The following is a 72,089-nucleotide window of genomic DNA, read 5'->3' as shown; positions in this document are numbered from 1 at the left end:
GGTGAACTGGAGTCTACCATATATATAATAGTATATGCCCAAGCTCCTGTCCTCCAGGTGGAGTGAACTCTACCGTATACATAATAGTATATGCCCAGCTCCTGTCCTCCAAGTGACATGGAGTCTACCGTATACATAATTGTATATCCCTTCATTGTTTTCTCTATGTTTCAGCAATCTTATTAAAAGGGGCATAGTCTTCATCTCTACATGTAAAATAAGGTGGCCTTTGGTAATTATCTAGTCAGGTTGATGGGTTAACATCACCAAAGTGAAGATTCAGCCCACGGAGTGTTCCTTCTTACTGTTTCTGTATTTGATATCACCCTTGAGATTTTTTTTTTTTTTTTTTTTTTTTTTTTTTAGCAGAGATCTAATTCTGGCTAGGCCACTTACTTTCTACCTGGTCTTTTTTTTTTTTTTGGCTGTGCTGGGTCTTCGTTTCTGTGCGAGGGCTTTTCTCTAGGTGCGGCGAGCGGGGGCCACTCTTCATCGCGGTGCGCGGGCCTCTCACCATCGCGGCCTCTCTTGTTGCGGAGCGCAGGCTCCAGACGTGCAGGCTCAGTAATTGTGGCTCACGGGCCCAGTTGCTCCGCGGCATGTGGGATCTTCCCAGCCCAGGGCTCGAACCCGTGTCCCCTGCATTGGCAGGCAGACTCTCAACCACTGCGCCACCGGGAAAGCCCCTCCTTGAGATTTTTAACAGTCAAATTATGAGAGCATTTCTTTCTAATAGAATAAGAACATTTTGCAATCTTTGTTGAATATGACATTTTCCCCAAATCTTAATTGTATTTTCTTAAGTCATTTATCTTCTTAATTCATATTTGAAGAACGAGTATTTCCCTCCCCACCTACCGCGATACAACATAAGTGAATGTTTAGAGCGCCAAGTGTTTTCAACTTTGAAGTTGGCACTGAAGTGTCTTTAATAAATTCCTTTGTCCATATTTTTCCCCATTTATCCAAAACACACTTCTGAGAAAACCAAACATTACATCATTATGTGTTGGAGTTCCTTATTCAAAAATGTTGAATAGTCACGGTTTGCCTGGCCTCACGATGTCTGGGCTTTATCGGGTGCTGACAAAAAGTAGATGGATTTCAAATTAATCAGAACTGATTACATTAGTTGCAGCCCTTAAGCCTTCATTATGGTACAGAAAACATGAAATCATAATTTATGCCATCTAATCAAGACCACTTCTCCCTACTTATTCCTTTTCAAGGGCCTTGATGTTTCTTGCTCACAAATCCTATATATGGTGTTAAGAAAATCCGCCAAAGGTGCAGAAAGAAAATATTAAAATATTTAAAATGACATATAGGTACAGTAGTCCATGGCTTTCTTCTCATTTAATTCCTTATGAGGAAGGTATAGTTACTAGGGAAACGTGATTGACACTCAGGATCCCGGGAGGGCATGGCCCACCCCTGGGGCTCTATTTTTAGTCTTCCTCCTTTTTCTAAAATATCTCTACTATATTTTGGTCTCAGAAAAGCATTTGACTGACAAGCCTAAATATAAGCCAGTAAGTTGTAAATCTCTTTATTCAAACCTAATTGTAATTTGAACTGACATTCTTTTTAATGACCAGTAAAGTTTTGATCATCAATTACACACACACACACACACACACACACACACACACCCCTGCTAAATTCCACTGCAGCCCCTAATTCATCACTGTCAGTTTTTCATTTTATTCTCCCATGAGCTCATTCACGTTTTCTTTTCCCCCATTTTCTGGGTCTGATCTCTGGCTGAATCGGCCGTATAATTTGCATAGGTTGGCCAGCTGTAAACACATTTACAAACTGGGTGCATTTCTCTTTAATTCTCCCACCTCTGCTGCCCTTTCTCCTCACTTTATTCCTTAAAATCCACCCCAGCCTCTCCCAAGTTCACACTGCAGGTCTTTGTTCTGAGAGTAACCTGACACTGCTGTTCACAAAAACACCCAGCGTCCAGAGCCTATAGAAGAATAAAAACACACACCATCCTGACACACGGTTTTCATTAAAAGCACTGAAATGATTCAAACGAGGTCAGCATTTAAAAAATTAATTAGTGCACTGCCTCTTGGTGAAAAACCAAAGAATCATCTATTTTGAAGCAAACTGAGGTCATGCTTTCTTTTTGTCTGTTTTCTTTTCTAGTTGAACAGATGGTTTGCATTAAAAATGATACTTGCTAAAAAAAAAAAAAAAATGATACTTGCTAAGAAAATTTCGGTCTTTGGGGAGGTTCCCCAAAATGACAGTGCAATCTTCGGGCATGAGTGAAGAGTAACTCCACACAGCAAGGCACCAGGATCCTTTTTTTTCTCTCCCGCATCTCAGTGACAACATGTCTGCAGGTCCCCAAGAGACAACCACCGTCCTCCAGAGAGACTCGGACAACTCCCCAGGGACCCGCTCACTAGTGAACTTGAAGACAGAGCCAGGACAATCATCACGGTCCCCGCTGATTTTTCTCTATCACAGAAGATGGAAGGAATGTCAGACGATGAGTCAACACATAACAGGAGGCTTTTCCTCAAAATCCCCTAAGCTCAAACACTTGGGTGCCCGTCATTCGCAACAAATGATTCCCAGATTGTTACCACTGAGGCACTGAATAGACAAATGGACCAGGGCCAGACCATCTATAGAAACAGAGCTCTGACGCCCAACCAGCAGACACCTGCCCAGAAAACCCAGCAACCTGTGTAGCAATCAGCCCCAAAGGGCCGGGGCTTGGTCAGTAACTGCCACTGCCCCTAATTTTTGCCCTGATTGCCAGCTTAGGACCAACCCAAGCAAGCACATCCCTTGCCAGTCACATAGGACGAGGCCCCACTTCTAGTAGGCTGCTTGCCAACAGTTCCACCCCCCATCAGGGCACACCTGATTCTTCATCCACTAACCTTTCTCTCTCCTCTGCCTGCCTTTGAGTCTCTGCTGAACGCAGGTGATGGTGGCCAGCTCCCTTGCTACAGCAAACTCTCAGTAAACAAATGTTGCTTGCTCTCATGTGGGTGGTCTTCAATTCTTCCATCACCATCATCTCTACGTCCCTCACTACCTGCCCTCTGAGCCCTACTTTTAGGTCCCCATGATGTCCGTTCTCTCCTGGCTCTGAGCCGTGGCACCTGACACTTACCCCTTCTACCCTCCAGGTACCCCTCATCCCCAGGGATCCCCCCAGGTGCTGAGGCATCAGGAAGCCCGCTCTGATCTCTGCATTCCTACACCTGGCCCATGTCCGGGTCACCTGTGCTAAGGTAATCTGTACCAGCTGCCCTCATCCCTGTGCATATGTCTGCCGGCCCCTCCCAGAAAGAAGCCCAGGAAGGAATCCATCCTGGTCCCCTTTGTACCAAGCACACCATCTGGTGTATCTTGGCCACCCAAAATAGTGTTTGTTGATTAATTAAGGTGCCCATCCTGAAGTCTCCTCTCCGCCCACCCAAATGATCGTGATGCCATGAATATGTCCACCTTGGAGTCTGCACAAACTTGGAGAAGCTACTTCTTCTCCACAGCCCTTCTGTTCACCTGGCCAGGTAAAGAGGGGTGCTGTGCAGGTGAGAGTTGAATCTTGTTTCCCCGCTGAAAAGCTCGCAGCCTGATGTATGGGATGGGAGGATGGGGGTCAGCTCGCCCGTGTGCCTCTAAGTCAGAACAGCGTGTTCACTTAGCTGGGAGTGGAGCCGAGTGATTTGTTTCCCTGGAGAGGATTTGTTTCCTTTCATCCAAAAGAGGAATTTAATAGCTATATACCATGTAGGGGAGTAAGATTTGCGGCCCCAAAATGCATCTCTTTGGCTTGGTAATGAGGATGAATGGTGGTGGACGACTCTTAAGAAACAGAAGACTCACGAAGTTTTTCTTTTACCTCCACCCCCCCAACTTAACTCCCTAGAAAATTTAGATAAACGTCTGTTTCCAGAACAGAGCATCACCAGACATGTCTGCAAAGAATACGGACCAGGCATGTAGGGGGATGGAAACTCAGCAGGGCCCAGAGGTCAGTCCTCTCTGTGTCCCCCTGTCTCTGCAGGCCCAGCAAACACTTGTTTACAAACACTTGCTTCTCCGTCTCCATGGGAACTGCCTTCCTCCCCTTTGAGGTCCCAAATCACTACCCCAACAGGCTCTTTTGTCTTTAGCTCAGGATGGTATTTAAGGGGAGGGGTTCAGTCATTTTGGTGAGTGACTCAGTTTTCCCCGGCCTCTCCCATGTGTACGTGTCATTAAACGTTGTGTGATCTCCTGTTCATCTGTCTCATGTTAATTTAATTTAAACCAGCCAGAAGAGCCTGGAAGGGTACAGGAAAGCTTCTTCCTCCCTGGCAGTTGCAAGCTGATGTATCAAACATACAAAAGCACACCTAATCATTTCGTCATTTTTAGAGAGGTCTCACAATAGATTCCTGTCTGTTTTCGCGAGAATTATTCGAATACCAATGTGCTCTTAGGGCATTCATAAAATAGCAACACACAGCACAGAAGAGAGAGAGGCTTTTCCCAAATATTACATCTCCATTTTCTCTCTTCTCCCTCCATTTTAGATAAACAGGTTAAAAATGCTTATGGCAAAGAGCAAAAAATAGTTAAATACACATGTATGTAGAAAGATTAAAAACAAGGGAAGACCTCCTCTCCTCTTTCCCATCCCTATAACCTCAGTTATCATTTAACATATAATTTTACACTTGTAAGGATTTAATAAATTTATTAAAGTCTTTTTTTTAGCATAAAGTGCATTCCATGACAGGTACTCTTTGTAACTTGCTTTTCATAGTCTTTTCAATTTATCATATAAATACATGCCCAATCCTTTTCACTGGCTATATAATATTCTATTGAATATATTTATTGTCATTGATTTGTCACATCTCCCACTGATAAATATTTACATTGCTTCCCTTTATTACAGTGCTATACACAACATCACAGTAAACATGATTGCACCTACAATTTAAAATATCTCCTTAGATTGCATTCCTAGAGTGTGATTTGCTTTGTCCAAGAGTCTGTACAATTCAGGAAGTTGCTTTTACTTTGTCTACCAGGTGATACCAATTTATACCACGGTGAGGGCCTGAAACGGCCTTATTTTTCACGGGCATGGGTAAAACAAGGATGAGAAGAAGATCTGCAGAATTCTCGGAAGAGGTGGTTCCCAGCCTTGTATAAGTCACTAAAGTTGCTGTGAAACTCTGCTTTTCCAGCTTCCCCAAGTGTGTTGTAAACATACAGATAAACCTCTACAAATTAAATGAACCATACATTTTACAACCTGGAGTCTTTGAGTCACATCAAAGGTTGACCTTCCTAGGACTTTGGGTTTGATGTGGAGCTTGGTAACTCAAGGTTGCCCTTGAAGTTCTCTCAAAGCTGTAAAAATCTCTTCTAGGAACCAGAAATCCAGTATTTTATGAGCAGGTATCAGTTACTTCCTTAAACATGAAAAAGAAAAGATCGTTGGCTGTGACTGTGCGTTTCCACAGGAGATGCACATTGATGGCTTTCCACTGATTTCTGGTCTCCTCTTAATTGCCCATATGAGGGCCAAAACAGTTGATTTGGGAGAGACCGTTGAATAACGATGTCTAACACTCTACAAATGGATCCTTAGGTAAAATCATATTTTTAAAAATTCTAAGTAAAACACAATTATTATACAGACAAAACATATGCTTGAATATTCTGAGTGAGAAGCTTATTTTTCCAAATGTCTCATCCGTAGTGAGCTCCGCCTTCTGGGTGGCTAGAATAGCAAGTCACACAGTGGGCAGTTCCTATAAAACGTGTAAACTGAGAGCTTTCTCAAGTTTTCCCACACAGCTAACCGGCGTTCAACGCTAAGATGTAAAACAAGGTCCAGGGTGAGAAAATTAGAAAAGGGAACGATCTCTGATTCACCCTAGAGGCAGCAGCTGGTTGAGTTTTCTCAGTCTCCCTCCTTGATAAGACCTCCGCGGATGAAAAGAAGACATACAGATGGCCAACAGGTACCTGAAAAGATGCTCAACGTCACTCATCATCAGGAAAACGCAAATCTAAACCACAACGATATACCACCTCCCACCTGTCAGAATGGCTATCGTCAAGAAGCCAGGAGATCACTTCTTGACGATAGCCATCAAGTGTGGGTGAAGAAGTGCAGACAAGACAGCTTTAAAAACAAAGCTTTTTCTTCTAAAATTATTCGATTTACTGAAACCATCCTCATGCACGATACTTACCATCTCGTGCTAGGAAACAACGTTGCGGTTACTAGGCATTGAAGATGGTGATCATCTCCTGAGAGAAGAGAGAAAAATACACCCATATTTGAAAAATTCACCCATATGGGGCCATCTTTATTAGGGCTCCGTCCTCCATTGCCCTATCCGTCCAGCTTAAATTCCATGTTCCAATACTTGAAGAATTCTCCCCAATTTTTAACTCTTTGGCCTATCGTCCATCCAAAAGCCTAACTGGAAAATGACCATGTTTGGGTCACCCCGACTGCCATAAAACCCCTTTTCCCAGAAGGCTCATTACTAGTTGAAATGGCAGAGTGAGGTCCCCAACCCCAACCAGGACTCCAAACCCTCTTGCCATCCTACTGTTCACCAGTGACCAAAGTACTCATTAACACTCTGTTCTCTGTCATTAGACACTTCTACTACCAACCCCCTCTCCAACACTCATAATTGATAACTTTACCACATACTTCCAGGAAAGGCAAAGCCTATTAGCAGGGAATTCAACCCGCTTCCTGCCCCCAGACCCACTGACCTACTTTAATCTTATCCTCTTATCTTATCACAGAAGATGTTAGAAGACATGCTCTTTCATGCTGTAGTGGGTTGAATATCATTCCCCCCAACATTCACGTCCACCTGGAACTTCAGAATGTGACCTTATTTGGAAAAAAAATCTTTGCAAGTTAAGATGAGGTCATACTGACGTTAGGTGGGCCCTAAACCCACCTAACGTGGGCTGGTGTCTTTATCAAAAGAGGAGATGACACAGAGGGAAGTAGAGGAGAAAGCCATACAAAGACAGAAGCAGAGATTGGAGTGATGCTTCTACAAGCCAAGGGAAAGGGAAGGGGAAAAAAAAGAAATCTCTTTCCTCTAGTCTCTTAGGTTCTATACCAGGGGCCTGCAAATTAAACTCAGAAACGTTAATGTGAGAATAGCTAGCTTTAATCATGTACTTACATGTGCACAGGAGTTCACAAAGAAAAATATGGGTCAAGGAGGTGACCCGATAATTAGGGTTTATATAGCATCTTAGACTAAAACAAGGAAAAGGGGTTTGGGCTTCTGTGTGTGGGAGGCCAGTTGTGGGAAGGAGAGAGGAGGAAATGTATGGTAAATAATGGTTGTTCTACAGATGAGAGAATCTCTCAGATGATAAGAATTGTGTCTGGGAGTAGCTCTCTTTCCGGTACAAAGACATTTTTACAAATGGAAATTATCTTTATAAGTGTCAAATTCCTTTACAAGAGGGGAAATTTGTACTCCACTTTTAGGCCATGAGGGGGAGGTAAAGCGCTTTTCCTACATCTGCAGGTTCTCAATCACCGTTAGTTCAAAATAATCCATATACCCCAAAAAAGGTATATTTTAGGCTGGCAGGCTCTGGTCCCCTTCCTGGGGAAAACCAAAGATTGCCAGAAGCATGGAACTTACACTACCTCAGAGCGTCCAGAATGAACCACCCCTGCCCACACCTTGATTTCAGAACTCTGCCTCCAGAACTGTGAGGGAATCAATTTCTGTTCGCTTAAGCCCCACCCCAAGCTTGCGGTCATCTGTTACGGCCGCCCCAAGAAACTCATACACATGCCAACCCGGGGTTATTCCCACTGTGGTCTCCCCATAAGCTGTGTGATGGGCAGAGGTCTGGCTTTACCTAGAAACAACAAAACAAAACAAATTTTCTTGCCCTTTCCCCCCACCCTGCCCCGAGAGAAAAAGTGAGAATAGTATCTCTACTAATATGGAACAAATTAAAATAAGCCAGTAAACAGTAGAAGCAGAATTTTATATACGGGTTGGTTTACAGTTTCGAGGGTGGTGGACGCATGAAATGCAGCAATAAAAAGCAATAAAAAGCACCGGCATTCACAAAGTCAAAGGCACGTGAAAAGCACGTCCTCCACAGGACAAATGTAAGATATTGGACATCACATTTTTGGTTCTGGATGATTATTTCTGAAACTCTCCACAAGACGTGTGAAAGCAGCTCTTTTGCCCCTTTCCTCTTCCTTCTCCTCCCATTTCTATCCCCCTCTAACCTTAAAAGAACCTAATTATAGAAATGAGATAACTAAGCAATTGAAACTGAGTCCTGACTTGTGCTCTCCTGAAGGCACACCATGCCTTGCCTAACCCGTTGATTCTTTTCCTAGATAAAGAGAAGTAAGAATGAAGAATGAAGCAATTTATAAACACGACTAGCTCTCAACCCCCAAGAGGCCCTTAGCAATCCTGCAGGCAGATCACGTGGGCAGGAGAACGTCTGAAGGAAAAGTCAGCCAGTCTGCACGCAATGGAGGATATGATACAGAGCCCAACCTCTTGTCTTGATGATTCGCTGAGATTCTTCCCCTTTTTTTCCCTTTAAAAATGATCCTGGCTGAGCAGAAGCTTCAGAGTTGGTCTTGGGACACGAGTCCAGCTTCTCCACAGACTGCTGGCTTTTCTAAATAAAGCAACTTTCCTTTCTACCAGTGCTTGCCGCCCTCCACCCGCTGATTATTGCCTTTTGAGCAGCGACCAGCCGAACCTGAGTTTGGTAACATGTGCGCACTTCTGTTTCCTAATCAGCTTTCAGGAGGATCGTTGGATTCCCCTGGCCCGAAATAGGAAGAAGAACTGACTTCATATTATTCTCCCCCTTCATCCTCCTCTTGTTCCAAATTGTTGGTGATTATCTGTTTTACGTTTAATTCTCTTAGTCATACCCACTGAACTTGAAAACATTGCTGAAACTTATTTTTCTTCCTCTGCAAGGTTTAGATGGTTCTCAGCAGGACGGCACTGGGAGAAATGTTAAATTTAAAAAAACTCAAATCAAGGTGGAAGCCACCTGATGCCACCAATGACCCTGTTTGCGTGTTTTCACCTGGCCTGTACGTGTTTTCTATTGTATACATTCCCTTTACTTGTATTCCAGCGGCACTAACACAATCCAAGCGTTTTCATGCCCAGTGGTTTCAAGGAGGCTTGAAAACTGGTTCAGTTGAATCACTCAGGCTGATCACACCCAACATCAAGTCCCTTCCTTATGTCTCAAATCTCTATGCTCGCAAAACACTCAAAGAAATGTCGACCCTCCCCCCTAAAAAACACCCATTCTGTTTAACCTTTCACAGAAAAAAAAAAAAAAAAAGAAATAAAATAAAAAGCTACACCCAAAAATCACAGGGTCGGACTAAGACTCAACGTTCTTCAAGTTCTGTCTTATGTCCTTCTCCAGCCCCTTTGGAAGATTTAAGGAAAATAAATCAGAAATCTGCACCACGCCCTCTGGTTTTTAGAGAAACAGCCTCTACTTTATAGCTTTGAGGCCACTATTGCTACTGGGAAGATACAAGTGAAACAAAGAGGGGGAAAAGGAGAAAAAAAGTCTCTTCCAGAATAAATATTGAATGTCTGTGTGTGTGGTGTGTCGGTGTGTGTGTGTGTGCGTGAGAGTGTGTCTGTGTCTGTGTGTGTTTTCACCAGGGTCTCCAGCCGCTTGGCCCTGGTGGGAGGTGTGAACAGAATCTCTCCCCGCACCCTTCTCTGTATGACAACGGCCTCAGAACTTGGATTGAGAAGACTAAGTGCCCAAGCATCTCTGCAAACAGACTTGTCTGTTATTTTTACCATAATGAAAGGAATATTGCATCGCACTCTGGTGTTGCAAAGCCTCCCCAGAGGTCAGAAGCAATGAATTACAGGGGTGAACCCTCAGGGAAGAGTGAATGGCCAGACGGGACGGGAAGGGATGGAAAGGACAAGGGTCCCTAATCCCCATAAAACTACTCACATAACCCCCGGTAACTATAAAGACCTGTGATATGCCTTGATCTCGTGTCCTAGAAGCTTCTACAACTTGGGAGCACCCACCCTTCCAAAAGGAAACAGCCATTCCAACCATCACGGGGTGAAAGAGAAGTCCCCCTCCAGCTTCAAGAGGCTGATTCTCAACAAAACTAAAATCCTTAGATCAATAAATTCTCTATCCTCGGAAAATCCCAGGAGCGCTCACACAGCTGCCACAGCTACCATGTGTGTCCGAAGATGCCGACTTGCCCCGCTTGCACAAGAAGGCATCCAGTGATCCTGAGGACAAGACCACAATTGTGAGAAAGGGACCTATGGTCACTTCTTTGGGAAGAGGAAAGAGGACGCCCCCTCTGAGCCTGGTGACACGCTCCTAGAAGTCTGGGCACCCCCATCCCTGGGGACCAGGGTCCCCTCTGTTGTTGTTTTCCTGAGAACAAGAAAAGGAGGCATGAGGCATTGTATACAGAGGGCAGAGGGACATGGGCTGTATTTGCTTGCTGCTGGGCCCTGTTCCCCATCTTTACATCTTTCCCTATTTATTTTCTATCTATCTATCTATCTATCATCTATCTATCTATCTATCTATCTATCTATCTATCTATCTATCTATTTACAATGTCCAATGAGATCCTTCCTAAGCTGTGAAGACAAGAAATCAGCATTTCAGCCCCCTTCTTCCTCTTGAGGCAGGAGATAGATGGGCTCCAGGCGAGACATTTACAACTGGCCTCCTGTTCACACTTCCTGGGGTGAGAAGAAGATGGGCTCCAGGCCGGACATTCATTACCAGCCTCCTGTTTACATTTCCCGAAGCAAGAGACAAACGGGCTCCAGGACTACAAATTTATGACCGGACTCCTGTCTATATTTCGAGGTCTGCACCTCGATATAAAAACCAGCAACAGAAATAAGGTAAATAACCAGACATTGGACTTTTTTATGGCAGGGACAGAGTGGGACTAAACCCTGTTAAAAGATCAAGAGGTCATACATTTCCCATCCTGGGGGCAAGGGAGACATTGCACATGTGCAGAAAGGCTCTTTGGGGGTCAAAAAGGAAGAGGAACCGCCCCATAACAGGTGATGCTAAAGCAGTCCCATAGGCCTCTGGGCTGAAATCCATCTTGGAAAACAGTTCCGCACGTGTGTTGAGGAGGGTCCTAGGCAGGTCAGGTGTGGAAAAAGAAACCAGGTAATTGGCCAAAGGTAAACAGAGACCCGGAAGAACTGCCCTATATGAATGAACTAACCGCCTCTTTCCTGGGCTTCTCCTCATTAGGGGGGGACGCCCACACCCTTTCTCTCCGGGTGTGCATCTCTGCCCTGCTTCTGTCTTAACTAAGCAAACCGTTTCTCTGTGTGCTTTCACACTTGTTGTTGTGCTTTGTCTCTAGTCATAAATTTTCCGCCTGTTTTTACAGTTTTGTCTCCATGAGAAATGCATTTTTCACTGGGGGCAAGAGCCAGGGGGTGTGGTGGCTGGGATTCCTGGTTTTCATCCAGGTTCCCCGGGTTCAACTCCGGGGCAGGGAATCAAGATCTCGCTTCTCGCCCCCGCTCCCTGCTGCCTCTCCGGGATCACTGCTGTGGTCTTTCCCCCAGGGGTGGCGCATGATGCTTGGGGTTTGGGTCAGGGGCCTTTGTCTTCCATCCCTGACAGCTGGCCTCAGTCTAACAGAGATGCTTGGGAAGCCTTGAACTTCTGGATGCCATCCCTCTTGGGAAACCCTGGGCTCCTTGTATAAATGCATCCACACCCTCCACTGGGCTTCCATGGGGTGGAGGGAGATTTGGGTCAGCTCCACCATGTACACGGCCCCAAATGGGAAGTATAGTTGATTTACAATATTGTGTTACTTTCAGGTGTACAGCAAAATGATTCAGTTACATGTATACGTATATACATATTCTGTTTCAAATTCTTTTCCCTTATAGGTTATCATAAAATACTGAGTAGACTTCCCTGTGCTATATATACAGTAGGTATAGCACAGGGAACTCAGTATTTTATAATGGAAAAGAATCTGAAGAAGAATATATATGTTTATCTATTTTATGTATAGTAACGTGTATCTGCTAATCCCAGACTCTCAAATGTATCCTTCCCATCTTCTTTTCCCTTTGGTAACCGTAAGTTTGTTCTCATGTCTGGGAGTCTGCTTCTGTTTTGTAAATAAGTTCATTTGTATCATTTGTTTAGGTTCCACATATTAGTGAAATCATATGATATTTTGTCTTTCTCTGTCTGACTTACTTCACTTGGTATGATTATCTCTAGGTCCATCATCTTTTTTATGGCTGAGTAATATTCCATTGTATATATGTACCACACCTTCTTTATACATTCATCTGTCGATGGACACTTAGGTTGCTTCCATGTCTTGGTTATTGTAAATAGTGCTGCTATGAACAGTGGGGTGCATGTATTTTTTTCGAATTAGATTTTTTGTCTTTTCCAGATATATGCCCACGAGCGGGATTGCTGGATCATATGGTAGCTTTATTTTTAGTTTTTGGAGAAAGCTCTATACTGTTTTCCACAGTGGCTGCGGAAATTTACATTCCATACACTCTTTTATTTTAATTTTGATACTTGTATACATTCTGAGTCTACAAGGAGTCCTTTCTGAATGCCTTCCACCCTCTTCCCTCTCCTCAACAGTCTTCAGAGCGCTGGTTCTCAAGAGGGGTGGGATGAGGTCCCCCTGAGGATGATCTGGAAATCTGACGGGGGCCTCTTGCTGTTCTCAGAATGACTTAGCACCTGACTGTCATCTGTGGGGTGTCCTTTAGACGAGGTACAGCAGGCTAATCACATGCTGAGGAACCTCCCACTGCTTACCGCACGACGGCTAGGTGGTGCATCAGATGCTTGTGTACAAAAACCTTTCAGAATGATCGGAGGCTAGGACCCCGCTCGGGTTTTACACGTGAAGCAAATTCTCGTACAAATAGAGGAGGATTTACTGAGAACATATGTGAGGTTCATGAGTAATAAAAGAGTCAAAGAGGAAAGGTCACATTAAAAATTGTTGACAAGAGAGACAAAGGGTTGCCAATATTTAAAACTCTTGAAGTTACTTAAAGGCAATAAAATATTTTTCCCCCACGTAATCATCCGAGAAACAGATGGACCGTTAGCCAGCTTTCAAAAAGTTCTGCTGGGCATGTGAGCAACCGATGGCCTGACTCAAATGGATGGGACATGATGGCCAAGAAATCTTAGGAAAAGACTACAAATCAAAGAGTGTTCTTGTCACAGTTAGTGATGAAGTTAAGAGAGTTCTGATGAAGGAGAGATTCTCATACACCACGGAACAAGACAGCTCTCTAATTGAAATAGTTTTCAGACATTTTGTTCACTATTTGGCATGTTTGTATAAATCTTGATTCAATTAAATAGTAAAATTGAATTATTAAGGAATAAAGTAACTTCGTATGCATCTAACTGTCTAGCATCTGTTTATCTATCATCTATATATCTATTTATCTATCTATGCATCAATCATCTATCTATCCATCTAGGCACCAATCATCTATTTATTTTCTATCTATCTATCATCTATCTATCTATCAATCTATCATCTATCTATCTACAATGTCCAATGAGATCCTTCCTAAGCTCTGAAGCCAAGAAATCATTTTTGTTAAAGTTAAGGGGATTATCATAGGATTTATCGTCATACTTACATTATGTATAAATAACCTTGCTGGTTACTTCTGTCTTTACAAGAGTTAGATGCAGATAGGCTCAAAAAAGAAAAAAAGAAAAAACCTGACAGAAGTAAATTTCTCTCTTTTGGATGTTTAAAAACATTTTGGAAGTCAATCTTTATGGATGATTTAACAACATCATGTTGATTGGTTTCAAAGATCAATTAGATCCTACCACCATACTGGGTAATGAATCCATTTGCAGTGAATACAGAACATTAGCTGTATTTACTTTAGGATAAGCTTTAAAAATAACTTTGAAGCCAAAGCACAATCGAATCAGTCTAATCAGAAAGGTTCTGAGACAAGCTGAGACTTCTTTCCCCTCTTTGGAGAGGAGCTGCCTTGTTTGTATCACTCAGCATTTGGCAGTGCTCCAGTGATGGAATCTGAGCACTGGAAAAAACGGGGCGGACATCACAGATGCACGTTGACACCTTTATTTCCTGCAAACACCTGAGCGCTAGAGTGTGGGACTGCAAGGCAGGGGAGGCGGTTGGTTCCTGCTGATCTCGGCATCCCTGCTTCCACGATCAAGACACGGGAACCTACCTGGATTCTACACGTAGAACCATGACCACTTCCAGGGTGAAAACAGTCTCTGCTTTATTTTACATCTCTTCACCATCTGTGCTTTTTCTTGGCCGCCTATGGCTATTTCCATCTGATGTTCCTTTTGACTATCCTACACAAATATTTGCCATCTGTATTTATTTCTCCTACTCCTTGATTATATTTGTGTGCCCATCCCTCCAGCTGTTTGTTTCATGTGTGCACCATCTTATATAAATGGCTTTTTCCCTTCCTATGTCTCTTAAACTCAGATATATTCAGTAGGAGCTAACCCAAGCACGTGGTTACTTTAACATAAGCTTGGTGAAATCACACGCCCAAGCATTTACACGGACATACAAATGACAACAGAGCTCATTCACCTTTAATTCTCCTTTATTGTAGGTAGACATTGCATTTCCTTCTTTATTTGCATGCAATGAGGTTATAGGGACTTCAGTTGAAGGGCAGGAAGGGACTTGCAAGCTACTAATTATGAGAAGAGGCCCCAGAGAACTGAAGGGAAAGGGCATCTGAAGAAAGAGGAAACTCTGGGATTCCCATACAAATTCACACACTCAGGACAGACCCAATGAGTCCCCCAGAGCCCCTCAGAAATTTCTGAATCGCTCTCCTGTTTAATTTAGGCAGGATATGACAAGACCCATAATCTTTTTGTATTTTATTTGATTGCCCAAAACTGTAAGGTAGGGTAAAATCCACATACAATGTCCAAGAGAGAGGAAATAATTCTTTCCAGTTATGCTACCAAATGAAAATTCAAGACTTCTCCCGTGTGTGCACAGAACCAGGCGGAACATTTTGCTTACTAAATTAGGCCCTGCCTCCTTTGATTTTTCTAATAGCTCTGTCTGCACAAGGCATTTGTCCAAAATTCTTTTGGTCTTCCCCACTTGTATGCAGGAAATGCAATCAAGCAGAAGAGCAGAGATAATAAAACATGAATTGTATACTCAAGTAGCCTTGTTCTTATTTCCTAAATAAGACCACTCACCTTAGGACATTTAACTTCTATGAAATCTCAGCTCTGAGGAGATTTTAATGTGTCTCAGAACACATGATTGGCTAGGGATAGAGTGAGTGTAAGGTCACTGACCCTAAAAGTCAACAGCAGACTCTGGGGTCTCCTTAAGCAACGATGGAGTGAATGACAAAGGGGTTGCAATTCAGGACTCTCCCTCCCTCATATCCTGCCTGAACTTGGAATCTCTGAGCTACGCTGATGTTAAGACCTAATTCACGAGGATGTTGGAATAATTAAATGAGGTAATATCAATAAAATGTCGGACACATGGCAGCGGTTCAAGCATTGCTTTGATCAAAGAAAGAAACGTTTCCTTTCCAAGAAAAGAATTTGGTATATTACTTCAAAAATTGATTATCAGCCATGTACTGTAGGATTCCAACTCTATGACATTCTGCGAAAGGCAAAACTATGGAGACAGTAAAATTATCAGTGGTTGCCAGGGGTTAAGAAGTGAAGAGGGATGAATAGGTGGACCACAGGGGAATTTTAGGGCAGTGAAAATACTCTGATACTGTAATGTCATTACACATCTGTCCAAACCCATAGAATGTACAACACCAAGAGTGAACCTTAAGGTAAACTATGACCTCTGGGTGATCATGACATATCCGTGTAGGTCCATCACTCATAAAGAATGTACCATCTGGTGGGGATGTTGATAGTGGGGGAGATTGTGCATGTGTGCTGGGGTGTAAGGGATGTAGGGGAAATCTCTGTATCTTCTGCTCAATTTAAAAAAAATTTTTGGTCACGCTGCACGCGGCACATGGGATCCTAGCTCCCCGACCAGGGCTCGAACCCGCACCCCCCTGCATTGGAAGGCAGAGTCTTAACCACTGGACCGCCAGGGAAGTCCCTTTTCTGCTCAATTTTTCTGTGAACTTAAAACTGCTCGAGGGGCTTCCCTGGTGGCGCAGTGGTTGAGAATCTGCCTGCTAATGCAGGGGACACGGGTTCGAGCCCTGGTCTGGGAAGATCCCACATGCCACGGAGCAGCTGGGCCCGTGAGCCACAATTGCTGAGCCTGCGCGTCTGGAGCCTGTGCCCCGCGACGGGAGGGGCCGCGATAGAGAAAGGCCCGCGCACCGCGATGAAGAGCGGTCCCCGCACCGCGATGAAGAGTGGCCCCCGCTTGCCGCAACTGGAGAAAGCCCTCGCACGAACCGAAGACCCAACACAGCCAAAAATAAATAAATAAATAAATAAATAAATAAATAAGAAAATCCTTAAAAAAAAAAAAAAAAAAAAAAAACTGCTCGAAAAAGTAAAGTCTACTAACAATAATAATAATACAGTTTATTATCTGTGGAAACTTTGACGTATATTGGAAAACGTTGTGTTGTACCCAATGCCAAGCAAGATCCGGGACCAGACATTTTGCATATTTGTTGATTCATTTGACGAACTCGACCAAGGTGCTTATTATGGGATACAAACTCTGTGTGCAAGGCATGCAAGACAGAAAGCCCTAAGGACCTACCCTATAACACAGGGAACTCTGCTCAGTGCTACGTAACAACCTAAATGGGAAAGGAATTTGAAACAGCATAGATGCAGGTATACGTATAACTGAATCACTTTGCTGTACCCCTGAAACTAACACAGCTTTGTAAATCAACTCTACTCCAATATAAAATAAAAAGTTAAGAAAAAGAAAGTCCTCCATGTTTTCCTACATCTGTGTGTAAAACAAACTCTAAATAAAATCACATATATTTTTAAAAACGGCTTAACTTTTTGACTGTATGACTCTTTTTTTTCCCTCACCGTAACTGGTTCGATGACGCAATTCTGCTTCACCAGAAGGGATTTCTGTGTTCGACAGGCTTAGTATATTCAAATGTGTTCACTTCAATCTGACTGACTTGTGAATGAATGATGTTACTGAATACCATGTTGGTTACTTATGGGATATTCTATGAATTTCCCTGTGGGTCTCTGTGAGGCATAAAGCACAGGGGCCCATGTACAGCTGAGTCAGGGGGCCTGCCTGGCCAAGGGCTGAGGTCACGCAGGGCAGAGACGCAGCCAGGACAGTTGCTACGGTAGCTAAAACCCAATCCCATTGCCCTCCGTCCGCCTTAAGGCAGCTTCTGCATTTACTTTTATGGTCCCATCGTAACTGCTGGTATTCCTGGTGTAAATATGCACCTCACTGCAGAGAACGGCCAGGTGTGAGGGCTCTGGGTGTGAAAAGTCTGAGACTACCCCTTGCGCCTGAGAAACAGGATGGCCAGCGGATGCAGGGGTATGTGGAAAGTTTAGGTTCAGTATACTTATTCTGTCCTTTATCTTGTTGGCCAGACGTTTTGTGTTATCTATTTATATCTATCTATCTATCTATCCATCATCTAATATCATTAAGTTATTTGTCATTTGTCATCTACCTATTATCCGTCTTCTAGCTACATATCATCCATCTATCTATCTATCTACCTATCTGTCATCTCTCTATCTCCCATCTATCTATCTACCTATCTGTCATCTCTCTATCGCCCATCTATCTATCTACCTATCTGTCATCTCTCTATCTCCCATCTATCTATCTACCTATCTGTCATCTCTCTATCTCCCATCTATTTATCTATTCAACCATCCATCCTTCCATCCCACTTGTCCAGCCATTTATCTATCCTATCTATCTGTCTATCTATCTATCATCTATCTCTATCTATGTCTATCCCTATCTCTAACTATCCATCTCTCTATAGCCCTCTATCTATCTCTCATCTAACTATTTATCTGTAGAAATTCATCACATTTCCAAGTGACCACATGGACACAAACATGAACAATCGAATAGCCACTGCATTTCCAAGAGAATGTGCTGTGTAGGATGCTTTTGCAAAGAGTTCACATTCTTTTCCCTTCAGGAAGTGATCAGAGCCCTTCAGCACGGAAGCCAGCTAAGCTGTAATTCCATTTGGACTCCATAAACAATTCCATGTAACTCTGCAAAAACAGCAAGTGAGTCTAGATTTCATGTACAACGTCACAAGTTCTGGGATATGCATTAACTAGGGGCAATGATTAACTTAACATTTGTCTGACATAAATAAAATTTGCCATAGATCTTTTAAAAAAATCTAGGTGTAGTTTCATCATCAAATTTTAAAGTGACTCTCACCTGCTTTTGGTAAAGGTCATGGACGTCTTATGGTTTATGGTATATCCATCTGTTCAGAGTTTTTCCAACATTTTAGCAATTTCCGTTAATACTTCAACTCTACAGCTGATGATTAGAGAACTAAAGAGTTTAGATTCTGAGTTGATCCCGCTGTTTCAAAAGCACCAGTTGGGCTTATACTATTTGAAATGGAAGAATTTTTTTTCATGGGAGTGGAATTTCCGCTTGGTTTTTGAAAATCTGCTCTGATCCATGATGTGAGAGATAATATACATCCTCTAGAATTGGAGTTGGGTGTATACCAAGCATTGGCAAACCCAGAAAGGCATGACGACCAAGAATGTTTATTTACTTTTACCAATAACCTGTATTGATAGACACGTTTCTTTACACACAGAATCCCTCATGGATATGTAAAGCATGGGTCTCTATGGGTTTCCTGTGCTCTGATGTTGCATAGATCAATCAGATTAGCATAGGATATAAGAGGAGTTTCAAAGAACCATTGCAGAGTCACCTTGAACTAAGATGGCACTTTTATACTTCCAGCTACACTTTTCCTGCCAATATCAAGCAGTTTACTCCAAACCTTAGAATTCTTTCCTTTACCAAAAAAAAAAAAAAAAAAAAAAAAAAAGCACTTTACTTTCCTTTATCTCTGAAGCAGCAAGCTTTGTTTTTACTGAAAGGAAATCTTGAAAATTACTCTCTGTTCGTTTTCCTAGCCGTGTCTACCCAGCTACGTTTTCCATTGACGTAGATGTCTACGTGGAATTCTGCGCGCTCTCCCTCTTGGAAATTATATTTCTTTTGCTGTTTCTGAAGCATGGAAGGTGTCTGGTGAGCCATCAGGAGGTAGTGAGATTTTTAATGACTTTTAAGATTTCCCTTTACTGCATCCAAGACTCAAATCAAACGTGGAACAGTCGATTCCTTGCTGTTTATTGTAAAGATTCATTAAGCAAATCTAGGGAAATTTTATTGTGCTAAAATACCAAGCGGTATGTCAGGAATAACATTATTATTATTGCTGCCTTTTCAACCTTTAAAAACACACAGAAACCCACCTTAATCCACTGGCCGCCAGGCAAATACCTAATATGGAAACTGTAGTGGTTTGAATGGTGACTCCTAAAAAACTATGCCCAGGTTCTAAGCCCAGAACTTTTGAAAGTGACTTTATTTGGAAAAAAGATTTTTGCAGACGGAATAAAGTGAAGGATTTTGAAATGAGGTCATCTGGATGAGGGTGGCCCTACATCCAATGACAGGGTCCTTCTAAGAGACAGAAGAGGAGAGACCCAGACACAGAGGAGAAGCCCTGGGAAGACAGAGGCAGAGACGGGAGGGAGGCGGCCACAAGCCCAGGGACCCCCTGGAGCCCCCAGAAGCTGGAAGAGGCAGGCAGGACCCTCCCCTGGAGCCTCTGGAGGGAGCGTGGCCCTGGGACACCTTGACCTCAGGCGTCTGGTCCCCAGGACTGGGGAGGATGGATGTCTGTGGTTTTAAGCCCCAGTTTGTGGTCACTTTTGTTACAGCCGCCCCAGGAAACTCATACAAACACTTTCTTGGAACTCCTGCCTTTTAAGTTTTTAGCTACACCTGTCTCCTTGGCCCCTTGGTGCAGAAACCTCTCCTGGAAAAGAGGAAGGCTGTGTGGCTGTTTTGAAGTGATACTGTGTATGCCTGGGCTTTGTCGGCACTTTCAGACACTACTGCCTCTCAGAGAAGGTGTGTGGGGACTGCCAGCTGAGTCTTGCTTTCCTGACATAATAAAAATTGTCCCCCCTATGCTCTCCTCTCTGCTACATCTACCACTCATAGAATTGCACACAGAAAAGAATGGAGACAATACATCTGTCTACCAACTTCCAATAGTCAGAGATGCTTCCTGTAGGAAATTAACCAGACAGGGTAGAATGCATTCCCTTTAACAGAAAGTAGGAAAAGCAGATGCGCATGGGAAAACACATCATGTTTAGAATGAATAAGTATGATGTGTTTAGTGTATGAGTTTTTCCCAACGGATTGTGGTTTTTGGAAACTTATAGATCCAAAGCGCTGTCATCCTAATAATGAGAAGGTGTGCCTTCGATCCAGGAGCAAAAGTCTGATTTTGAAATCATTGCAGTGACACTGGTGCTCTCAGTATTTTTTGGATCCATCTCCTAAAGCAAAGGAAATAAAAGCAAAAGAAAACAAATGGGACCTAATCAAACGTAAAAGCTTTTGCACAGCAAAGGAAACCATGGACAAAATGAAAAGACAGCCTACGGAATGGGAGAAAATATTTGCAAATGAGGTGACCAATAAGGATTAAACATCCAACATATATAAACAGCTCATACAACGCAACATCAAAAAGACAAACAACCTGATTGAAAAATGGGCAAAAGAACTGAATAGACATTCTTTCAAAGAGGGCATGCAGATGGCCAACAGGCACACGAAAAGATGTGCAACAATGCTAATCATCAGGAAAATGCAAGCGAAAACCACAATCAGGTATCATCTCACCCCTGTCAGAATGGCCGTCATCAAAAAGAACACAAATAACAAATGCTGGAGAGGGTGTGGAGAAAAGGGAACCCTCTTGCACTGTCGGTGGGAATGTAAACTGATACAGCCACTATGGAGAAGAGTATGGAGGTTCCTTAAAAAGCTAAAGATAGAGCTACCATATGACCCAGCAATTCCACTCCTGGGTGTATATCTGAAAAAACACTGGCACTCCCTCTTCTATTCTTGTGTCCCCTGGCTCTTGTGGGATAACACAAGCATTCTGCAAATTCTTCTTCAGCTTTGAGAAGGGCCCCCAAATGGTGTCTCCTGGGCTCACGTACAAAGCAGACAAATGGATTTAAGGTACAACATGATAAATATAACGAACACTGCTGTGTGTTATATATGAACGTTTGTTAAGACAGTAAATTCTAAGAGTTCCCACCACAGGGAAAATATCTATTTTTTCCACTTAATTTTATATCTATGAGATGTCTGATGTTCACTAAACTTATTGTGATAATCATTTCATAACGTATGTAAATCATTACACTAAACGTATACAGTGCTGTATATCAATTATATCTCAATAGAGCTGGAAGGAAAAAAAGAAAGCGATAAGCAGTGAGATCTGTAGAAATGTTCCCACCGACCACTTCCGTGAACTTGCCTCAAGCTATAAAATCAGTGAGAGACAGAGCCAGGAGTGGAGTTCACAATCCGCCAGAGGCCAGTGAGCCACGCGTTACAGGAAACCATGGCACTTCTTGACTTAATTTTTGGAAAAGAAATATGGTCCGGATTACACTTACTACCTGTCCAAGCCAGAAGTTTTGTCCCTATCACCCTAAGGAAATGCCCTGTGAAAGGACAACCCCCAGATCTGGAAGTTATTTCTCTGCAATTTGGTGGGTGACCACAGGCTTCACCTGATCAGACTGCTTTCCTACAGCAGCCCCATAAAATTCCCCCAGATACCGAGGTGGGGATTAGCTCCTCACTCAGCCTTGATATGGTTCCACTATGGCCCTTTATTACTGGACCAAAAGCTCAAAGAAGACCCTTCATGAGAGTACAGCTTCTTTCTCAAAGATGGTGCAGAACAAGGAAGAAAGGAAAATATTGAGGTAGATTCATCCGAGGGTGTGGTTCTAATCTACTCTCTCTGTCTTGTTGCTTTAACCTAAATATCTCCCCGGACCAGCCTAAACCCTTCCAGCTCTGATGCCAGGGGCCAGATTGAAGGTTTTATCATCTCTTACTTTCCTGATTGCAATGCCTTTCTCATTGGCATCTCCTCAAGACCCACTCTTGTTTAGTCCAAAACCCACTTGACAGCCAGGAGGGTGTAACTATATATCCATCCATTTTGCATCCTATGGAAACTCACTTCTCCCAGCATTCATTAGGTAGGAACTGTTCAAGTCCTTAGCACACTCTCCTAAGTGTTTGTTGAATGAATATATAAAACAGGTGAAAAATCGGCTTCAAAGCTGCCTTGAATTCATAAGTTAAAATAATGACATCAAAACAGATGTGGTCATAAGTCGTGTAAATAAGAATTCTTTCATCATCTTGAGCGCTGGAATCACGCATAAGAAATGGTTCTCTGCATCTGGTTACTTTCTACTCCTCTGGAATCTCAATTCCATGCAATGAAGTTGGGTTTGGAGGTCGTTGTCTGTTTTGAATTGTATTTACTTGCCTCTTTCACGAGGGTTTTTTTCTGGTAGCACCAACAGGACCTCTTTATCGTGAATATCATGGCGAGTTCTTTGAAGTACCTGAAAAAGAAAAAAAGAAAAACAATGTCATATTACCAATCGGAAAAAAAAAAAGAGGTGTGGTCATATTCTAAGAGTTGAAATGTAGAAAGAGCTTCTGATTTTTTCTCCTAAAATGCCACCAGGATCCACCACTTTACTACCCTCCTAGAAAACTATTTTATCTAAGATCACCATAAAGCTCAGTTCCATGTCACAATGCCATTTCATGATCTAGCTACAGACAGCTCTGCTAATGTAACAAAAATTGCTCTACAGAAACACTTTTATGAGATTTTGTCCATAGTGCAGTAACACTAAGGAAGGAGTCCTTTGGGCAACATATTTGGGTACCATGACTATATTTGTTTACCCAAAATATTCAATATTCTTAATTAAATTGGCAATGATTTTCTGGGGGAAGAAAAGAGAGATGGTCAGTTCCCGATTTTACCTGGTCACGCATCATTCCCTAGTAGGTAATAACTTTATCGGCACAGACGGCAAATGATGTTGAACTTACTCTGTTCTTAAAAGGAGCATCGGTTGGCATTCTTGGAGCCTCAGAGGAGAAATAAAGAGTGAACTTGTTGAATTCATGTCCTCAGAAGGCAAGAGCCAATTTGAACTAGCACAGGACATGATCAAGGACACCAACAGGTGCAGCTGGAACCAGTCTCCCCAACTGCTTCTTCGTCATCTCCAGACCAATGGGGTCCTCGCATCCAGCCTTCCCTTGGTATTTCCACTTGGGTCTCTTGGTGATAGCATCTCGAACTCAGAGCTTGCCGTGTGTAGGGTTTTCCCTTGAGCACTATCTCTGCAAATGGTACCAGCATACCTCCAGTAGCTCAAACAAGAAAACAAGAAGTCATCAGTGTAAGTATCCCGTCCGTTCTTCTGCACCCCAGCCCACAATGCATGACCAGCAAGTCTGGTTACTCCTATTGCCAATATGGGTCTCAAATATATGGGAGACTGGCCCCACCCACACCAGCTGGTTTCCTTGATCATGGCGTTCTTTGCCATTTCTAGTGCTGTTACTCCGGGCAGGTCTACCATCCTCGCCCACCTAGCCTACTGCTGCCAGCATGTCCCCTACAGTCCCCGATTTACTGGGTATTACTTCCCACCACCCATTCTCTGCATCTCCCCACATGGCAGCTAGAATGAGTGTCAGGAAAGCCATGCTTTCCTTATAACCCACCAAGGTCTTCCTTTCCCATTTTTTTTTTTTTTTAGGAAGAGCCATTATTATTATTTTTTTCTTTTTTTTAAAAATTTATTTTATTTATTTATTTTTGGCTGTGTTGGGTCTTCGTTGCTGCGCGTGGGCTTTCTCTAGTTGTGGCGAGCGGGGGCTACTCTTCGTTGCAGTGCGCGGGCTTCTCATTGCGGTGGCTTCTCTCATTGTGGAGCATGGGCTCTAGGCACGCGGGCTTCAGTAGTTGCGGCACGCAGGCTCAGTAGTTGTGGCTCACGGTCTCAGTATTTGTGGCTCACGGGCTCTAGAGCACAGGCTCAGTAGTTGTGGCGCACGGGCTTAGTTGCTCCGCGGCATGTGGGATCTTCCCGGACCAGGGATCGAACCCGTGTCCCCTGCATTGGCAGGCGGATTCTCAACCACTGCGCCACCGGGGAAGCCTTCCCTTCCCTTCCCATTTAGAACATCCTATAAGCTGCTCATCATAATCTTCGGGACCTCAACCATCATTCTCCCATTTTACAAAGACCAGCACAGAGTTCCTGGAAGCCACACTGCTTTGGCCATAAACCCTAGTTCCACGTCTTTTCCTCCCCATCCGGCTCTTTGCAAGGCTGGCTCTGTCCCGTCTTTCAGTGCTCAGCCAAAATAAAGCTCTTACCTTAAATATGAAAAGTCTAGGAACAGGTCTGTGCTTGTCCAGCCCCACGTAAAATTTCAGAGATGCTTTTGATAAGGACCGAAGCTTGTCCAAGAAGGCCACTTCAGATTCTAGGAGAGATTCAGAGGGCTGACACCCACCAGCAGGGCAGACTTTGTGATGTGTGCTGTAAAGTGTCCTACACGGTCCCGCTCTTAGAAGGGCCTCCTTGCACTTGGCTTAATACGCTGCTATCACCATCCCAAAATTATTAAGCCTTTTTAAAGAAGGAGCCTGGTGTTTCCATTCTGCACTGGACCCTGAAAATTATACAGCCAGTCCTGACCACAAATCAGGGCACACAAGGATTGAACTTGCCTGGGGCATAATCATTCAGACTGAGAACCAGCGTGGGTTTAAAGATATGAAACAATGCCCTCAAATGTGTGTGTTGCTTGTGTCTAGATTTTTGGAACATTCCTTCAACAGGGACCTAAATTTTGCTCTCCGGGTGAAACTTAGGAAGTTTGAATCACTGATTAAAATTCTGCCAAAAAGCAGGGATTTCTTGGCGGTTTCAAGAAAGGATACAGGCGACGGAGATGTAGGGACAGGGGGGTGTTTTGCATTTTCTGAGTGGAAGTTTGCTTGCCTCTTGTCTAAAGGCAATGGAAAATTGAGTAGGACATTTTTGGGGCAGCAGCAAGAAGCCTTCTGAATCCGAAATCTGTATCTTCCATTCTGCCACAACCTGCTGGCCATCCTGGAAAATGCGGCTGGAAAATGTCCATTGCTCCATCCAGAGATGGCTGGACTACCGCCCCTCAGCCAAGAGCCTTCACCTCAAGGATTCCAGGCAACCCACGCAGACTGTACTTTTCGGAGATGCGGGCTCTTCTGTATCTCCCCCTGTTTTCTGGAACAGTGTTAAGGAAGCTCCTCCTGGCCAGAGGCTGGCCTTTCCAAAGCCATTTGCTCCGAGTTAACAGGGATCACATCATCCCAGCCCTGGGAGTCTGTACCGTCTGGAAGTCCATCCTGGAGTTAGAATTTTCTCCTGAAACCCAGAAGCATCCAAAGTCACGTTTCATCAAGGGGGTCTAATGGTTGCATTCACTCATCAGTAACACACCTACAAATGCCTTGAGTGAGAACGTAAGCTCCACTCGTGTAGAGACCTCCTTAACCACAATAGACACAAATACTGTGTCTGTGACAGTTTGAATGGATAAAGAAATGGTTCGGGAGAATAAGGAATAAGGACCAAGTTTGGACCAGGGAAGGCAAAGCACAAGAGTTAAAAAGAAGCAAGAACTCAGAATCAGAAATGAGCATGGGAACGTAAATTGTCAGGAACTCACAGAAATATTGGGGGAGATACTGGACTTCCCACCGGACATGGGATGGGAGAGAAAGTTTTTTCTTCAGGTTTCAAATGTTAGAATGACTTCATCTAACATTGAGATTTTTCTTTCTCTGCTTATATATAATTTTACAAAAACTGTGTAATGGTCATCATGCTATGCCATAACTATTGGAACATGGTCTTTTCACTTAGAAGTAAATACGGATTTACATTTTAAAAAGTCAAGTTTCATTAAAAAAAAAATTTGGATTTTCAAATGCCATTCCAGGTAGAGGCACTGTTTCCTTAGATAATTTGTATCCAAGATCAGAAGAAGGGGTACTTATGGCAGCAAAGCATATTGGAATTATTTGTGTGCAAATCTCACCTCCAATTCTTGTTTTTTGTTTTTTGTTTTTTTCATTCCTGGAACAAGAGGGTCTCAAGACAGAAGAAAGGATGCATCTTTGTTCTACACCTAGCTCAGTGCCCGGATTCATCTAAGTGCTCAATTAATGCTCTCCAGCGATGGGATGAATGAGTAAAATACATTGTAATCAATATATTATTACTCAGAAAAATCCAGATATTAAATCATGCACTTCGATTATTCCCTCTCTGTTTTTCTATAACTTTTGCTTTCTGCTATTCTTATCTGAACATTTTCATCATACATCCTATCCCACCAAAGTTATTACCGGTTTGAGGGGTGTCTATAAATTATATTCTTTAAGATGCACGAGGCAGGTGGGGGTGAACTTCTTGATCCAATTGAAGGTGAAAAGTTGAAAAGTGTGTCTGTCCCTTGCAAATTCCTTTTTTAGGAATGAAGTTTAAACTGACTTGTTCATGGTCAGCTGTGTGACCCCAGCAAGCCCCTGGTAGTCCCAGAATCCATGTCAAGATCCATAAAAAGAAAAAAAAAACTTATGCTACCTTTATAGAAGTGAAAGAAATGTATACATTTAAAAAGTTGTTTCAGGATTTTGAGTCAGGCAAGTTCGCAGCTATATGAGTGTGCCCCCTAGTGGTGAAATAATCTAATGATTAAAAACACCTATTGCCCAGTAAGTCTTTTGATTATTGGCTACTGGGGATGGGAGAAAATAATTTTTTTATATGTATATAAATACCTTTTCAAGAGAAGTTTTAAGATCAAAGCAATATTGAGAGGAAGATACAGAAAACAAGGAGGAAGATACAGAAAAAAATTTAAAGTAACTATATTTGCAGCCAGAATTTTATAATTTATACCTTCATTTTGGGACAATGGTTAATTAGTGATCCAGTTTAGAGTGTTTTGACAAACGGCAAAGGTTTGTATCATTTTGATATGTGATATACCTTCCATTTAAATTTTTAAAAATTTTTATTGGAGTATAGTTGATTTACAATGTTGTGTTAGTTTCAGGTGTACAGAAAAGTACAGTTATACATATACATATATCCACTCTTCTTTTAGATTCTTTTCCCATAGAGGTCATTACAGAGTATTGAGTAGAGTTCCCTGTGCTATATGGTAGGTCCTTATTAATTATTTATTTTATATACAGTACTGTGTATATGTCAATCCCAATCTCCCAATTTATCCCTCCCCGCCCTTTCCCCCTTGGTAACCATAAGTTTGTTTTCTACATCTGTGAGTCTATTTCTGTTTTAACATATCTTCAAAGCAGCTATTTATCTAGTGCTCTGTACGAGGCTGCATGCTAAGTCTTTTCTAGGAGTCATCTCTGTGAATCTTCCCAACAATCCCCTGATGTGGGCACTGTTTTTACTGGCATTTTACGAATGCAATTGAAGCAGAAATTTGCCCCAAGTCACTTGGCTGACAAGAAGCACAGCTGCTCTTGAATCCAGCCTGTCAAATGTTTTAGACCTTTTTTTTTTCCGCATCTCTAGAGATACCACTATGCAGAAAAGAGAACGTTTCCTCATCTCTAGAAGGCTTGTTTTTCTTTTGTTGTATGATTTCATTTATTAAAGAATAAAACTAGAATTTCCTTCCAGTATATTCTGTCCAACTATGAAATTCATTTAGATTCTTTTAGAAAGAGCAATTCCAACTTAAAAAAACAAAAAACAAAAAACTGCTGGGCAGCTAACATACTTTGGTTCTCAGAGTTTTTAAAAAAAACAAGGCAAGATTATATAGTGAGAGTAGGGAAAGCAAGAGGAAGTGAAATCACTCATGACAATCTGTCATATTAGCCATTATGCATTTCAACATCTGCAACCGAAAAGTCAAGTCAAAAAATAAAAACAAAAAAGACTCCCAAGGACTGCCTGAGAACGTTGCTAGAATATTTAGCCCTCTGTTCATTTCACGGAAAAAATAAAGTATAAATAAGGAGGTGAAGGGGCTGGTGTGTAGTCAGGTGCGTTCACAGGTATGTACTCAGACCCAAATCATCAATGGCATCAAGAATCTTGCCTGAAATTATTAAAAAAGGGGACACATAAAACTAAGGACATTATGAGACTTGGGCATTAATGAGTCCCAGTTGGGACTCATTGCAAAAATCTCATCTAAGATGTACCATTTTCTTTTCTTTTTTCTTTTTTACTAATAATATATGTATATGTTACATTACATAACATGATGTATTTCATAGCAAATATATGTGTATACGTTTAGGTTGATGGTGCTAGAAACCATGTAAGCATTTTCATGTTTACTATCTAATCAATAATTTTTTTTAATGCTTCAAGCATTAAGAACAGAATCAGTTCAAAGCATTGGCTGTCATCATGCTTAAAGGTAAAATATTGAAACTATTTCATTAACATCGACTATAAAATAAGACTTTTTCTATCATTATTATTATCATAACCTATTTTTTCTGGATCACCTGACTAATGCAATTAACATAAAACTTAAATACATGTATACTTAGAATAAGAGACAAACTTGACATTAGCTAGAATGGACATAATTGTCTACGTTGAGACCCTAGAAAATCTAAAAGAAACTATTATTATGTATGCATAGAATGTATATATAAAATTTGCAGAATATAATATTGTATAAAATCTATAATTATATAAAATAATATATTAAAATATGCTAATCATTATATACTCATGATAAATTAATCTTATATACTAATATTATAATATAATATATTTTATACATGACACAACATAATTATAATTATATTATAATATTATGTGTAATATATATACTAATACTTATTTTATTAGACTCTAGAGTTTTCAACATAGACAACTATATTTTTTACAGATATCAAGTTACTTTGAGATATTTCTATTCTTAGTATCTACAGACATTAAATTTGTATTACAAATATACATATATATTTCTAGAATCAAGTGAAATAAAGATATGTGTAAATTTATATATATTAAATATATAAATATTAAATTTATATTATACCTATGTTGTATATTACACATATATCAGTTTATCAGGGTTTAGGATCCTGGCTCACGGCTGGACACCAACCCCACACTCAGATCTTGGTACCCTGCCGACCTGAAGTCAAGGTTTGCTGTTTAACCAAAGGGTATTGACATCTGAGTTGAGGTCAGGGTTCCATGGGAGACACAAGAATGTAGACAAAGATCCCAGTTGGGAAACAGGTAGGTGAAAAGAATGGATAAGAAATCAATGAGATTTTTGTGTCTTCTTTGTCCAGTACTTTTAGATATTATTACATCATTTGGTCTAAGACCAGCCCTCCCTAGTAGAAATGATTCTTCTCACTCTTCAGACGATCACCCCAAACGTCTCCTTCACAGGCTGTGGGTGACCTGAACTATCAAAGATTTCACCGACTTTGGTCCTGACACTTACCCAGCATGGCGTCCATCTCCTGCACGTTACCTCCGTACAAGCCGTGCTTGCTGATGCCCATGAACTCGTCCTATGTGGGGAGAGGGGTGTGAACATGAAGAATGGACAAGAAGAGGAGGAAAGGTCCTTCACGGTGCCTGAGAAGACGTCAACCACATCGCGTTTGAGTTTTCAATACCTCAGAAATTGAGCAACATTGTTCTTGGGCAAAGAACCCACAGTTCCCTTCTTACCTCTCCATGCCCTGTGAGAGCGGGCGCACGTGAAAGGCAGCCCCTTTGAGAGACCGTCGTGGCTGGAGTGGATTTTAGGATCCTCCAGTGTCTGGACACACATAGTACTACTGCATTTAGAAGAAGCCCTGCCTAGTCAGGCAGTAGCCAAGACATGGACGCAACCTGTGTCCATAGACAGATGAATGGATAAAGAAGATGTGGTACAAATATACAATGGAATATTACTCAGTCATAAAAAAGAATGAAATAATGCCATTTGCAGCAACATGGATGGACCTAGAGATGATCATACTAAGTGAAGTAAATCTGACAGAGAAAGACAAATATCATATGATAGCGCATATATGTGGAATCTAAAAAATAGTACAAATGAACTTATTTACAAAACAGAAACAGACTCACAGACATAGAAAACAAATTTATGGTTACCAAAGGGGAAACCGGTGGGGGAGGGATAAATTAGGAGTGTGGGATTAGCAGATACACACTACTATATATAAAATAGATAAACAACAGGGACCTACTGTAGAGCACAGGGAGCTCTGCTCAAACCCTTTATGTAAAGGGTTTCTTTACATCCCTGAGTTATTACTGTAGCAGCATAAGTCTCCCACCCCGAGGTCGTCCGCCATCAAGAGGACAATGTTGGGTCTGGAGTTCCTCATCATGAACATTCCGTGAAGCCTCCCAAACAAACGGTTCACAGAACTTTCTCATGCCCAAGGCATTTCTACAACACAGGATCCCAGTGGGTCCTCAAAATACTTTACCTGGCTTGCCTCCGAGGGTTAAGGATAGTGGTCCTGTTTTACGGGAGAGGGACTTGGGGATCACACAGTTTAAAAGACTTTCACAAGGCTGGTAAATTGAAGATCAGGGATGCCGTATGAGGTCTCTGACTCAATCGTGTGTGTGTGTGTGTTTGTGTGTGTGTGTAATTCCCACCTTCTAGCCTTTGACCTCCAGTGAGGCACTCCAATGTAACATCTCTAGAGGCTGACAACCCGGGAGTGATTGGTGAAGCCCACATCCCAGCCTTTGACCGGTGGTCCATTCTCTCTACCCCACGACCCCCAGTCAAGACTTCTGCTTTAGATTTGGTCCCCATTCTATATATACTAGTTTGCATCTGCTAACCCCAAACTCCCAATCCTTCCCTCCCCCACCCTCCTCCCCCTAGGCAACCACCAGTCTGTTCTCTATGTCTGTGAGTCCGTTTCTGTTTTGTAGATAAGTTTATTTGTGTCATATTTTAGACTCCATATATAAGTGATATCATATGATATTTGTCTTTCTCTGTCTGACTTACTTCGCTTAGTATGATCATCTCTAGGTCCATCCATGTTGCTACAAATTGAAAAGCCAGACTTTTTCATCTTCCCAACCCCACCGCTTAATATATTACATGGCATTTCAGTAAATGCACACCCAAGGAATCAAGAGTTTCCCAAGAGCTCGGTGAGGGAGGCAAGAACCGCTTTTTTAAAATTCACCAATCATTGCTGTTTCCACCCAAATCTCATAAGTGCCTCTGCAGTCCATATGGGTAAGAGTTACAACTGGTGGTCTTAGCCGCCAGTGGAAAGTTCTTTCTAACTGGCAAGGAATAAAAGTTATTTGTTAAATAGAAAGAAATAAAAGTTATCTTCATGATATAAGGGAGCTCCCATTGCCTCAAAATTTTGTACTTAACAATTCCAGATTTTAAGAAATATCAAGAAGACCCTTTCTACCAAGAAGCTGCTTCACCTCTGCCTGTACTCCCACCCCATCCCCCGTAGCCTCCTATTTTTTCTTCAAATTTTAACGTAGAATTTTATTAAAGATAGGTAAGTGGGCAAGGCACACTTGGACTTCAGATCTATAAATGTATGAGGCTGACACATCATACACAAATACGATTTTACAAACTAGCGTTATTTTTTAGCTATCTTTAAAGAGGCAGCCAAAGTCACCTACTTCATTAAAAGCACCCCTCAAAAAACTATTAGATAAGACCGTGTTATTAATGGTTTGCATCTAAGAAAGATGAGGAAACACATTAGCCAACACAAGAGTTACATCCTCAGATGGGTGAAATGCTGGTGTACAAAATACTTGTGCAAATGTGCTTGTCCTATATTCCATCAGAGAGAGAGTGAGAGTCAAAAAGAACCCAGTATTTTGGATGGTGGAGTGGACCTTCCAAACAACGGGAAAGAGATTGTAACTATGGGAGGTGGTAGATGAGTTAACAAACCTTGATATGGTCATCACATTGCCATGGTTACAGAGAGCAAGTTATCACCCTGTACAGCTTCAACTTATACAATGTTATATGTCCATTCCGTCTCAATGAAGCTGGAAAAAAACGTTTTTAAAATATTCCAGGGGCTTCCCTGGTGGCGCAGTGGTTGAGAATCTGCCTGCTAATGCAGGAGACACGGGTTCGAGCCCTGGTCTGGGAAGATCCCACATGCCGCGGAGCAGCTGGGCCCGTGAGCCACAACTGCTGAGCCTGCGCGTCTGGAGCCTGTGCCCCGCAACGGGAGGGGCCGCGATAGTGAAAGGCCCGCGCACCGCGATGAAGAGCGGTCCCCGCGCCGCGATGAAGAGTGGCCCCCACTTGCCGTAACCAGAGAAAGCCCTCGCACGAACCGAAGACCCAACACAGCCAAAAATAAAAAAAAAAGATAAATAAATAAATAAAGTAGCTATTAAAAAAAAAAAAGCTTTAAAATATTCCAGATTTTAATGTTTTCGTCTTTAGTGGTTAACTCCCAATGACTCAGAAATTGCAAAATATATCAGTCATGGATATCTCAGTGAGGTAGAGACTCTTGGATACTTATATGGAGGTTCCTTTGAATGGGACCTTATTTGGAAATAGGATCTCTGCAGACGTGATGAAGTGATGGATGTGAGATGAGGTCCTCCTGGATGAGGGTGGCCCTAAATCCAATGGCAGGGTCCTTCTAAGCCACAGAAGAGGAGAGACCCAGACACAGAGGAGAAACCACGTGAAGATGAAGGCAGAGACGGGAGGGAGGCAGCCACAAGCCCAGGGAAGCCTGGAGCCCCCAGAAGCTGCAAGAAGCAGGAAGGACCCTCCCCTGGAGCCTCTGGAGGGAGCGCGGCCCTGGGACACCTTGACCTCAGACGTCTGGTCTCCAGGATGGGGGAGGGTGGATTCCTATTGTTGCCAGCCCCCAAGTTTGGGGTTATTTGTTACAGCCGCCCCAGGAAACAAATATATGTAATTAAGAAAAAAGTCTATGTGACAAGAGATAACCATCAGCAAAGCAAAAATGGCATGTTCAAAGAAGGAGACAATATCTACAATAATTTCTATTAAAAAATTAGAAAAGGAACAAAGTACAACAGAAAAGTAAGACATAGGGTGTCAACAGGCAATTCGTAGAAGACACACAAGAGATCAATAAGCACATAAATATATGCTTAGCTTCCTCAGCAACGAGAAAACAAGTCAATTTTAAGAATCATAAGGTAGTATGCCTATCAAATCACCAATAGTTTTTCAAGTTTGATAAGTATGTGGTTTTCACAAGGATTCAAAGAACGTTACCTTCCCCCCCCCCCACCCCCTGGCGCTGATGAAAGTTTTTATGAGTGTAAGTTGCCACTAAATACTTAAAAAAATTTTTTTAATGATCGTGAGCTGAAACTGAGCATTTGTACCTTTCACCTTGGAGAAACAGACAGTAAAAAGGCAGGAATAAGGATGTTAATTGCAACACTATTTTTGTATCCAGTCAAACTGAAACCACCTGAAATGTGCATTCTTAAGACGAATGGCTACATAAATTGGAATGTATTCATTCTTAGAGAATTCCATGTAATTTCCTTCAAAACAAGAAGGGTGTACTCCTGATCTCCTGGGTCTCTTTGATGGTAAAGCTGTGTAATTCTACAAGCATTTCCCAACCGCAGCTGAACTCAAAAGAGTAATTACTTTTACGGGGCGTTTCATCCAAGGATATAGCAATGCCACCGGCATGGTCTCTCCTTAAGCTCTGCCACTTCTCCATGAGGCGGGACAGTAATCACATCCTTGGTCCCATTTTCCACTGATGAAATGGGCTACAGGAGCAGGGTGCAACTCAGGGTCAAGCTAATAAATTTAGACACAGCCCCTCCACGAATTAAAATGTTGCCTCCTAATTTATCCCTAAATTAGGAGTTTGGGATTAACATATACACATTACTATGTATCAAATAGATAACCAACAAGGTCCTACTGTATAGCACAGGGAACTCTACTCAATAATTTGTAATAACCTATAAAGGAAAAGAATCTGGAAAAGAATAGATATATAAAGAATATGTATATATCTGAATCGCTGTGCTATACACCTGAAACTAACACGATATTGTAAATCAAATATACTTTAATTTTTAAAAATTCCCTCTATTAATACTCACGAACTAAAATATTCCAGCTGACACCCATCTCGGAAGTGCCTGTATTCTTCCAATGAAAGAGAAGCACCTTCCCTCCTTCCCTAACACACCTGGAAAATGTGTAATTATCTAGCAAACCCACAGTCGACTTGCAAAGTGGACCCGTAAAAATGGCTTGATGCCCAGTGGGATCCCCACGGTATCCTGATGGGAACAGTTGGTGAGGCTAAGACAGAATTACACGATTACGGGCACGATTCAGCCAAACTCGGCAGTTTCTACCAAAGCGGAGAAGAACAATTGACCCTACTCTCCATTTTGGCCTCCCCATCCTCTTTTTCTGCTGTGTGCTCAGAACCAAAGCTTGGAGGTCGGGGAGAGTCAATTCGGATAAAGCAAACTCCCCGGTGATGCATAAAGAACTAAGAGTTCACGTGTGGATGTGACACGAAGGGAAGAGGCACACCTGGAGAGGCAGGTAATGTCCTAGACCATTGTTTCCCCGTCTCAGCACTACTGACTTGTGGGGCTGGAGGACTCTCGGATGCGGGGCGTGCTGGGCCCTGTGGGGTGTGGAGCAGCTTCCCTGGTCTCCACCCCGCCAGGTGCCAGGAGCAGCTCCAACATTGTGACAATAAAAATGTCCCTAGGCATCGCCAAGTGTCTCTAGGGAAATAGAATTGTCTCTGGTTGCAAGTCGCTGCCATAGATAGAGAGACATAAATAGTTAGATGACAGATAGATAGATAGATAGATGACTAGATAGAGGGGATGGATGGATAGATAGAGAGATAGAGAGATAGATAGAGGTGATGGATGGATGGATAGAGAGAGAGAGAGAGAGAGAGAGATACATAGATACATAGATAGATAGGTAGATAGATAGAGGTGATGGATGGCTGGATAGATAGATAGATAGATAGATAGTTGATAGATAGGTAATAGCTGATAAATAAATAGATGATTATAGATGATAGATACATACTCAGTAGATGATAGATAATAGAAAGAAAGTGAGGGAGGGAGGAAGGAAGGAAAGAAGAAAAAAAGAAATAAAATAAAAATAGATATTAGATGGTTGATAGATAATAAATAGATGATTGATACATAGATAGAAAGACATATAGACAGATGGGGTCTCCATGCTAGGTCAGGGTTTCTCAGCCTCAGCACTACTGACATCTGGGCCCGGAGGACTCTGGGATGTGGGGCGTCCCCAGCACGACTGACATCTGGGCCCGGAGGACCCTCTGATGCGGGGCGTGCTGGGCCCTGTGGGCTGTGGGGCAGCTTCGCTGGTCTCCACCCACCACATGCCAGCAGCCCCCTTCCACCCCCAATGGTGACAGCCATAAATGTCCCCATTTACTAGTATCTTCCTGTGTAATATGAAGGATGCAAAATTCTGACTTTCTCATTCAAAGGGTTATTGACTCAGAATAGAAGCTCTTTGATTCTATTCTTTTTTTCTAATTTAAATACATTAATAATGAAAAGTGAGGGGGCAGTTTCCTCGTTGCTTTATTTTACTAATTCCCCACCGGAAGGAATTTAACAAATTGGATGATGACTTTATCATACGGTTCCCCAATTATACAAGAAATTTCTAAAGAGATTCACGTAAATTCCAAAGGTCCTCCAAACCGCCTGATATTTGATGACCCTTGAATCATTACTATTATAAAGTATTAAAGAGAATACTCAACAAAATGGAAAATTTTAAACACATCTGTTACTAAAAACATTCTTTTTTCCCCTAACAATTAAGATAAATCCAGTTTTTGCATCGGCTGAGATAGACCCCATCCCTCTATATCTGCTCCTCACTAAGAAAAATTCTACTAATAAAAAACTAAATTAGAGCCATTATGAGGTAAATGTAAGCTAAGAAAATTCTTGTCTCTGGCAAATTGTTAGGTTCTGTGTCAACCAAAGATTTTTAATATTTAGAGTTCATTTATTCATTGCAATGATACGAGCTGCATATCTCCCTTCGAGAATTACAATAGATACCCTCTCAAAAAAAAATAATAAAAGACCAATTTTGAAGTTCACAAACGTACTTGTACAAAGGCCCTCATTTTACTACCAAGCAAATGTCACCCACGTCCATAATCTTAAATTTACCTACTTGCTTGTCCTGTGTATACTCTTAAACACATAAAATCCACTACAGAAAATAGGATTTGACACCCCAGGAGCCCACCCACAGGTGAATGGATAAATCAACTCTGAGGCAGCCAGAGTTCCTTAGAAGACCTTAGTACTCAGAGATAAAAACAAAAAAGGAACAAACCATTGATAAAGGCAACCATATTCATGGATCGAAAGCTAAATAACGCTGAGCAAAAGATGCCAGAGAAAAGAGTATATATTGCATGTTCCGTATATATATAAAATTCCAGAAAATGTAAAGGAGAGAGAAAAGAGAGAGAGAGAGAATTTCATAAAACTAATACTCAGTTCTCTCCACCCACTTGACCATTTAAAAATATAAGCGTACCCAACTGGGATTTTAGTAAATTAACCTATTTTACTCACTTGACATAAGTTGTTTCCCAAGCTCCTACGTTTCTGAATACTGATCCTGCAAGTCTAAATTCCTGCCGTGGCCCTGAGTTCCTGTACTCATTATTGTAATTAAACACGTATTAGGTACCCAGGCTGGGCACTGCTCAAATCTGCCAACTATTTTTATATTTAAATATAACCTAATGTGACCACTGTTAACATAGCTACTGAGGGAAGGAATCAAGCATCATAGACTTTCAAGTGGTACTAAACATACACAGAGAACAAAGGGGATTTCAGGACATGGAATTTGTTTTCTGCCAAGGTAATTTTTTAAAAACCTAAGAAAGGACTTCAGCCAGAAGTTCAAAGGAGGGAAGAGAGGACAGATGTATAACAAGGTGAATTTCAGCATCTTCCGGTGGGCACGCGTCTTATGGACATAAACACATCCCTGTAAGGCTCTGCGGAGGGTGAGTGCCATGGGTTGCATTTATAGGTGGAGGTTTCACGGTATCCAGACATCCTTCCTGCAAGACGCAGTCATGCATTCCTCTTAAAACACTTCTATCCCCGCACTTGTCCTCAGGAAATTCCAGCCTTTCTTAAAGACTTAGCATGTGTGTGATAACCAGGGGGTAACGGAAAGAAGAGATGCTCGTAATGAGAATGGTCGAGAAAAAGATAGCCAGGCAATCAACCAGCAAATAGACAACGTAAGCCCAAAACTCTGTGACTTCTGGAGATCCAAGGAAGGTGACCTCATGACAGAAGGTCGTAGTGCAAGGGTGTCCCAACCCTCGGATGCACCAAGCCGTTTCCCTGAAGTGCATCCTCAGCAGACAGACATTTGCACCTGGGGAGCACGTTTTGCTCTTGAAGCAATGCTGCTGTCTTCGTGCGATGCCTGTGCTGTCGTTGAAAGTTGTAAAATTCAACTTCACGCCACCGTGACGTACAAAAGCAAATGCTGTGGAAGCCGGGGGGCGGGTTGGGTAGACAAACAGAGTTCAAATCAGTGCTTCTCCTGGACAAAAAAAATTTATGCAAGTGATGGGACACACACCTACTCGTCATCTTAGAGCCCCCAAATGACTCAAAACCAAAACACACAATGATCTGTTTTCGGTGCAAAAGAAAAATACATCTCTTGGGAGGCGCTAAATCCAGAGCATATACCTTGAAAGACAGACAGAAGTTTGTTCCCGTGATTTCTCAGCTGCAAAGAGTAACCACCAGCCCTCGGGTGTTCCTGTGTGTGTCAACCCCACCCTGTTCTAAGCACTTTATGTGTAATCCCCTCATGACCCCCCAGTGGGCATACATGTACCATCCCGCCAATGAGAAATCCAGGAAACAGAGAGGTTGAGCAACCTCCTTAAAGTCACACAGCTGGAAAGTGCCTTTGCCTGGCACCCGTTCCCAGTTCTGCTGTGATCACCCCGCCACACAGCCTGTGTGATCCAGGTCTCCCCTGCTTGCAGGAGTGAGACAAAGAACGATATCACCAGGAACATTCCAGCAATGATCCTGTTGCCCTGAGGCCATAATTCACAGATTCAAAACGGATGAGTGATATGGAAAGATCCAGGCGTTTTTATCTTTTTCTGGGATTCTCACCCTGCACCCGAGCAAAACTCTGATGGCCAACGTGTAGCGTGTGTCCAGATGGACAGCTGTCTAACATGTCTCTCTTTCGACCTCTTCAGCGAAAACAGTGGAATTTGAGAAAAGGGTCCCAGCACAAGCCAAGAAGTTTGTTCCCTCATAAGCGGTGACTTTGTGGCTTGTCAAAAGGAAGGGATTGGTTTGGCAAGAACTTGTTTACAACATTTTTGTAAATCTAATGTTGTTCTCTACCATCCCCGGTCACCTGGAGAGGGTTTTCCATTTCTGCCCCTGGTACAGTCTTGATGCGCAGAATCACCCAGGTTTTCATACAGGGTCTCTTCCTTCAGTCTTTTGTATTTTTGATTGTTAGGAAAAACGTTCTTTTATTTTAGTATTGATGTCCCTAGTTCAACTGCTGGGGAGAAAAGATGGTGTCCAGTTGGGAAGATTGGACCCATGGCATTCTGAGTCCTTTTGTTACTGACCAAGTTTCTTGGCCTCCTTAATCAATAGAAATTGATCAGGGGCCAGACAAGAAATTCAGGCAAGGCTTTATTGGGGTCCCTGCTGCAGCGGTCGGGGGGGGAGCGAGAACAGGTAACAGGTGCCCTTGCTTGTTCGCTCCCCAAGGGGGGGCAAACTTGTTCCTTCTATGGGGTGAGGGTAGAGGTGTGTCCAGGGGTCGGGCTGGAGGGGAGGCGGCTTAGGTGGGCTGCCCACCCCTTAGGTGGTGTCGTGTGCAGGGGGCATGCGCAGTGCCCTGCTTTTGCTCGGGGCTCTTCAGAGGTCACAGTTGGGTTTTTGGTCTCTTTGTATCTTTTGTCCAGAATTTGCCCCAACTGCGCATGCGTGCAGTTATTTTTAGTTTCTTTGTACTCTGCTGCTGGAGGAGAGGTGTGTCCAGGGGCAAGCCCTGCAGCACTGCCTCAAAGGGTCCCAGGTCCCAGCAAAGGGTCCCAGGACCCAGCGCGTCTCACTTTCATAGGAAAGATACCCTGACATGTTTATTAAAGGAAGGGGTCAAGTTCAACATCTTTTCTCTCAGGGGAAGTGGCAGGATAGTTCAGTGGACGAGTTCAGGTCAGCCACTGCCGTGGATCAAACAACTTACTAGAAATGGAATTTGGGGCAACTTACAAACTCTATTTTTATCTGTTCTACAACAGACATTTTTATCCCCACGTTCTTTTTTCATTTCTTTTATTGTACTAAAATACACATAACACAAAACTTACCATTGTAACCATTGTGAACTCTACCATTCAGAGGGTTTAGCACACTCACAATGTTGTATAAGCATCACCTCTCTCCAGTTCCAAAGCATTTTTATCATCCCAAAAGGAGACCCCTTACCCAGTAAGAGTCCCTCCTCCCCCTCCCCCTCTCCACTCCCTGGTGACCACTCAACTTGCCCAGCCCCAAATCTCTATGGATTTACCGATTCTGGACAATTTATATAAATGAAATCATACACTATGTGTCCTTCTGTGTCTGGCTTCTCTCACTGAGCATCATGTTTTTGAGGTCCATCCACCATGAAGCCTGTGTCAGTGCTTCACTCATTTTGACGACTGTAATATTCCACTGTGTGGATAGACCCCTAAATTAACTCCAAATGGATCAAAGATCTAAAAAAGGGGGCTTAAAAATACAAAGCTCTTACAAGAAAATATAGGGTTAAACCTTCACGACTTCACATTTGGCAATGATTTCTTAGCTATGACACCAAAAGTACAAGCAATCAAAGAAAGGAAAACTAGATAAATTTTACTGCATCAGAATTAAAAACCGGTGTGTGTCAAAGCACACGGCCAAGAGAGTGAAAAGACAACCCACAGCATAGGAGATTTTATTGGCAACACCCTCATGATGGTATTTGTGAATTCGAGATGCATTTTACCGTGCAGCCAGGTGGCAGTCATAACCTACTTATGCAGAAACTTTCTGCCCGCACCTTCTGGAAAGATCAGGAAAGTGCTGGTGACCTAGCATTGGGTGTGCATGAGTGACTCACAGTATGTTCACTGTTATCATGACTGCAGTTTTTCCAAGTTGTCTTTTTTTGTCCCAGAAAGCTGCATCCAAAGTCAACTAACCAGGTATAAGTAATATCAATCCCTGTTCTTCCCAGTTTTCACCAGCTTTGGGGTGCGATGTAGTCACATTGACAAGGCGAGCTAGAATCAGGTCTTTTTCTGCCTCCAAATACCCCCTTATTCCCTGGAGGGGTCTTTTGGGGGGTAACTGATTTGCTTGCAGATACATCGGGTACATCTATAAATGGAACATTACTCAGCCATAGAAAGAAATGAAACTGAGTTATTTGTAGTGAGGTGGATGGACCTAGAGACTGTCCTACAGAGTGAAGTAAGTCAGAAAGAGAAAAACAAATACCGTATATTAACACATATATGTGGAATCTAGGAAAATGATACAGATGAACTTATTTGCAACGCAGAAATAGAGACACAGATGTACAGAACAAACTTAGGGCTACCAAGAGGGGAAGAGGAGGTGGGATGCACTGGGAGATTGGGAATGACGTATAGACACACTATTATGTATAAAATAGATAACTAATGAGAACCTACTGTATAGCACAGGGAACTCTACTCAGTGCTCTGGGGTGACCTAAATGGGAAGGAAATCCAATAAAGAGGGGATAGATGGATACGTGGAGCTGATTCACTTTGCTGTACAGCAGGAAACTAACACAAACTTGTAACGCAACTCTACTTCAATAAAAAATTTTTTAAAAAAGAACCACAAGACCCCTTCATCTGCCGGGTTTCTCTGTGACCACCACGCCTACATCTGCCATTCGGTCGGGGCATTGCTGTCTTTGTAGGGACCCACCTCTTATGACAGGGATGCCATGAGTGGTGGAGGTGACCACGTGACGCCTCTTGTCCTCCACGTGCTCTGGATTGAACTGTGTCCCGCCAAAAGGCATGTAGAAGTCCCCCCCCCCCCAGCACCGGTGAATGCGACCTTATTTCAACCTTATGGGATCTTGAGATCCTGGAATAGGGTGGGCCCTAAATCCCACAACTGGTGTCCTTACAAGAAGACGAGACACAGACCACACACAAGGGAAGACATTTATCTGAAGGTGGAAGCAAAATGGGGGTGAAGCATCTACAAGCCAAAAAAAGGCAAGAATTGCCAGGAGCCACCAGAAGCTGGAATATGCAAGGAAGGATTCTCCTCTGAGCCTCCAGAAGATTCCAACCCTACTGACCCCTTGATTTCAGACGTCTGGCCTCCAGAATCGAAAGACAATAATTTTGTTGTTGCTGTTTTCGGTCACTGACTTTGTGGTATTTTCTTACAGCAGCTCTAGGAAACCAACACACTAGCTCATAAATGAATGTCTTTGACCAAAATGGTACAGTTATGGCTTGAATTGTGTCCTCTTCCAAAAGACGCTGAAGTCCTAACTAACACAACATTGTAAAGCAACTATACTCCAATAAAAATTAATAAAAATAAATAAATAGCCAAGAAATTTAAAGAAAAAAAATCTATGGCCCAAATATCCTGTCTTTGAGAATCTTGAAAATGACCCTCCATGGTCTTCTAACAAAGTTTTACTTTTGGAAAATCTGAAACAATTTTGACTTTCTTTCCTTCATGACTGCCCAAGTACCCAAAGGATTTTCTTTCCATTTTTTCTTTAAAGTCCAGTAGATCTACAAGAATATATCTTCCAGTTAGTCACTTTGTGTGGATTTTCCCAGGTACATGGTGTTTCTTTTCAATATGTAGTTTCATGTTTTGCTTTTATTTCAATGAAATTTTCTTGAAAGATTAAAAAAAAAAAAAAAGACATTGAAGTCCTAATCCCCAGTACCTGTGAATGTGACTTTATTTGCAAATAGGGTCTTTGCAGATGATCAAGTTAAGATGAGGTCATTAGAATGGACCCTAATCCAACATAATGGGGGTCCTCATGAAAAGGGGAAATTTGGAAACAGATGCACGCACACAGGAAGAGCACCATGTGAAGATGAAGGCAGGGATGGGTCTGATGTGTCTTCAAGCCGAGGAACACCAAGGATTACCAGCAGCCCCCCGAGGCTGGGGGAGATGCATGGGGCAGATTGCTCCTCAGAGCCTTTAGAAGGAAGCAGCTCTGCTGAAACCTTGATTTGCGATATCTACCTCCAGAACAGCGAGAGGATGCCTTCTCTTGTTTTAAGCCCCCGTCTTGTGGCACTCAGCTACAGCAGCCCCGGGAACCAAAAGCACTTTTATCCAGGCGATGCTTTTGCACACCCTGCAGGCATCCACTGGGTACCACGGCAGCCTCCGCAGCAGAATCAGGATGCAGGAGATCAGCTGCTCCATCCTCTTGTACCAGCACCTCCATCGCTTCTCCCTCTATCACCAGCCATGTGATGTAGAGCTGAGCAGGACCAGGGCACGGTCGGGCGCACACCAAGCTCTCGTTCACAGTCGAAGTCTGATGGAGGGACACCAAAGCCACGGCGGCCGAGTTACAAGGCCTCGTAGAGCTTTGTGAAGACCATGTGTGGTTTGTTTTGACTTCTGGGCAGTGGTCCCCAGTTATAGCAGTGGACAGGGAGACGACTGCCAGGACAGAGTTCAACCTTGACTCAAAATCAGTCTTCCCGCCGATCCCAAAGTTCTATTGCCTGGTCCAGCTCGTCCTTCTGGCTCTGTCCTTTGCCAGATGAATTTCTCCAGGGAGTACTATGCCCCCAGGCAACATTCAGCAATGCCTATGGTTGTCACAGTGTGGGATTGGGTGAGTCCTACCAGTAATATCTGGTGGGTGGAGACTAGGAATGCTACTCAACCCCTCACAATGCACAGGACACCCCCTCTATACACAGTAAAGAATTACCTGGCCCCAAACATCGGTAGGGCTGTCCTAGAGAATTCCGTCTCATCATTGAGCAGAGAAGAGTGGGTTGAATTTCAGGTGACCTGGGAGTTTTGACTTGGATCCCAGAAATGTGTCTCCTTTTGGTTGAAGTTGCACAAAAATAACTGCAAACATTTTGACAATCTTCCCTCCTGAGCAGACCTGACCCAGAGCGGTAGGTATTCCTAAGTAAAACGCAAGTATGCTTTATTCTTTCGATCTGATAAATTCATAAAGAAGTTTTGCAGCTGTGTAGTTCCAAGACGCATATTTGGCAAGCATGAATCTCACATCAAAACGCGTCAAAGTCCAGGCCGCAGAGAGTGAAAATGCAAAATGGCTTTACGGATGGGTGTCTTTACACAATTCAGCACCTAGAAGTGGGCAGAAAGTTCCTGTTATTGAAAAAGTCTTTGAGAAGAATCATTCTTACATAAGATGTCGACTGAAATATATGTTCTGAGAACATATGGAAAAATGTTTACATTAGCGACTAGAAAAGAAAAAAAATTGGCATGCAGCCAAATAGGAGTTTACACACAGAGTCATGTTATCAGGTAATTAAACATCATTTGCATCTAGAGGTAGTTACAGCTTAGTCAGAGCTATTTTCTGTCTTCTTTTTATTTTGGAGGCGGATGCCAGAGGGGGCAGAAACACGACATTTCAGGACTGTTCCAGAGGGATTTTCAAGGCAACTGCTTTCCTGCTTTGAGACACAGCCAGCAAATGCCTCGTCTGAGCAGGCGGGTTTCAACCTACTTGTGAATGAAAGACTCCCTGTTTCCAGCAAGAGTTGTCAGAGATCCCTCTGCAAGCGTTTCAGTTTGTAAATGAGAACAGAAGGTCTTCTGTAGAAACCCGAAAGGCACGGACAGCAGATGCCAGGGACTTCCCGGCCCCTTTTCTGGACAACCTAACTTGGTTTCGGTACGATCCTTGTTGCTTTGAAGAGTGAATCAGCCGGCACATGCGTGGACCGGAGAGAAGTCCTTGACTCAGAGCTGAGATCGTGTCTCCTGGCAAGAGGACCCAGAAGACTGGTCCCCCGGAGAAGCAGCCGCTCCCTGACCTGCAGCTGGCCTGGCCCAGAGACAGCCCTTCAGGTAACCGGCTTTTCTTGAGATGCGAGCGAGGCCACTCCAGCCCGGCCAGCGACCCTTGGCAGCCCCCCTAAGTACATGCGGTTGCAGGGCACACTGCAGCATCTGGCCGTATTTTAGAGGCAACTTTCTTAAAAATGGAAAGCAAAGATATCCATGTCAGATTTTTGCCTTGGGTGATTTCTACAAGGAATGCAGAAGTAAGTTCAGAAAGAGAGCGCATGTAACTACACAAGATGCTAGGAGATTCTGGAGCGTGTGTACTGGACGTTGAAGCGACGCTAAGATTAAAAACTGAACCGGGTTTGGGAACAGGGCCCAAGTGTAGTGGAGAAATGAGACATGCTGCCTGGGGTCTGGAGGACAGCGGGGAACCAGGGGTCGTAATTCTTTCTCCCCTGGAAGAGCATCAAAGGCTACAGTATGGGTAATACTTCATTGAAGGGCTTTCTTTCTCTTTTTCTGTATCATTTTTTTTTAAATGGTCAAGGTTTTTGACTTTTTTTTTTTTTGGTAAGTATTCTTTGTTTTTTTTTTCAAATCTTTATCGGAGTATAATTGCTTTACATTGTTGTGTTAGTTGCAGAAGAAGCCAATAATACAAAGTGAATCAGCTATACGTATGCATATATCCCCATATCTCCTCCCTCTTGCATCTCCCTCCCACCTTCCCTACCCCACCCCTCTAGATCGTCACAAAGCATGCAGTTGATCTCCATGTGCTTACTGAGATATAATTAGCAGATAACATTGTGAGAGTTTGCCGTGTACAAAGGGTCAGTTTGATACATTTCTATGTTGCAATATGATTGCAACAATAGCGTTAGCTAACACTGCTATCACCTCCCATAGTTGCCATTGCTTTTTTGTGTTGAGAACAATTGAGATATAGTCTCTTAGCAACTTTGACACTTAACATTACAGCAGTGTTGACTGTAATCGCTGTGGGGCGGGTTAGCTCTCCAGAATGTATTCACCTACATGTTGCAAGTTTCCATCCTTAAACATCCTCCCATTTCTCCCACCCTCCCACCCCCTGCGGACCACCACCCTACCCTCTGCTCTTTCTTTGTCTCTTTCTTATGGAAAGTTTTGTCTGGTAGCAGGGATCCAACATGAAGAAAAGCTTGCAGTGTTCTAAGGGATAAGATGCTGTGTTCATTGGAACAGTAGACTGTGCTCCTTCTGTGTAGCTTAATATAGAAAGCCTATCACGTAAGAGGTAAACCAAAGATTTGATAAAACTAAACCTCGTATGACATTTCCACCATGCTCAAGCGGCGTATATACGCTCAACTCTAACCCACCAGTAGAGCAAATATAACCAGTCACATTCTCCAGAAAAAGTCAGAAGAAGCCAATAATATGCTTTTTCTGGGGGGGGGAAAAAAAAGATTAAAATAGTTGTAAAGAAAACAATCATATCTACTTTATACAATAGTATATATTTTCATATTTTTATATATGATTATTGTGTATTATATATTTTATGTATACATGTATCTATACATACATATACATAAATGTATATTATTTCATATATAAATACATATAAATAAAAATGTTCATATAGACCTCCTGAGAGGTAAAGATTTGTAGCCAAAAACTGCAAAATGGAACGAACGAAAGGGTAGGGCGAATGCCGATGGTATGAAAAGAAAGCATTTCCAGCTTCCCTCCTCGGCTCAATTTGAGATATGCCATCCGAAGTGTCCACGTGTTAAAACAGGTCTAGTAGGCAAAGTCCCCAATGCTCTGTCCTTCCATCAGAGAGTGGAGTAGTTTCATCCACGACATACATATTGTATGAGTCCAACTCCATGACACTCTGGAAAAGGTAAAATTATGGAGGCAGTAAAAGGATCAGTGGTTGCCAGGGGTTCAGATGGGAAGAGGGGTGAATAGGCAAAGCACAGAAGATTTTTAGGGCAGTGAAACCACTCTATATGATACTCTAATGGGCGGGGGGGGGGTACATGGCATTGTACCTTGTCCACACATGGGATGTACAACACCAAGAACGAACCCTAAAGCTAACTCTGGCCTTTGGATGATACAGAAAGCAAACAGACACAATCACTGTGCAACAACAGGTCACCCACCTGTACACCAGCTACCAGAAGCAAAAAAGAGGCACCAAGCCAGGTGGCTCACACCTCACTAAAATCCTTCTTCGAAATGTGTAAGGTAAATAAACAGCCTGTGCCTTGGTTCTAGACCTTGCACAGCCATGGTAGGTCTCACCAGGCGTGATGTGAACCCTCAGGCTTTATCCCAACTGAAAACTTCCCCGCTACAGAGGCAGTGACCACAGAGAGCCATCCAAAGAGACCTGTCTGTGGGGTTTCTTGCTGCCCAAGCCCTGTCCCAGTTGCATGCAATGGTCATCCGGCTGACCACAGGTGCACTGCCCTGTCCTTGCGCTGAGGAGGACGCAGCCTGGGGAGGTGTGAGAAAGCACCTGAGTTGCAAGGGAGCTTGGAAGGAACCACCACTGTCTTGTGGGCAAGGGCTAATGTCCAGAGAACATGAAGAACCGGGAAACATCAGGCTAGCTCAGAAGGAGAAGGGTGGAAGCACACTGGGGCATTTCTCCTTGGAGAAGGCCCTCCATGCAGTGGTCCGCGCCACTGCACACACAGCCAGCCAGCAGCTAGTCTGCACCTTCCCAGGGGACAGCTTAGATGGAGAGGGTGAAACTCCAAAAGGCTGGATGTCCCCAGCTCGGAAGCTCACCCACCACACAAGCCAACTTCTCTTCAAACAACTCATGAGCAGAGCTTCTGGGTCACTGCAAAAGCCATGCCAGGTCAAGGGCCACTGACCCCCAGGAGCCCCAAGTTGGCTTCCCTCACATCTTCACGGTTCCTCATGGCCACAAACAGGCTGCCAGGGCCCAGCATTTTTACTACACATAATGTTGCCCAGTCACCCATTGACATTCTACCTTTATTGGGTTTCCAGGGAAACAGAGCTAGAAAGTTAGCCCAAGGTCTGATTCTCATGCATCAAGGGACAGGATTGCCAGTTATCTGCAGAAAGCAGCTGTTGTCATCAGATGGCTTTGTAGACAAGCAAATATACGTGTTCTTCCCCTTTCCTATTATTGTTTTGTACAGACAGCAGCATACCACACACTCTCTCTTGACTCTTTTTCATTTTTATTTTTTTCATTTAAAATATATTGGATAAACAGAGAATGTGGTCCATCCACACAGTGGAATATTATTTAGCCATGTCAGGGAATTCTGACACAGGCTACAACATGGGTGATCCTTGAGGACATTCACTAAGTGAAATAAGCCAGACACAAAAGGACAAATACTGTGTGATTCCACTTATATGAGCTCTCTAGATTCATCAGATTCATAGAGACAGAAAGTAGGATGATGGTCTCCAGGGGCTGGGGAGCAGGATGGGGAGAGAGTGTTTAATGTGGACAGAGTTTCCATTTGGGAAGGTGAACAAGTTCTAAAGATAGATGGTGGGGATGGCTGTATAATGATGTGAATGTGCTTCATGCCAATGACCTGTACACTTAAAAATGCTTAAGATGGGAAATTTTGTTATGTGTGTTTACCACAATTTAAAAAATTTTAAAATATGAGTTGGAAGTCATTTCATACCAATATTTTATCACTTAATTTTGCATTTTCCTTTATACTCCTGCCTTCTCTATCGGGCATCAGGAATCTCTGGTCTGTTTGGCAAACTCTGCCTGTTTTTGGAAATCAAGTTTAATTGGAGGACGACAAGGGCCAGTCATCTGTATTGTCCGTGGCCATTTCCATGCTATGACGGCAGAGTGAAGTAGTAGCGACAAGACCATCTGGGCAGAAAAGCCCAAAATATTTACCGTCAGCTCTTGATAAACACATGTTCTACATTCTTTTTTTTTTTTTGGCCGCGCCTTGAGGCTTGCAGGATCTTAGTTCCCCGAGCAGGGATTGAACCCCGGCCCCGGCAGTGAAAGTGTGGAGTCCAAACCACTGGACCACCAGGGAATTCCCTACCTTCTTTTTTTTTTTTTTTTTTTAAAGTCACATCAGGACTCAAACGCAAAGGCAGACACCCCAAACCAGCTGGTTTTTCCTCGTCAGGCTGGAGCAGAATTCCAACCAGGACAGAGCCACTCCAGCTCTGCCCACAGCCTACCTCCTAAATTCTGCTGCCAGATACGTCGTTTGCACACTGGCTCCATTTCCCCCAAGGGCCTCTCTCGAGGACGTTCATGGCTTCCTCAAGCTGAAACACGTTCCTCTGGAGTGGACCATCCACTTTGTCCAGAGCTTGTGCAAGGAAGAGCCGTGAGCCACGACCTTGGTGAGGCCCCAGAATTCCAGAACCTTCAGCGGAAACGTGGCTTTGCTTACTTGCTCCATGTATGGGATTCAAGATCCATCGGGACCAAACATGGATTCTGGCAGCCACGCCTGGATCTGGAACACCTCGGGAACTTTCACCTACAGGGAGATACCTTTCTGTTCTGACAGAATGCCTCCAAACCAATCACACTCTGACCTAAGCTAGAGCTAACAAAGTCCACGTTCTACATTCTAAAGACAGCGTTCAGCATTTGTAAAGCTTTTTCAGTAGGGAAGAGCATTCATTCCTTTATGAGTTTTTAGTAGTTAAGATGTTATTGATAGCCTCAGAGAGAATCAAAGTTTCCCTTCTCGTTACAGACTTACTATTTTACTTACTGCATTAGTTCATTTTCTGCTGCCTGTGTTAATATAGACCTCTTTATTTCTTACAGGAAGTACAAGGAAAGAGAGGACATGTTACACCTGGAACACTCCTGGTAAGATAGGATTATGGGCAAGCGTTCATCTTCTATGTCTGCCTCTGTGTTACTTCATGTCGCTTTCTCAGAATGCATTGATAGTAAACGGATCTTTCTCTATTAGTAATTGATCACTGCCCTCCTGAGGGTTCACGATTAATATACATGTGCCGTGCACCCTTTCCTGGGAGGTACTCCTCGGCAGCTACGGAAGGAATTCCATCTCGCTCTCCCCAATCCAGCCGTGCATCAAGCCTTGCCATGGGGCAGGTGTCTGGTTTTCTGGGAAGCCCACGACGCAAATTCCACCAGATTCAGATTTCCATCTTTATTTCATGCTGCTGCTGGGGAGTGGAACCCCATTGTCCTGCTGTTTATTTGCGTGCCCAGGGTGGCATCCATAAAAGAATGAGTTGTTTTTAACTTAAAAAAAAAAAGAAAGAGAGAGAGAGAAAAAAATCAAATGCCTAAGAGGTGTATTCAACCTCTTCTGAAATGGGATGATAATATCAAAGTCCCCTAAAATAGTGACCCCAACTTCCCACTTACAGAAGTAGTGTAAATAAGATGGAAAGCAGCATGAAACCTTGTTGGGCAGCTTGTTTTTCAGGAGCTGGCTGGCTCTGACAGTCGGTGTGCTTCTGGATTTGAAGCTCTCAGCTTGCAGCAGTCTATCTGGTTCCCGTCCAAATATCCTTCTTCTGATGGCAGACGATCTCGGCATCGGAGATGTCGGCTGCTATGGCAACAACACCATAAGGCAAGGACCAGAGAATTGCTCATCTGACACCCCGGTGCAGAGGCCACTGATATCGCATCTGACCCTTGGTCTGTGCAATTCCAACTATAACAGAATCGTACACACATGGTTTCTTTGAACGCCCTTGATCCTGCCTTCTTCCCACACCTGCACTAACCCCAGCTCAAATGCATCCTGTGTATGAATAATCGCTTCACTGTTAAGTATGATCTCCATCAGCACAGTCTCTGGTAGACAATGGTTTTTAAATCCTTGCTCTTGCCTGTAAGCCAAAGACCAATATCAAGTTTACCTCACTCTCCAACCTCCATCCATCAAACCAAATCCACCCACTCATGCATGATTTCAACGCTCCTGGATCAAAATCTCTGCTTCAGATAAGTCCCTGCCCTCCTCACCCCAAGATATGACATGCGCATCTCCCATTGCTAGTTCACCTATCGTAAGATAAACCCACCCCATCAGCGTGGTCCCTTTCTCCTTGTTCTTGAGTACCAGCACAGGCAGTACCCTGAAGCTGCATCTGAATCCCACCCTCACGTACCACCGACGGTGTGTTGGTAGCGTGGAGTCAAATCTTCCAGTTAGGATTAGCGTGTCCACACAGCTGTGCTTACAATGCGTAACCAACAAGGACCTACCGTAGAGCACAGGGGGCTCCACTCAATACTCTGTAACGACCTAAATGGGAAAAGAAACAGCATAGATACATGTCTGTGGATAGCTGAGTCACTGTGCTGTAGCCCTGAAACTAACGCAACATGGCTCATCAACTCCACGCTAATATAAAATAAAAAGTGAAAAAAAAGAAAAAAGACTGTGAGTCCTAAGTGAGAAGTCACTCTGGAGTCTCAATTCTGGATCTTTTATCGTATCTGCCTCAGCACCAGTAGTATATTGTGGAAACTTGGTAAATAATAATGCAGTGGATATTTCTTTGACGTTTCAGAAGACATTTGAAGTTTTTCCACGGCCTTTTTAAAAATTATTAATTGTTATTGGACTATAGTTGCTTTACAATGTTGTGTTAGTTTCTGCAGTATAACAAAGTGAATCAGTTATAGGTATACCTACAGCCACTCTTTTTCAGGTTTCCTTCCCATTTAGGTCACCACAGAGCATTGAGTAGAGTTCCCTGTGTGATACAGTAGTTCTCATTAGTTACCTATTTTATACATAGTAGTGTGTCTACGTCCATCCCATTCTCCCAATTCATCCCACCCCCCCTTCCCCCCGCCCAGTATCCATACGTTCGTTCTCAACGTCTGTGTCTCTATTTCTGCTTTGCAAAGAAGTTCATCTGTACCATTTTTCTAGATTCCACATAGAAAAGATATTATACGGTATTTGTTTTTCTCTGTCTGACTTCACTCTGTATTACAGTCTCTAGGTCCATCCACGGCTCTGCAAAGCCGTTGTCTTTTGGTCATTCCTAAGAACGCGTGCATGTGTTCATTGGTGACCGGCAGGTTTTCTATTAAGTAGGATGTCACTAGGCTTATGGAAAAAGCCTGTGTGTTTGTTTGCTGAGGAATAAAGCAGTTAATGTTTCCGTCTGTAGGACTCCGAACATTGATGGCCTTGCCGCGGATGGCTTGATGCTCACGCAGCACATTGCTGCTGCTTCTGTGTGCACACCAAGCAGAGCTGCTTTCCTAACAGGCAGATACCCTCTCCGATCAGGTTTGTCCTTCCTCCTGTCTAACCACACAGTGGACAGGACCATGCTTTTTTTCACTAATCATGTGTGGATTCTCCAGTAGAGTGGGAAGAGAGTGCTCGAAGTCCCCCATATTTTTGACCATCAGATTGGAGTCAGTAAGAGCTATAGATAATGAGATGACACCGGTAGAACCTGGTGCATTTGACTGTCTCCTGTGATGTGAATGACCGTATAAGGCAGACGTTGGCGAACTTTTTCTCTAAAGGGCAAGATATTAAATACTTTCGTCTTTGTGGGCCATATAGCCTGTGATACAACTACACAACTCTACTGTTGTAGCTTGAAAGCATCTACAGACCTTACATACATAAATGAGCATGGCTGTGTTCTGATAAAACTTTATTTATAAGCACTGAAATTTAAATCGCATATAGTTTCATATGTTATGAAACATACTACTTCTTATTTTTTCCCCAACCATTAAATAAAACGTACAAAACCATTCTCCACCTACAGGGGTTATGCAAACAGGTGGTAGGCAGCATTTGCCCCAGGGGGCATAGCTTTTCAACCCCTAGTATAACATACATAATAATCTACCCCGAGGGATATTAAGGGACCTAACAGGCAATATCATGACTCTGGTTGTGCAAAAGTTTAAGTAACCAAATATGTTTAATCTGAAGAAGAAGGGATAGGGGTCTTCGAAGATTGTTTTCAAATCTCTGCGGGCCCCGTGGAAAAGGAATTTCTTTTGCTCTCTGTGGCCCCAAGAAAAAGATCTGAGGCCTCGGAATGATTTTAAAGAGGGAAATACGTCGAGAGAATATTTCTCCCATTCCACCACAGGGGCTCCAAAATCATCCTCTTTTGTATTAAAAGTCATGCAGACCTTTTGTTATAAAGTTCTGGGGTTTTTGGTTGGTTGGTTTTTGATTTGGGTTTTGGTTTTAGTTTTGTTTTTTGGGGGGTTTTTGGTTTGTTTTCTTTTGTTTCTTTTTGTTTTTTTGGCTTTTTTGTTTTCATTTGTTTGTTTTTGGGGGGTTTGGGGTTTTTTGGTTTTTTGGTTTTGGGGTTTTGGGGTTTTTTAATTTGTTTTTCAGAGGGGTTTTGAGGGTTTTTTTGGTTTTTTGTTTGTCTGTTTTGGCTTTGTTCTGTTTTTTCCTCCCAATCTTCTATCTCCCTGGGGATTTGGGTAGAAAGTAGACTAAAAGTTTGAAAGTCTGTATGATGTCCTTCTGCCCTTTGACCCTGAGGCTGACTCCTGGGAGTAGGGACAGACTTCAGACCCTGTATCAGTCAGAGTTCTCCAGAGAAATAGAACCAACAGGACCTATCATCTATCTATCTATCTATCTATCTATCTATCTATCTATCTATCTATCATCTATCTATCATCTATCTATCCATCTATCATCTATCCATCCATCTATCATCTGTCTATCTATGTATCCATCTATCATGTATCTATCATCTATCTATCTATCTATTGTCTATCATCTGTCTATCTATCATCTATCTATCTCTCATTTATCTATCCATCTATCATCTATCATCTATCTATCTATCTATCATCTATCTACCCATCTATCTATCATCTATCTACCTATCTATCTATCCATCTATCATCTATCTATCAATCTATCCGCTATTTATTTAGGCTCTACCATCTCTGTCTCTTACTCTGTAAAGAGATTTATTTTAAGGAACTGGCTAGTGTGACTGTGTGGTTGGCAAGTCCAGGATCCTCAGGGCAGGACAGTAGGCTGGAGACGCAGGTGGCATCTGGTTGGTGTTGCAGTCTTGAAGCAGAATCCCTTCTGTGTCTGGAAACCTCAGCTTTTGTCCTGGAGACCTCCAACGGATTGGGTGAGGCCACCCACCTGCACGGGGGTCACCTCCTTTAGTTGAAGCCGATTGATTGCAGATGTTAACCAAATCTACAAAAGACTTTCACACAACACCTAGACCCATGGCCTAGTGTTTGCATGACTGGGGACCATAGCCTGGTCAAGTTGACCCATCAAAGTGACCCACAGAGACCCTCCTGTATGTAGTTCCCTGGAACCTGCTCAGGGATGAATAAATCCTGGACAACATAAGCTGAAACACCCCAACTTTCTTTGTCCTGACCAAGAACTATTTGGTTTTCACTAGCCTTCATTGAACCAGACGCATTCTTGAGGTTTTGGAAAATCTCAGAATTCTCCACATTCCCAAAGCATGATCACTGAGAACCTCATTCGCTCTTTGAACCAAGTGGATCCTCTCTGATCAGACTGAGCTGCAGTCATCAAAAAGGTCTAGGAGGCAAACAGCATCTTCTGAATCTTTGGTTCTCAACTGTACACTGCAGAGCTTTATAAAAATATTGAACCTACATTTTTAAATGATTGGGTAGAGGTCCTGAATCTATCAGGGTCAGGATGAATTATATCCGTGGTTCCCTACCTTTTCAGCACATTAGAATTATTTGTGGGGGGACCTTTTAACCATTCCAAATTCCACCCCAGACCAACTAATATCACAATCTCTGCAGTGATATGATAACCAGATGTCAGGATATTTTAGAAACCCCTCCCATGATTCCAATGTGCAGACCAGTTTGAGAAGCACTGGATTCCATCAAGAGTTTAGTGAAATCATAAAATCATTTGTAATTCTGTTTTCCTTTTCATTTAATTCTCTTTCGGTTTATAAGCTTCACATAGCAGGACCGTAAGTCTTCTCACTAACATTTTCAATTAATGAATCATTTCCTTTGCTGACAAAAATAAAACCCATGAGGCCAACCCAAGTTGGAAGTAAACTTTCAACTGAATTTTGAATAATGGAGATTTCCACCAAATGTTCTAAGTTAAAGTGATAATAATGAGGATACAAATCGATGTCTGATTGTAACATTTCTTTGAAAACGATTGATCAAAGGTATGGTGTCCAGTAATGGTTATCGTGTTCTTCAGTGGACCGGCGTATCTGGAGGACTTCCACCAAATGAAACAACTTTTGCAAAAATATTGAAAGATAAAGGCTATGCCACTGGACTTATAGGTATGGACATTTTCTAAGTATTAAGCACATTACTTTTTTTTTTAACATCTTTATTAGAGTATAATTGCTTTACAATGGTGTGTTAGTTGCTGCTGTATAACAAAGTGAATCAGCTATGCATATATACATATCCCCATATCTCCTCCCTTTTGTGTCTCCCTCCCACCCTCCCTATCTCACCCCTCTAGGTGGTCACAAAGCACTGAGCTGATCTCCCTGGAGCACATTACTTTTATAGGGAGGTTATAGTCAAGTAAGAAGTTTGGAAATGAAATAGTTGGGACACAGTGGGATTTCTCACTGGACAGAAAGCCCACTCATGCTGGAATCATGTTACTACCCACATTGCTTCGTGCAAAGTGGATGCTCAAGAAATATCAGCTTAATGACATATTTGGCATTTCATACAATTTTCTGAGGCACCATGATTTAAAAAATTAGAAGTTTTGGGGTGGAGGGATAGATTGGGAGGTTGGGATTGACATATACACACTGCTGTATTTAAAATAGACAACCAACAAGGACCTACTGTAGAGCACAGGGAACTCTGCTCAATGTTATGTAACAACCTCAAAGGGAGAAGAATTTGAAAGAGAGGAGATACATGTATATGTATAACGGAGTCACTTTGCTGTACACCTGAAACTAACACCACATAGTTAATCAACTGTACTCCAATATAAAGTAAACATTAAAAACAAAAATAAAAATACAACTGCAAATCATCTACAAGACAGCTTTGGTGGCATCACAGGTGTGACAGTAACAAGTTTTCCACAGAATGCAAAATCCAGTTCCAAGCTCCCCACTGCAACCCACATGGAATTCTAAACTAGATGACAAACAACAAGAACTCATAGATATTTTAAACTTTTAAACAGGCAACTCACAGATATTTTAAACGATGATCAGGTGTAGAAAGATTTTAACTATATGCCAGTTCTGACTTTTTACTCAATACAATGAAGAGTTTTATGAGCAATCCTTTCCTGAGGTATCTGATCATACGAAGTCATGATAAAAGCAAAAATAAATCCATTAATGATCTTTCAAAACATTAGCATTTTTTTCTAATTTTACCAAATTACCAAAAATTTTCATAATGCTGTTTTTCCCCATTTCCTGCCTAGAAATGTGACTACACAGCTTAGAACCTTCCATAAGGAGCAGGCTTATCTTTCTATACGTCAACAAACCACTTACATCATGTGTAGAATGAATTAAAATTAGGGACGGCAGTTTCTTGAAAGGGGCCCAAGGAGTCATGATCATTATCGTGTTACAGCAATAAATTTTGCTAACAGTCTCCTTTGTTGATCAGAAAGAGCAAAGCTAACTCTTTAGCTCTTTGAATATAGAATCCAATAGATTCGTGGATATTGCTCGGGAAATCACATGAGGTTTTCTGGATGACGGACCCCATTGGGCTACTGAGAAGGTACACAGAGCGTATCAACACTGCAGCAGTGACAGCACGGAAGCTAATCACCTTCCACTGATTGAACACGACAGGTGGGGTCTGCAAAACCTGTCACCCACCACCACCCTGACTATGATTATAACGAATTAGCAAAGGGACGGAGAATTCTAAAGTCAGGAAATCTTTCGCTCACGCTGGTCACATCAGATGGAGTTTTCTAGAGCAGTGTGACCACTGTGTGCCTTGATTATTGCTCTCCTGTAGACAGTCGCAAAGTCAGGTGGAGTCGACTGAATAAGGGTCACCAAAGATAGCAGGTCCTAAATGCTGGAACCTGCAAATATAACCTTACATAGGAAAAAAGGGTCCTTGCAGATGTGATTAAGTGAAGGATCCTGAGATGAGGAGATGATCCTGGATTATCCTGGTTTCCTTATATACAAGGGAGGACAAGGGTCCTTTCAAGAGGGAGACAGACACATATCTGACTACAAAGAGGAGATAGTGAGACCATTGAGGCAGAGACGGGAGGGATGCGGCCACAAGGTCCTCATCCCCTTGAAGTGACCTGGCCGGGCTGTGGTACAAACAACAGCAAACACTGCCCCCACCTCCTCTACATCCCCACCTCATCCCACCACCCAGCAGAGAGCCTAGAACTTGGCAAGCACACCATACCTACTCCCCCAGGGATGATTGGACCGTTGTCACGTGTGCACACTTCTTGCCTTTCAGGAAAATGGCATCTGGGTCTCAACTGTGAATCCTCCAATGATTACTGCCACCACCCGCTCAGCCATGGCTTTGACCATTTCTACGGAATGCCGTTTTCCATGATGGGAGACTGTGAGCCCTGGGAAATGTCTGAAAAGCGCGCAGGCTTGGAGCATAAACTCAACGTCTGCTCGCATGTCATGGCGTTGGCCGCCTTTACGCTCGCCGTTGGGAAACTCACCCGCCTGATAGCGGGCTCCTGGACGCTGGTCATCTGCTCAGCCATCGTGGCCCTCCTGTTCTTCACGACCTCCTATTTCGTGGGTGCCCTGATCGTTCACGCGGACTGCTTTCTGATGCGAAACCAGTCCATCACCGAGCAACCCATGTGCCTTCAAAGGACGATGGCTCTTATGCTCAAGGAGGTCTCATCCTTTGTCCAAAGGTGAGTGTCAAAGGTGGCTTCAGGAGGAAAATGAATTCGGAATCTGCTTCTTCTCTAATGGGTACTGGCATGGTGAAATGGTCCCAGCTCAGAAAGACATTTTTTGGTAAAATGGGGCATAAATGGTGTTCCCTGGAACTCAACTGGATCCATTGAAACAACTGACCAGTCAGCTGAAATTTGTTGCTGTTCCCTCTTATTTTAGAGCCAGACCAGGGAATTCCCTGGGGGTCCAGTGGTTAGGACTCTGAGCTCCCATTGCAGGGGGCACAGATTCTATCCCTGGTCCGCAAGCCATGTGGCATGGCTAAAAAAAAAAAAAAAAAAGAGCCAGTCCAATTCTTTGAGCACCCCTGGTTACCACAGGGGTGGTTTCTAATGAACATATGAAACTGAATCATCTGTAGGTTTTGCAATAAATTCTAAGTATTTTTAAAGCTCTGTCATCAGGACCAAGTGGTCCTGTGGCTAACTTCAGCCTGGATGTAAATGTGAGTGACAGTGACAAAGAGACTTACCAGGCCAGACCAGGAGGGACCCAATGAAAAGCTACACCAAACAGAGGCCACTTCGTGCTCCCCAAAGGGGTTCCAGTGAAGTGGGTGACTCCATGGAACCCCAGCTTACTTGGGTGGTGATCATGTTCTGGAACATTCTTAGAGAGTTCTTGATGGAATTGCCAAATATGGGTCAGGTCTGAAGGGAATACTTTGCTTTCAAATTAAAACAAGCTAACCTGATGTGTCCTAATTAAGTCTAAGAGCTTCACCTTTGCTTCTGTCCTTTAAGGGTATAGATTAGACCATAAAGATCAGGTGAAGACAGGGGAAGATAAGGAATTGTCTAGACTGGGGAGAATCAACTTGAGATTAATAACCCCATATACATCATTTTGAAAGTGTGTTTTTTCATGACTATTCCACATCCTAAACTTCATTGCCTAAGAGCAGTTGTAAAGAAAACTGAATGTGCAAATCACTTATTCTTTCAGCTAAGTTTGAAATAGAAAAATATACTGAAATAACAATAAAATAAAAGTCAGACCAGATGGCATCCCGGTATTCTATTTTACTTTCAGTCATCCGAAGTCCATAGAGTTGGAAAACGATAATCAGGAAGAAAAAGACGTATAAAATCGGTGTGGAGGGAATTCCCTGGGGGTCCAGTGGTTAGGACTCTGAGCTCCCACTGCAGGGGGCACGGGTTCGATCCCTGGTCGGGAAGCTGAGATCCCACATGCCGCAGCATGGCCGAAAAATAAAACATTAGTGTGGATTTTTCAATAGACTTTAGAAGGAAGAAAGTCATCACACTGAAGATTCTCAGACACAGGAACGTGGTGCTGTGGAACAGATCTACGCATTTGCTTCTGGTGGGTCGAGCAGCAAAGTCACGTATCTGAGTAAGGACGTGACAATGGAGGTTTGTATTTAGCAGCTGTAGGAGCTCAATCTCAGGTTGACCGAAAAATAACTCCCATCACATTGTGTGTACTTTCAGAAACAAGCAAGGACCTTTCCTCCTCTTCGTGTCCTTTCTACATGTGCACACCCCCCTTATCACTACCGAGAACTTCCGAGGGAGAAGTCCCCATGGGCTGTACGGGGACAACATAGAAGAGATGGATTGGATGGTGGGTAGGTACCTGTTCCAGGTGAGGAAGTGATGGTTCCTCATCCAGAAACTGCAGGAGGGAAGGATGTAAAGCATGAGAAGACCAGACTACTTACGGTTACTGATAGGAGAGGCATCCTTTGAATGTCGAGGGTCCTCCTCACTCTTGTGTTTTATTTCTCTTTCTTGGATGGGTTGATTTTCTCTTCTCCCCCCAGGAGAATGTACAATGCCTGTGGGTTGGGACTGCCTTGCCTTCTTCTCCCACTGCATCCCCTGGGTTTAGAACAGTGCCAGGTGCGAAAAAGTGAACATTTCCTGACTGAGTCAGTGCTTGAATGCCTGTGTGGGTGTGGATGCAGCCACTTGGCTGATTCTCCGACAAGGGCTCGGTACCCCTGGGTTTCCATGGTGATGCGCTGCAGAGTAATCACCCTCAGAGATTTTAGAGAAAATGTACCTTAAAGAATCTTTTCACAACATCATCTTGGATGATGTATGATTCATCATACTGTACAAAGAATCTTTTCACAACATCATCTTGGAGTAAAAAGTATGATTTCGGTCAACTGTTGGGGAAAATGAGAAAAATTGGAAGACAGTTGTGCAATTACTCATGTCAAATCTCTTCCCCGGAGGGCCCAGCCCCATTCCCTTCGAGACAAATTCACTCATCTTTGGGTAGAAAAGATTAAGAATGACTGGAAAATATAGGCTGTTTTAGGTGATGTCAAACACTGAGTGTTTAAAATGGAATTTCCAACACCACAATTTGGGAAAAAATATTTTTAAACGAATAAATGTACAGATGTATGTAATCGAATAAGTATTGAATGACAAAGACTGAAAATTTATAGTACAGAGTTAAGAACCCGTAAGTTCATCAAGATAAGGAACTCTTCATGAGATACATTTAGAGAATCTTTTCTTTTTTTTAAAATTTTTATTGGAATGTAGTTGATTCATAATGTTGTGTTAGTTTCTGCTATACAGCACAGTGAATCAGTTATACATCTACATATATCCCCTCTTTTTTAGATTCTTTTCCCATGTAGGCCATTACAGAGTATTGAGTAGAGTTCCCTGTGCTACACAGTAGGTCCTTATTAGTTATCTATTTTATGTATAGTAGTGTGTATATGTCAATCCCAATCTCCCAGTTTATCCCTTGCCCTGCCTTCCCCCCAACCCTTGGTAACCATAAGTCTGTTTTCTACATCTGTGACTCTTTTTCTGTTTTGTAAATAGGTTCATTTGTATCATTTTCTTTTTAGATTCCACATATATGATATTTGTCTTTCTTCTTACTCACTTCACTTACTATGATAATCTCTAGGTCCATTCATGTTGCTGCAAATGGCATTATTTCATTCTTTTTTATGGCTGAGTAATATTCCATTGTATATATGTACCACATCTTCTTTATCCATTCCTCTCTCGATGGACACTTAGGTTGCTTCCATGTCCTGGCTATTGTGAATAGTGCTGCTGTGAACATGGAGGTGCATGTATCTTTTTGAATTATAGTTCTGTCTGGGTATATGCCCAGTAGTGGGATTGCTGGGTCAAATGGTAATACTATTTTTAGTTTTTTGAGGAACCTCCATACTGTTCTCCATAGTGGCTGCACCAGTTTACATTCCCACCAACAGTGTAGGATGGTTCCCTTTTCTCCACACCCTCTCCAGCATTTATTGTTTGTAGATTTTTTTGATGATGGCCATTATGACTGCTGTGAGATGATACCTCATTGTAGTTTTGATTTACATTTCTCTAGTAATTAGCGATGTTGAGCATCTTTTCCTGTGCCTATTGTCCATGAAGAATCTTTTCAGTGTCTCCCCTTTCTCTCTGTCCCAATTTAAAACTCAGTCAAGCAACTGAATGATACATTTTTTTAACAAAAATCATTTAGAATGTAGGTTGGTGGAGCTCAGATTATTAGGGCAGGGAAACTCTTCTGTCTGACACTATAATGCTGGACACAAGACATTGCACGTTTATCAAAACCCACAGAATGCACAACACAAAGAGTGAACCCTATTGTAAACTATGGACTTTAGTTAATAACAGTGTATCAATATTGACTTATCAATTATAACATTGTTCAGCTAATCTATAAACCTAAAACTGTTGTAAAAGCCAAAATCTATTAATGAAGGGGGAAGAAAATCAATAGGGATACAAATTTTAAAATCCGTGTCCAAAAGAAAGCAACTAAAGAGGAAGAAATGGCCAAAGTACAGACGGAACAAAGAGAAAAAAATATTAAAAGCAAAACACAAACAAACAAAAAGAAGCAATATGGTTGATTTAAAACTAACCGTATAGAGACTTCCCTGGCGGTCCCCTGGTTAGGACTCCATGCTTCCACTTCAGGGGGCCCAGGTTCAATCCCTGGTCGGAGAGCTAAGATCCCACAAGCCGCAGCATGGCCAAAAAAAAAAATGCAGACTTGGTCAGACTGTATATAAAAGCAACACCCAAACACCAAAGAAACACACTCGTTTTTTTAAATCTGTAACTTTTAACCAACCACCTTCACCCATTTTTTCCCACCCCTCACCTTCACCTGCAGTAGCCACCAATCTGTTTTCTCTTTCTGCAGGTGTGGCTTTTTGGATCCCACATATAAGTGAGATCACACAGTATTTGTCTTTCTCTGTGTGACATATTGCACTGAGCATAATGCCCTCAGGGTCCACGCATGTTGCTGCAAATGGCAGGATTTCCTTCTTTCTCAAGGCTGGATAATAGTCCATTGAATGTCTACACCACATTTTCTTTATTCATTCATCCATCGATGGACAGTTGGGTTGCTTCCATGTCTTGGCTATTGTAAATACTGCTGCTATGAACATGGGGGTGCAGATATTTTTTATGTGACTCCAAGAAACTTAGAACTGCCACTGAAAACTATTCTTCATCCATGTACAAATGCCTTTATCAGTGGCCTTCCTAGCCTATCCTGCTTCCTATCCTTTTTTCTCTGTAATCTTCTTTTGCCTCACTTTTAAGGGTTCACGACGTTGTCCTATGCAGCATGTACACTTGTAGCTTTCCTGAAACTTTTTGGAAACAGGATTGGGCACACACAAAGACATTTATCAATCTTAGATCAAGGATGCTTAGAATAGCACAATTATATTACGGCTCACTCCCATTATGCTTTAATACTAAAGACTCATTTTAAAGAAGCGTTCCAAAATTTGGTTTAAGAGTTTCTTCTATTTTGACTGGCACAAACACATCTATTCTTTGCAGGGCAGATCCTTGATACTTTGGACACGGAAGGTTTGACCAATAGTACCCTCGTTTATTTTACGTCGGATCACGGGGGATCCTTAGAGGCTCAGTTTGGAAACAATCAATATGGTGGCTGGAATGGGATATATAAAGGTAAGGGTGAGACATTCCCAGATCCATGAGTACTGTCTTTATCTCTTCCCAGTAATTCCCAACCCTTGCTCTGGAATGGGAGTTTACAAAGCAAAGTCACAAAAACCAAAGGAACCCAAATGATTGTTGTGGTCAACAGAATAATGTCCCCAAAGATATCCATGTCCTGACCCCTGTGTGGTGGAAAACCAACACCCAGATTAATAAATAAAACAAAATCTATGCTCTGCCAGGGAGGAATGAAATGTCATCATGTAATTAAAGAGGGAGGGAGAGAAAGAGAGATTTAAAACAAATGGAAAGGTTAAACCACCCGGGTAAGCAACCACTTTGGATTTTCAATCACATTCTTTCCTGTTCATGTTTGAACACAGGTGGCAAAGGCATGGGCGGCTGGGAAGGTGGGATCCGGGTCCCGGGGATACTCCGGTGGCCCGGGGTGCTGCCCGCTGGCCGCGTGATCCATGAGCCCACCAGCCTGATGGATGTCTTCCCCACTGTGGTCCAGCTGGGGGGTGGCCAGGTGCCCCATGACAGGTACAGAGCAGCCCAAAGAAGGCAGTTGCGTTTTGTGTAGAGCCAACACGTATGTCAAACATCACTGTCACTTTTGTTTGGCACAAAACATCCGTGAGATCAGTATCTGGAAAAACGCTCATCATTCTCTGCTGGGATCCAATGTCTGCTTCATTTTATGCACAAAATGTCCTTCTCTTCTCCTCAGTCTTAAGTGGAGCTGTTTGATTTTAAGGATGATTGTCACTGAAATGCATCAGTGAATTTACTAACGATTCATCACAAGTGATTCCTTTTGATGTAGCGTGGTAGGAACTTTTCATGATCCCAGTTTTTCTTATTTATTTTTTTATTTATTATTTTATTTATTTATTTTTGGCTGTGTTGGGTCTTCGTTGCTGCACGTGGGCTTTCTCTAGTTGCGGCGAGCGGGGGCTACTCTTCTTTATGGTGCGCGGGCTTCTCATTGCGGTGGCTTCTCTTGTTGCGGAGCACGGGCCCTGGGCACGCGGGCTCAGCAGTTGTGGCTTGCGGGCTCAGTAGTCGTGGCTTGTGGGCTTAGTTGCTCCCCGGCATGTGGGATCTTCCCGGACCAGGGCTCAAACCCGTGTCCCCTGCATTGGCAGGCAGATTCTTAACCACTGCACCACCAGGGAAGTCTGATTCCAGTTTTTCTTCCTTTAAAAATTATAGAAAATTTGGGAGGAATAGAAAGAAAATAAAATTATTTCATAAACTTGACAACGTAGAGATGAATACATAATTAAGTTATATGATACCTATATACTATATATATTTAGATATATTTTATATTTTTTTATATATTTGTATAAAATATGTCAGTATATCTCTATAGACATATATGTACATATCTATATATATTTAGACACTTTATGCATGGACAAAAATTTTAATGGCTTTACAGTATTCTTTCAACTAACCTCTTACAAGTGGACATTAGCCCTGTTCTTTTTTGAAAAAAAAATCTGGCTTTGTCATTTTACTGCCTGTCATAATTATCTTCTTAGTAAAAATCCCTGGAAGTTGAATTCCTGGGTCAAAGTGTATGGGCATTTACTAGATCTCTTGATACATTTTGTCAAATTGTTCCCTAGGAATTGTTACTGGCCGTATGTGAGAGTATCTATTTTTAAAATAATAGAACTAAAATCAATTTAATTTATATATGTAATTTATTTATTGTATATATAAACGACACATACAGTATGTGTGTATGCACATATACATATATATGTGTGTTTTCATTTCCATTGCTTTATCAGCAGAGATGTTGAATATTACAGACCTATAGTTTACATTCTCCTGTTTTCTCTTTTCTTACATTGAATATCATGTCTCTGGTTGATTTTCTTTTCTCCTAATTGGCTGCTGATTTTTAATATTAATTTATAATATCTCATTTGTTTTAAAAATAAAAATTTGTCCATCATGTATATCACAAATGTGTTTTGCTAGAAGATAAAATTCAGCTATATATTGTTGCTTGGTTTTATTTATATATACATTTATATATATTTTTACACACACATATGTAAACATGTGTGTATGTGTATATGAATACACATGTTTGGAAATGATACATATAGTGTATATACATGGTGTCTATATATATGTGCTATATATATGGTGTGTCTATGCGGTATGCATATATTTTATGTATATATGGTGGGTATATATATCACATATCTATGGTATATGTATATGGTATGTGTATATGTATATATATTGTATATATTGTATATACAGTATATATAATATATAGTGTATATATTGAATACATAATACATATATTGTGTATATATTATATATTGCATATATATTGTATATATGTATATTTGTATATAATGATATATATTGTGTATATAATGTATATATATTTTTATATAATGATGTATATTGTATATATACACTACATATGCATATATATTTCTTTTATTATACATATTTATTAAATGATTCCAGGTCTTGTTGAAGAATACCGCATATTCTATAACGACTTAAAGCTCAAATCAATATAAAACCAAGCAGGTGCTTCCATTTTGTTCACCTATTTGTGCCTTCAGAATAAGGCTGGGTGGACCATTACTTCAGCAGAGCAAGCTGGACCCTCCAAGATCTTTTAGCCAAAGGCGCTGTGTGCAGGCGGAGGGTATGCTGACTGCCCCAGGGCTGCCCTGGGCTTGTTAAGGTTCACGCCCCCCTTCCAGCAGCCCCACCCTGAGTCCCTGTGTTCCTGCCTGTAGGGTGATTGACGGCCGGGACCTGCTGCCCTTGCTGCTGGGGACAGCCCAGCACTCGGGCCACGAGTTCCTGATGCATTACTGCGAGAGCTTTCTGCACGCAGCCCGGTGGCAGCAATGGAACAGTGAGTAGCCTGCATGAGGAAGTCACGTCTTGAGGCGTTCTCATTTTCTGCTTCTTTATGGCTTGCATTTCCACACGAGCTCCTTTATTTCCTTCTTGGCGGTATTTTTCTTCTGACGCCGGCAACGTCCTTTAGCAGTCGATCATCCTGTGGTGATCGGAAGGGAATTCTATGGTTTAGGCTATGGCTATGGCTTTCCTGTCCCCCAGCCCCATGAGGTGAGGTGCAACTTTTATCATCACACACACACACACACTTGTACACACACAGGTGTTCCAACCTGATTCTAACCTTTCCAGTCTGTCCTCTTAATCAACATTTGCTTTCCATGTGTCTTCATGACACCATCTCATATCTGTTATATTAATGATAACTTTGTAAAACAAGCAGTAATATGTTTAGTGAATAATTTTGCATCTCAAACTTTTCTGGGCTGTTTTGGCCCAACAGTCCTTTCAAAAGAATTGTAAAATCATTTGCAAGTATTTTTTTTTAATCCCACAGGAATATCAATGGCCATTGTCTTCAACGTATAAATGATTTTGGGGGGAAAGTGGTATCTTTACAATATCAAGTTTTCCCAAACTGAGGCATGTTATGTCTCTGCACTTCTTATTTAAAAACTGTTCGTTTTACCAAGCACTTTTTTCCCTTACGAAGTCATCTCATTGTATTTTAATTGCTTCCATATTTATAGCTGGATTCTCCATCATGGTCTGACTGGAGTTGCTTGAGGTTTTCTGTTTCTATGAACCTGTTTCTATGAATCTTTTTAAATCCAGCTCTTGGATTTACTAAACAACTGTATTTTAAAATTTTCAAACTGCTTGAGTTCTGCCTCTACCTTGGTCTGTGATAACAGACTTTCAGCTATTTGAGTTTCTTCTCTTTTCTTCATTTCTGTTTCCCTTTCTGTTATTCTGCCTTGCCCTGACATTTTCTCCCTTTTTTGTGGATTTGCCTTAAGGACTTGGTTTTCTTCCAGAGTTTGGGAAGGCCTACAGACCTCTTGCAGTTCAACTCACTCTTTTTTCTTTATGCCTCAAAACCATTCTCTGGACATGTCCAGTTGTCTGAAACAAGAATAAAAGAATACCTTTTGGAATCCCCCTTATTTGAGGAAGTTACCAATAGATTTTTTAAAAATCTACCTCCTTTTCCTGTCCATCCTTTTCAGTAGTATCATCATCTGGGATGATTTTTATTGCTACATTTTTGGGTTTTTAAGAATTACATATCATAGATTTCCTCTTTTAAGATTTTTTAAAAAAACTTTCATTCAGGGACTTCCCTGGAAGTCCAGGGGTTAAGACTCCGTGCTTCCACTGCAGAGGGGGACGGGTTCAATCCCTGATTGGGGAACTCAGATCCTGCATACCATGGGGCGTGGCAAAAAAAACACAAACTCTCATTCAATTACCTAGCACAATCTACAACTATTTATGCTTACAGATAATTTTTATTGCTACATTTTTGCTTTTGTAAACTTACATACTATAGATGTCCCCTTTTACAATTTTTAAAAAATCTTTCATTCAATTGCACAGTTCAGTCTACCAGCATTTATGCTTAGGGATGATTTCTATTGCTACACTTTTGATTTTTTAAAGTCACATACTATAGATTTCCCTTTTTAAGGGTTTTTGTAAACTTTCCTTCAGTTCCACAGCCCAACCTTCAAGCACTGCGGTGAGTGGCACCGATACCTGGGATCAACGTCCGTCCTCTTTTCCTTTACCCAGTGGCTGCCCTATTACTGAACCTCTCTTCTCTCAGTTATTGGGCAAATATCTCAATTTTTTTTCAAGGTAGATAGAGAGTGTGTTCCTACTTTCTTTTTTTTTTTTTAACTTTTTGTTTTTCGGCCGTGCCACGTGCCACGTGGGATCTTAGTTCCCCAACCAGGGATCGAACCCGCGCCCCCTGAATTGGGAGCGTGGAGCCCTAACCACTGGACCGCCAGGGAAGCCCCCTGTTCCTACTTGCCGTGTCTCTTCGACGGCCCCCTCACCGGCCTCCCCAGGTCCACTCTTCATCCCACTCCCATTGTCCACTTAGCCCTCCATGAAAACCTTTCCAGGACCACCCACCATACCGATTCCTCCCTGTGACATGAGCCAGCCCCTCCCCTTCTCTGGAACAAGAGCTCTGACCCTAGGAGCCCCCAGTCACCAAGCTCCAGCAGAACCATGCCCTGTGATTCTAGAACCTGCAGTTACTGCCTCAGGGCCTTTGCACGACCCGTCCCTGCCATCGAGAACATCCTCAGAAGGCTGACCATCCTCCGTTCTTGACCTTCACGTCCCGCCTCCACTATTACCCCACCCTGCACCTTGCACACACACAAACCTCCGCGTCCACCTTCCATCACCTGGACCGCTTGTATTTTCCTCCAGGCATTCGGCACTCTTGGCAATTTTCTCATTTCTGGTGACTATTTACCACTCTGGCCTGAGTCCCCTCCCTAGGACTCTGTCTTCTCTCCGTACTCATTTGCTGAACAATGAAAACAATCACGGACATTGAATAAGTGTCCGCCCGATGCCAGTGAACTCATTTTACCCTGAAACCCCCAGCAGATGACAATTCCTGTCTCCAGTTCACAGGTGACAGAACTGACACTTGTTAAGACAACAGGTCGCAGGGCTTCCCTGGGGGTCCTTTGGTTAAGGCTCCACGCTCCCAATGCAGGGGGCCCGGAGTTCCATCCCTGGTCAGGGAACTAGATCCCACATGCCACAGCTAAGACCCAGCGCAGCCAAAGAAATAAATGAATTAATTAAAAAAAAAAAAAAAGACAACAGGTCACCATAAATGCTTAGAAGGGAACAGAAGCCAGAGATTTTAACCATGGTCCCATAAAAACACCAACCCACAGTGCTGCCAGCCTGGGAACCAGGGCTCGGGCAGGGAGATCTGGCGGCTGTTGGGACGAGGGGAACGGGATGCGCGTCTGAGCACAGGTCTTGGTTGCCCACACTTGCTGGCTGCATGGGGATCCCTGGCCTCATCCTCCTCTCCTGCCCAGGTCCCAGGAGCAGCCCCAGCCCTGCCCCGCACCCCTCCCTGGTCCCTGGTCGTGCTCCAGGATCCAAGGGAACCCTCCTGCCCGGTCCTGGAAGAGGCACGGCCACCAGAGTCCCGCTCACTGCCCTCTGGTTGCACGTGTGGCTTCCCCAGACTTGCTGCCCTGCGAGGATGCCGGGGATGCCAGAGGGAGAGCGGGGGGCCTTCTGCCCCAAGCAGCAGGAAGCCGCAGGGCTCAGGCTGTGCGGTTCTGGGTCTGACCCGCGGCCGGGGGGCAATGCTGGTGTGAGGACAGCCTCAGCCTCTCCTTCCATTTGGTCAAAATCGCTTCCTGAGGCTGAGCTAGGTCTGCTGCCAGCTGACCTCTAGTTAGTAAGTCTTCTCAGATGCTGGAGGATGTCTGTTACAGATGCGTGCTGCTCTCTCCCTCCCTTCTTTTCCTCCTTCCTTCCCTCCTTCCTTCCCTTCCTTCCTTCCCTCCTTCCTTCCTTCCTTCCTTTCCTTCCCTCCTTCCTTCCTTCCTTCCTTTCCTTCCCTCCTTCCTTCCCCCCTTCCTTCCCTCCTTCCTTCCTCCCTTCCTTCCCTCCTTCCTTCCCTTCCTTCCCACCTTCCTTTCCTTCCTTCCCTCCTTCCTTCCTCCCTTCCTTCCCTCCTTCCTTCCCTTCCTTCCCACCTTCCTTCCCTCCTTCCCTCCTTTTCTTGGTGGAACCTTCACAGCTAGAGAGAAGCTCGGGAAAAACATCATTGAGAACAGCTACTGCCCTCTTAAACCTCAGAGAATTCACTTAGGAAACCACTGACCAGACAAGTAATTCATTCTTTTTCGTAAACAGCTCTGTGGCGCTGTCATTCACCATCTTAGCTCGGGCTGCCAGAACAAAATACCACAGACCAGGGAGCTTAAAATAACGTACACTTACTTCTCACAGTTCTAGAGGCTGGACGTATGAGATCAAGGTACCAGCACGGTCTGGTTCTAGGGAGGACTCTCTTTTGGGTCAGATTCGGCCACCTTCTCCCTGTGTCCTCATGTTGGGGAGAGAGAGCTCTGGGCTCTCCCTCTTCTTATAAGGACACGAATCCCATCCTGGGGGCCCCACCTTCACAACCTCGTCTAACCCTAATCACCTCCCAAGGCTCTATCTCTTAATCCCATCACGTTGGAGCTCAAGGTTTCCACAATGAATTTGGGGTTGAAGGGGGGGAGGACACACAGACATTCAGTCCATCACATTCACATAACCATAAAATTCACCCTTTTCGAATGTAAAAATTGAGTGACATTTAGCACATTCACAGTGGGTGCAAACCTCACCGTCATCTAGCTCTATAACATTTTCATCACCTCCAAAATGAAACTCCAAACCCATTAAATAATCACTCCCCATCCCCCTCCCCTAGCCCCTGGTAACCATGAACCCACTTTCTGTGTCTGTGGATTTGCCTGTTCTGGACGTTTCCTATAAACGGGATCACACACTGTGTGTCCTTCTGTGTCTGGCTTCTCTCACTGAGCATCGTGTGTTGAAGGTCCATCCACGTGGTAGCCTGGGTCAGAGCTTCACTCCTTTTCATGGCTGCATAATATTCCACTGTGTGGATGGACCCCATGCTGTGTGTCCATCCATCACTTGAGGGACACTTGGGCTGCTTCCAGCCCCTGGCACTTGTGAATCACCCAGCTCTCCAGCAATGTGTCCTGTTTCTCCATGCCAACCCTCCCCAATTCTTGTCCTTCCTCCAGGAGGGGCAGTGTGGAAAGTCCACTACGTGACCCCGATGTTCCACCCAGACGGAGCCGGTGCCTGCTACGGGAGCGGGGTCTGCCCATGCTCTGGGGACAAAGTAGCCCATCATGACCCACCGTTGCTGTTTGACCTCTCGAGAGACCCTTCCGAGGCTCACGCCCTCACGCCAGACACGGAGTCCTCATTCCATCAGGTGGTGGAGAGGATCACAAAGGCCGTGGAGGACCATCGCCGGACGCTCAGCCCGGTTCCACTGCAGCTGGACATGCCGAACAACATCTGGAAGCCATGGCTCCAGCCCTGCTGTGGTCGGTTCCCCCTCTGCTGGTGCGACCGGGAAGCTGACCCATAATAGCCGCCCGCCCGCGAAAACTAGGTCCCTGCTCCCTGGAGATCGTCGTTGGGGTCAAAATAAAATGGCCTGACGTCAAGCTGTCTGCTTGTGTGGGGCTGAATCGTTTCACCAGCTCTAAGGAGAAAGTGTTACCGAACTCAGGTTCAGCTTCTCGCCGCTCAGGAATACAGTACTAAATTGGTGCGAATGAACTTATGTACGAAACAGAAATAGAGTCACAGACACAGAAAACAATCTTATGGTTACCGGGGGGAAAGGGGGTGGAGGGATAAATTGGGAGATTGGGATCAACATATACACACCACTATATATAAAATAGATAACTAATAAAGACCTGCTGTAGAGCACAGGGAACTCTACTCAATACTCTGTAATAACCTATATGGGAAAAGAATCTTAAAAAGAGTGGATATATGTATATGTATAACTGACTCACTTTGCTGTACACCTGAAACTAACACAGCATTGTAAATTAACTATATTCCAATTTAAAAAGTTAAATTATTTTAAAAAAAAGAATCAATACTGACAGACAAGTGTTGGGTGAAAAGAAAGATAGCTTTATTGAGGAAGCCATCAATCCTGGGGAGAAGGGGGATTCATGTCCCAAAGAATCAACTCCCAACCCCCCAAGTTTTGCTCGGAGATTATACAGGGGAAAGAAGAAAAGTGTTACGTGCTGAGGAGAGGGATTGTGGGTGTATGATCAGCTTGTGGGCATTCTTCTGATTGGCTGCTGGTGAGGTAATCGGGAGCCCACATCCTCAACCATCTGATTCCAGCCGATTTGGGGTCTACATGCTTGTGGGCAGCATGCAGTTAGCTTCTTCCACCTGGTGGGGATTTCAGGGTCTGCAAAACAGCTCAAAGGATATGGCTCAGAATACGATCTACAGCCCTTGAGGAGGAACTAAAGGTCGTTGACTGTGTTTAATGGCTCAACTATTATTATTTTCTCTTGTTTAACTATTTTCCTTTGTTTCTGTATTTTCTCATTTCCCTGATTAAATTTTTTCTTTGGCTAAACTTTTTCTCCAGCCAAGAGGAAGGTGGAGGCCATGGGGGGAGGAGCAGTAGTCTGTCCTGGGAAGGCCCCATGGGGTCCTGCTCGGTTACAAAAGGGACGGGAAGAAGTAGTAACATAGAATCGCCAGGAAATAAAATGCACCATTTAGGGGCTGCCGAGACCACACTACAGGCAGGTCAAGAGTGGAGTTCTTCCTGCCACCTGGGGGAGGCTGCCCTGTCCCCAGAAAGAGCTCAGATCCCAACAGAAGATGTTTCTATGTCACACAGATTTCCAGATAATTGTCAGGTGGGGACCAAAGGTAATAACTGTCCCTGGTTAAGATGTGGCTGGGACCAATGCACAGAATGTAGGTGTATCATTTTCAACATTGACAAGGTCGTACTGTGTTTCAAACTGGGACTATTTTCAAGCAATGATCCTTGGTGAACAAATGCCCCAGTGACCCGGGGGAACCCAGAATTTGGGAGGTGTGCTGGGTATGTAATGTCCTACCCTCTCTATTTTGAGAGATCACTATGAGATTGGGCTTCCTTGCCCGCTGGCTTTGCACTGGACCAGCCCAGGACGAGACAGCAGCAGGAGGGAGGAGAATGAGGGGGGAATTTTATTCCAGGCACCCCCTACCCAATCTCCTCTCTGTCCATGCACACACACACACACACACACA

The 72,089-nt window shown here is 43.0% G+C and overlaps 1 protein-coding gene across 2 annotated transcripts; it reads left to right on the top strand.

Moving 5' to 3' along the window:
• Nucleotides 1-44,298: 44,298 nt before the first annotated feature.
• Nucleotides 44,299-71,418, top strand: ARSL (arylsulfatase L). Of its 2 annotated transcripts, XM_007173839.2 has the most exons (11): nucleotides 44,299-44,511; nucleotides 49,268-49,312; nucleotides 49,893-50,054; nucleotides 51,616-51,737; nucleotides 54,646-54,768; nucleotides 56,924-57,347; nucleotides 58,848-58,984; nucleotides 62,226-62,360; nucleotides 62,735-62,897; nucleotides 65,141-65,262; nucleotides 70,034-71,418. In XM_007173839.2, the coding sequence occupies exons 2-11, from the start codon at nucleotides 49,290-49,292 to the stop codon at nucleotides 70,387-70,389; spliced, it is 1,767 nt and encodes a 588-aa protein (XP_007173901.2). In that variant the 5' UTR covers nucleotides 44,299-44,511; nucleotides 49,268-49,289; the 3' UTR covers nucleotides 70,390-71,418. The 2 variants fall into 2 exon arrangements, with proteins under 2 accessions (XP_007173901.2, XP_057394371.1); XM_057538388.1 differs by lacking the exons at nucleotides 62,735-62,897; nucleotides 65,141-65,262.
• Nucleotides 71,419-72,089: the final 671 nt, after the last annotated feature.

This window comes from Balaenoptera acutorostrata, chromosome X, assembly GCF_949987535.1.
Source record: "Balaenoptera acutorostrata chromosome X, mBalAcu1.1, whole genome shotgun sequence".
NCBI lineage: Eukaryota > Metazoa > Chordata > Mammalia > Artiodactyla > Balaenopteridae > Balaenoptera > Balaenoptera acutorostrata.
Note: the sequence above shows the minus strand (reverse complement) of the source record. Positions and strands in the feature narration are given on the sequence as shown.

What these genes read in the sequence shown, in the direction of transcription:
- ARSL (XM_007173839.2), top strand. Translation starts at nt 49,290, where the DNA reads ATGTTACACCTGGAACACTCCTG. An exon ending in TATGGCAACAACACCATAAG is followed by an intron (nt 50,055 to 51,615) that starts GCAAGGACCAGA and finishes TTCCGTCTGTAG; the next exon opens with GACTCCGAACATTGATGGCC. An exon ending in CCGGTGGCAGCAATGGAACA is followed by an intron (nt 65,263 to 70,033) that starts GTGAGTAGCCTG and finishes TCCTTCCTCCAG; the next exon opens with GAGGGGCAGTGTGGAAAGTC.